Source organism: Pantherophis guttatus, chromosome 6 (assembly GCF_059756535.1).
Source record: "Pantherophis guttatus breed Tessera chromosome 6, ASM5975653v1, whole genome shotgun sequence".
NCBI lineage: Eukaryota > Metazoa > Chordata > Lepidosauria > Squamata > Colubridae > Pantherophis > Pantherophis guttatus.
In genome coordinates, this window is record NC_142068.1 from 20,969,647 (window position 1) to 21,041,735 (window position 72,089).

At 37.3% G+C, this 72,089-nt stretch overlaps 1 long non-coding RNA gene across 1 annotated transcript; it reads left to right on the forward strand.

Annotated features, from left to right (window-relative positions):
- The first annotated feature begins 10,057 nt into the window (after window positions 1-10,057).
- Window positions 10,058-50,249, forward strand: LOC148113049 (uncharacterized). The gene is made up of 3 exons (XR_015728491.1): window positions 10,058-10,150; window positions 41,640-41,723; window positions 50,051-50,249. It is a non-coding gene; the product is annotated as an uncharacterized LOC148113049 (long non-coding RNA).
- The last annotated feature ends 21,840 nt before the right edge of the window (window positions 50,250-72,089 follow it).

Sequence of the window (72,089 nt, forward strand, 5' to 3'; positions counted from 1 at the left end):
ACCAAACCAACTTTAACCTACTATGCTTTATGAATGCAGTGCCTATGGTTATCTTATGTATTAATATGCCATAAAAGCCCAGAAAACTGGATTAAATAGAATGATTGATATTTCCAGATTGAGATTTTCCAAATAGTTATCAATAAATAATTATCAATAAATCTACTTTTTTGGAGGTTTAGGGGTTTTGAGCTACCTAATGGGACATAGTATTGTATACTTCAAGAAGAGAAGTCTTACAATATACCGTATTTTTCGGAGTATAAGATGCAGCTTAGTTTTTGGGGAGGAAAATAGGAAAAAAAACCCTGTCTACCAATATTCATCAGGCTAGTGTCCTTAGTCTGGTCAGCTTCAGCACATTAGTTTGCTGGTTTTGAGCATGTGTGCGTGTTTTTTATCCCCTGCTTAAATAAAAAACAGCTTCTAAAGCACAGTTGATCTTTGGTGAGAGAAGCAATGAGAAAAGCAGGCGAAGCTCAGAAGATCGCTTCACGCATTAGTGCCTCATTAGGGCTGAAAAAAAAAAAGCTTCTAAAGCACAGCTGAGAGGGAGCAGCAATGAGAAAAGCATGGAAGATCACTTCACTAGCTAGCGCCTCATTAGGGCTGAAAAACAGCTTTTAAAGCACAGCTGATTGTCGGAGGGAGCAGCACTGAGAAAAGCAGACAAAGTGCAGAAGATCGCTTCACTCGCTAGCGCTTTGTTAGGGCTGGAAAAAAAGCTTTGGAAAAGCTACATTCAGAGTATAAGATGCACCCAAATTTTCAGTCTCTTTTGAGGGGGGGGAAGTGTGTATTATATTCCAAAAAATATGCGTAAGGTATAAGGTTGTAGTCTCATATTGGATTTTCACAAGGAGAGAATTTTTTTTGAAAAAGAAGACTTGATTTCAGCACAGAATTAACTGAGACTCCCAAATGATCAGCAAGCTTTCTTTTTGTTGAAATTGCTCATCCCCTAATATGTTTACCTTGAAAATGTACAGTTGGTGCTTGACTTAAGAACAAAATTAAAACCAAAATTTCCCCTGTTAAGCAAGGCAGTTGATCTTTTTGCCATGTTTTTTGAATGAATCACTACAATTGTTGAGTTAATCATTGAGTCATCAAGTGAATCTGTCTTGCCCCGTTGACTGCTTGTCAGAAGCTGGCTATGAAGGTAGCAAATGGTGATCACATGACCATGGGGTGCTGCAACCATCATAAATATATGATGGTTACTAAACTCCTGAAATTTGATCATGAGATTGTTGGGATGCTGCAACAGTCATTAGTGCAAGGATTGGTTGTAAGTGATTCCCCCCTCCCCCCCCCGCAGTGCATTGTAACTTCAAACAGTGGCTTACTGAATGGTTGTAAGTCAAGAACAACAACTACAACAAAAAATGGAAAATAGCCTGGGGGTTTGTCACTACCTCTAGACTTGGAATTAAGTTTTTTTCAGTTTTGCTTTCACAGAATGAAGACAATAGGCCTATGAAAACAGGATGCAACTTGCTTCAGTGTTTTATTTCTATCTCCGAATGTGATGCAATCTACTTCAAACTTATATTTTTTTTGAAAAGTTTTTATTTTTATATTTCATAAGCACATTTAAATGTACAGTTTTTTATCCATTGTTAATCATTCCTCTTATCTTTTAACTATTTTTAATTATTATTTATTAATTGTTCGGGGCTGCTCTTTTACCATTTCCCCTCTTTTATTTTACCACAACTTTTCTTCTTCTTCTTCCCTTCTCTTCCTTCTTTTGACCCTTTCTTCATTCCTCCTCTCCTTCCCTTTCCTACTTCCCCTTCCCTTCCCCCACAACTCTCTTCTTCTTCCTTTTCTAAAAATGTTAGTATTTTTTAACGTCAGCAAAATTCTGGCTGGGGAATTCTGGGAGTTGAAGTCCACATATCTCAAAGTTTCTGAGGTTGATAAACATTGACTCAGAATATGAAAAATGATTTACCTCAATAAGCCACTTTAATTTGAGACAAATACTTTCTGCCCATGTGCACCACATGCACCAAAGATCACGAAGGAAGATGAAACACAGTGGTACAATTGCTCTGTCTGTATTATTGCTTTTAGAAAAAGGGACCTGATCTATTTGCTGATGACTAATATGCTAACTATTTTTTTAATAATTCCGTAACATGAAAAAGTAAGAAAAAAACATTGTTTTAATCAACAAAATAAAAATTAAGTTATCTTAGTTAATAATTCCTAAATAGGTTTGCTCAGTAGAAAGAGTAAAACTCCCAGCTATAGTGTATGATGTTTTGAGCATTCATTTCTCAAAACCTGATATATTCATCAGATGCAGATATATCCAAATATCCAAATTCATGGGCTATGCCTCGAATTCTCAAATATGTGAGTACCTGACCTTTTTTGAACATATTCATTAATTCTATTTTTTATTGAATATCACTCTCAAAACAACTTATTTGCTGTTGCCAGGAATTCATTATTTGGGTATTGGTCTGTTTATAATAACATAAATATCAAATGGTAAGAAGCCATGACTCTGATGAGAGGTCCACAGGTGACGGAAATTGTAAATGGCTTTAGAAAACCATCCTATGATTTTTGTAGCAAACAATACCTTTCTAATAGATGTTAATGCGTAGTGCTGACAGGTGTAATTCAAAAGCTGAAGGATGGTAATTAGTCTATTTGGCAAGTGAGGAACTAGAAAATTGGCACAGTTTAAATGGAGAACATCAAAATATGAATGAGATTTCCAGGATTGTACAAAGCTAAAACTATTGTGTGTATTTAAATAAATATTTTTTTAAAAAATAGAATAGCTCTTCAGTTTCAGGACAAAATTATTCCAATGACAAAAGTAAATACTGGGGCAATCTGGTAACGGAGGGTCAAACAGAAACATGTCCAGTTTATTTTATCAGCTTGGCTGACAGTTTAGTCATTATGAAACCTGGATCAAAATACATTACTGTGATGGCTCTGACTAATTTATCCCATAGGCATTATGGGGAAGACAACAATAATGATAAACCCAAGTTGCCCTTGCAGGAAAATGAAGAGTAACATTGAAGACAGGCAACAATTATCCCTGGAAATAGGAGAAAGCCTGTTTCTAAAGAATCTTAAATGCAATCAAGCTACTGAAATCTCTAAAGTGGTGTTAAGGTCTACTTCTTAAATGGCTTGCTAAAGCTGTCAAAGCAACATATAGTGGAAAGTCACATATCATACATTGTCTTTCCTTTAGGAAGCATAAGGTGGTGCCATATCTAAGAGAATATATACATCTCATATATAAACATACATACATACATACATACATACATGTTTTCTATCGAAGCAACCTGGTCTACCCAAATATGGGAGGGAGCATACTGCTTCCTTTTCGCCTTTCAGCTCCAATCCAGGAGCCCTCAAGCAGTCACTTTCACAACAAACTATTTTGTGTTAAATTTATATTTACTGACAAAGAAAATAAAGGGAGACTAGTATATATCTATTTCAAGCTATTTAGCTCTCATCAGCTAGCCATACCCTTCTGGGATTCAAACCTGGGCTTGCTTGCATATTAGGCAGATGCATTAACCTCTAAGCCACAGGTACTCCTTGGTTTGTCAGCTTGTACCAGGGAAGATTAAATGGGTTTTATTTACATACATACATACATACATACATACATACATACATACATACATACATACATACATTTCTATATCATTATATATCTATATCTATATCTATCTATCTATCTATCTATCTATCTATCTATCTATCTATCTATCCCATTTCAGAAAAATGGATGCCCCATCTCTTCTTAGAAACCTCCAGTGTTGGAATACCCAGAATTTCTGTAGACAAGTTGTTCCATTGATTAATTGTTCTAATTGTCAGAGAATTTCTCCTTAGTTCTAGTTTGGTTCTTTCCTTACTTAGTTTATTCATTAATAAATAAATTAATTGATTGATTTTAATTAATTTGATTAATTTATTTATTAAACGTTTAATTAAGGAATCAAAATTAAAATATCTGATTAGTATTAAGTAACTTTGGGCTTACCCCACCATATGATTTAATTATTATCTTGTATTGTTTTATGCTTTTATGTTTTTTATATTGTTCTTTGTTTTAACATGCTGTGAGTTGGGTGACATATACAATTAATATATTAATGTTGATCACATAGTCAACCAGATGTTTAGAACTGAAGAAGCTTCTTGGATAAGAAGCAAAATATCTTCAAAGAAAAGCCAGAAAGTCCAGTTGTCTCTTGAAGCACCTTTGGGTTTATTTCATTTATTTTAAAAAGGAATCTCAACAAAATTCAATTCACTTTTGAAAAAAAAAATGTCAAAGCAAATTATGCAACTTAATATATTATGGTTGGTCATATAGTCAGCCAGATGTTTAGCCTGGATTTGGCATTTTTAGCCATGTATCAAGTTCATATGGAGGCCATGGTGAATTTGCCATATTATCTTTTTTCTTGTGGAATAAAATGAGAAAGACAAAGAAATTAGGTTCTTGGAGACAGATTATTAGACCATGAAGAGTAATGTTTATCTAGAATCTACCTTGAATAGATGACACTGCTAAATGCCTTTTATTTTCTTAATATAATTTGAACAACTTTTTTTCCACTTTTTATTTTTTAACTGCCATTACCTCATGGTTATACATCTACCTCATGGCTATATAGCAGTGTGCCAATATTTAAGGGGCTGCCACAAAGAAGAGGTGTTTCCAAAGCAAGGGAAGAAAAACGGGTGGAAACTAATCAAGGAGAAAATGAAGCTAGAACTAAGGAGAAATTTCCTAACAGTGAGACCAATTAACCAGAGGAACAGCTTGCCTTCAGAAGTTGTGGGTGCTCCATCATTGAAGCTTTTAAGAAACTGGACAGCCATTTGTCTGGAATGGTATAGAGTGTCCTGCTTAAACCAGGGATTGGATTAGAAAACCCCCAAGTTCTCTTCCAGCTCTGTTTGTCTGTTAATATTAAAGAGAACTTCAGAAGAAAGAATATATAACATGAGGATTTATCGTACAGCAAAGGAAAAGAGGTTAAATAGCAAGCTACCCGAGTTAAAAAGCAAGCTACCATTTTTACTAAAAATGGTTGTTTCGATGTTATAGTGGACCGTGACATACATCAGCTGAATCATCTGCAATGTTCAACTGGAGCTCTTCAGAAGGAAAGGAGTAATGAAGAAAAAGGCTACCTCACAAGAGTTTTGTGTAGAAAGAGAATTGTACAAAAGAGAAATTCATATGAATAAAACAATTACTTCAATCTAGTGGTGTGCAGCACCTGCACAGTATATTTGGAAAATATAATTTGTTTACTTGCATGAGACTATTCAGGTGTGACCTGTTTGAATATTTAAAGCTGTCTCTCAGACATAATGGAATAACTGAAAAAAAATCACTGAAAAATTATTTGTAACTCAACTTCTTTATTGCTAGAAATATTATACTCTTTTCTTTGGTTTACCTTCAAAATATAGTTTACCTATCCAAATTTGCCTGTCTAAAGGAAGGAATATTAGAAAACAAACAAGACAACAAAACTTTATGCCCTTCTAGATTCACAAGAGTCAAGTATTCTAGGCTTATACACCTACAGTATTATTTGACTTAAGGCACTTTAGGGTAGATCCATCTTAATGTCACTGTGTAACATTTACAATTTGAGAATTAACATACCGCATATTTCTTTTAGAAATGCTTTCTCTATAGAAGAACCCAGTGGTGAAATCTAAATTTTTTACTACAGTTTCTGTTGTCATGGCTTGGTGGGTGTGGTGTGGCTTGGTGGGCGTGGCTTGGTGGGCATGGCGGGGAAGGATACTATGTTATGTATAAATTTTTCATCAGGTTCGCCTGATTCGCCAGTTGCGTCCCTTTCTGGATCGGGACTCATTACGCACGGTCACTCATGCCCTCGTCACCTCCCGCCTGGACTATTGTAATGCTCTCTACATGGGGCTCCCCTTGAGGAGCACCCGGAGGCTCCAACTGGCGCAGAGTGCGGCCACGCGGGTGGTAATGGGAGCGACATGGCACTCCCATGTGACACCTCTCCTGCGCGAGCTGCACTGGCTCCCGGTGGTCTTCCGGGTGCGCTTCAAGGTTTTGGTTACCACCTTTAAAGCGCTCCATGGCTTAGGACCTGGTTATCTACGGGACCGCCTACTACCACCAATAGCCTCCCACCGGCCAGTACGCTCTCATAGAGAGGGACTCCTCCGGGTGCCGTCATCCAAACAATGTCGGCTGGCGACCCCTAGGGGGAGAGCCTTCTCTGTGGGGGCACCTACCATCTGGAATGGGCTCCCCCCAGAGATACGGAGGATCCCGGATCTGCGCACCTTCTGTCGCGCTGTGAAGACCTTTTTATTCCATCAGGCGGGCTTGGCCTAATCTCTTCCCTTTTTAAATATGTAAATTTTAATCTGTTTTTAAATTATTGGGGTGTTTTAATTTGTCTGGGCCAAAATGATTTAATTTGATTTTATCTGGTTTTTAAATTTTTTGTATCTATGTTATTTTATTGTTTGGCTGTTCACCGCCCTGAGTCCTTCGGGAGTAGGGCGGTATACAAATCAAATAAAACAATAAAACAAACAATAAAACAATGTATAAATGCCCACCGTTGTCCATCCCAGGCATGATAAAGGTTAACACCACATCCACCTAGGTCCTCCCCTGACCCCTCCTTACCTCAGCTCCACCTCCCAGGTATTTAAGACGTGGTCCAGAGATCCAGAGGTCACTTCCAGCCACACACCTGTAATTGAAACTTTAATCAATAAAGAGATTTGATTCACTGCATCTTGTGTTGGAGTTATTGGGTAAGATCCTAGAAATAAGTCACATACTACAAAATCTCCATTCCTACCCCACTCCAGGGGAAGGATACTGCAAAATATCCATTTCCTCCCCACTCCTGGGGGAAGGATATTACAAAATCTCCATTCCCACCCCACTCTGGGGTCAGCCAGAGGTGGTATTTTCCAGTTCTCCGAACTGCTCAAAATTTCCGCTACCAGTTCTCCAGAACCTGTCAGAACCCGCTGGATTTTACCCCTGGAAGAACCCAACAGTAACATGTAAGGTATGTTTGCACTTAGGACTTTTTAAAAGTGTAAATAGCTTTTGCTGGAAGAAGGATTGCAGCATGTAGGAAGTGAGAAATTATTCTTCTCTTTGTCCTTGAATCCTTTCTTAGTGATTGCTATTTACATTAGGAAATAAATGAGTTTATAAAACTTTTTCTATCAGTGCAAATGGCTTCAGCTATTGAGGAAAAATTTGCTCAGGATCAGAGCATAGAAGGAAGATTAAGCTACCCATCCAATGTGCTGTGATCCTTATAAGGTTGACTTCTTCCCAGCATGTGGAATTTGTGCTTAAAAGCAATGGACTATGATTATAGAGAACATTACTAATGCAAATGTGTGTTTTACTTGATCAGTAACTAGTTCATTTGCCTTTGTGAACCTCAAGAAACTTCTGGACCAAGACTAACAATAACAAGATGAAGAAATACTGCTTTGTAGCTCCAATGTATTTATTGTAAGCTATCCAGAGGCACTTACAGTAGGTGAGATATGTCTTTGGAGATTCTCAGTCATCCAGGTCATCCAAGAAGTGTAGGTGAGAAGCAAAACTTTTTCAAAGAAAAACAAGAAAGTCCAGTTGCCTCTTGAAAAAGCACCTTTGGGAAAACCATGATCTGGATGACTGAGAAGATACGCAGTATAAAAATGTAATGATAGATAGATAGATAGATAGATAGATAGATAGATAGATAGATAGATAGATAGTATATAGAATGAAGGAGTGGGATAGAGAAGCTTCTATTTCAGATTGTTGGGGAATTTTGGAAGCTAAAATCTGCAGACAGAAGGTTTTCAAATGAAGAAAGCTATAGTTTTTCCCTGTTCCTTCCATTGGTATAGATTCCCTTATATACGTGATGGCTGTATCTTCAGAATAAATCAACAAATCATCCAATGAACCAACATAAGTTTTGTCCGACACATGAAAAATATTTTGTTCGTTTCTTCCCTCCTTAAAGTGGTTGACTAAAGCTAGTTATTCCAGTCCACATTCCAAGCAAAAAGTTAAAAAAAAATCAACCATGTATGCCTACCTTGTCATAAGCATCAGATCTCACAATCAGTTGTACACATTTGGTGGGGGTCTTCAAAGACATTTTTCACTCTGGCAATGAGATTAGTATAATTTTCCATATGTAGATACTTCTGTTGCTCATTTCGGAGCTCTTCGGTTATAAAGACCAATTATACATTCTATTCAGGAGGAGCTTGTGCACCATTTTCCTTAAACTACTCATCTCAAAATGATATGGAATACTATTGAATAATGAAACATGTAAATGTCTTGGACTTTCCATCTTATTTATTAGGCAAGGAATGGGATGATAATAGAACAAGAGTTGAAGTTGCCAGTCAGACAGTGGATTCCATTTCCTGAGCTACGATGGAAGATGATGGAAGCTGAATATCATCCATCTTTTACGGTTCATCATCTGATTTAAATACTATATCAGCTGTTACTGATGCCATGACAGAACAACTAATACAAGAGCAAGGTAAAATCTTTGAAAATAACTTTTGAGGATATTATTTGTATTTACTAAATATGGTTTGATGTTTCTTGAACAGAGGTGTATCTATGCCACTAGGTGGGAAAAACAGATTTGACATCAATGGCCAAAGTAACTTGGGAAACAAACATTAACTAAATCTGCTTTGCAAATCTCAAAGAAGCCTTTGGATTAAACTCTAAATCATTATGTGGAACCCTTCCCTCCTTTATTAATTATTTGCTTTGCCTGCACAGGATGCTGTTTTTCAGCTAGTTGACTTAAATCTATCTATATCAATATCCCTACTTATCTAAAGCTTTTAAAATTAGGCTGAAATCTAAAAATTGAAATATAAAATATGTCATGCTTTAAAAGCCAGATTTTCAAACTTGTTTATGAAATGGCCTCAGGCATTAGAATTTTGGTAATTATTTATGCTTATTCACAGTTGTATTTTTGCCCTGCATCAAATAGCATTGTTAATTCCTTGATTGGAGGAGGAAAACAGTGATTTCTTTTGATCAGTTCGGGTCTCTGAACAAAAGTTTTCCCCAACTATAATAATTTTATGTACTTATCCTGTTTTCCCCAAAATAAGGCATCCCCTGATAATAAGCCCAATTGGGGTTTTGAGCGCATGGCAATAAGGCCAAGCACTTATTTCAGGGTTAAAAAAATATATGTAACACAGGGTCTTATTTTCAGGGTAACACGGTAATGTATCTTTTAAAAATGGCAGAAGACAAATTGATAGAACAATTTTTTATACAAAAATTAAAAGATATAAGAATCTAAATCAGAATAGCAATCAGTGCAATAAATCATGACCTATATTTTCTTTTCTCTCTAATAACTTTTGTTCATTTAGAATTTTAATTTCTAAAGCCACACACTCACCAATGACTTTGACTGTTTTACAGATTTAAAATAGTTAATAGTGATAAAGAACAATAAAAGTAACACAATAAGAACAATCTGATAATAACAGAAAGATATTCAGTTAATGGACTATATTTTCATGACAGATTCACACATCTACTTGATTTAATGTCTGTGAGAAGAGACAGTTTATCCAATTGGACTATTTAATCATGTGCTCTAAGTACATTTGAATATATCTGAAGCAACGTCATTTCTGGATACTTGCTTTTAACCCCTTGGAATAATATTATTCAATTGTCTTCCTTTTTTTCTTTTTCCTTCCTTGCTCCCTTCCCATATTTCCTTTTTCTTTGTCTTTTCTCTTTCCCTTTCTCTTTTCCTGTCCTTTCTTCCATGCTCAAATGCAAAAGGGGAAACATTTCTCCTTTTGTTTTGTTTTTAGTTGTTTTCATAGACCTCTGCCAACGAAAATGGAGCTGGGGCGGGCTGCACACACCCCACCCCATTCCCCATTTTCAGCTATGATGGCCTCCTGCAACCCTCTGCCAGCAAAAACATTTTCTTTGGCCAAGGCACCGCAGGACAGTTCTTTGCTGTTTCCAGGCTGGCCCCGCCTGGAATCCTCATTTAAATTTTCTACAGATGTTGCAATACCCAGTTGATGGAAGGTATGATAAAATAACTTCTCTTTTAACATTTAAAAATACCCAGACATTTAAAATGTATATTGGATGTGCTATATTGATAACTGGAGTAAATATCAATTCTGGTACTAAAATCAATTCCATAAATGACAATATCACTTATTAAGCTTGTATCAAGTTCATGTTTTTAAACTTGTTTGCATTCATAACTGTTCATACTTCCTTTCCTTCATTGATTTTCCCCTTGTTTTCCTAATTATTTTATTTTAGCATGGATGTACAATCTATGAGATCTAGATCAGTGAGGGTTACTACCGGTTCACCCCAGATTGGGTGAACTGGTAGTGGCAGTGGCAGGAGGCTCCATCCACCCGCCCAGATGCTTCTGCGCATGTGCAGAAGTTTTGTGTGCGCACATGAACATTCACGAGCGCACGAGCGAACTGGTAGCAAACTAAATTGAAACTCACTATTGATCTAATTCCCTAGGTTCTTTTGGGTGGGTGTAGAAACATTATATTATTTATGTTTCATTCAAGATGAGCAAGAAAATAAAGGTAGAGCAGACTATTTCTGATAAAGGTTCTTTCTGCATGTGTTTATCCATAGAAACATTCCATTTTGTATTGATTTTCGGTATTTTTAAAAAATTAAATCTTTAACTAAATCACACATTTTAAATGATTTTTTTCCTTTCAAAACACACATCTCTGAGCATATTTTAATATATTTTTGAGCTGAAAACAGATCACACATTTTGAAGATGTGCAAAATCTGTTTTTGATCTGTGCAGAACTACACTTGGTGTGCATCTGCCACACATATTTTGTAATAAATAAACAAAACAATTCTGATCTTTACCTCATTTTTAATGGAAAAAATGGAAGAGAGTTACTGAGACTAAAGTCACTGTCCATGCACATATTGATTGTATGTATCTGTTTATGAATATATAGCTTAACACTTCAGAAATATTCTTACATGCTTACACTCCACTTTCTTCTAGGAAGTTAAAAAAATTAAAATGAGGTGTGATAGCTTGTTTAAATGTCAGCAATATTTGTTTGCTTCCAAACTGACTTAGCAGGCACTTAGCTGCTTATAGATCCACCTATTGGCACTCAAATAAATTAAGATGGGTCTTCTTGTGACTGGTAGCTGAAGTTTGGGTTGTTCATTGATAACTGTAATAAAGTTTCTGATAGATGCAGGATATTTCAGAAATTTCAGCTTGGACCCTGCTACAAGTTTTATTAGTCTGAGGTTGTTATCTCTTTCCGAGAGACAGTTGCTTATCCCAATCTATCTCATGAGCTTTGATAAGAGAATATTTTAGCAGGCTCACAAACAAAAGGTTCAAAGCGACTCTTCGGTGAGTCCCAGTTTTCATTTAGTAGATGCTAACTGCTCAAAAACTGGAGCTTAGCGGCTCATTAGGTTGAATCATTCTTTTCCCTTTTCTTTTCCCAATCTGTTCTTGGGTTTGTGTTGTAGATTATTTATGAGAGGAGTTAGACAGAATCAGATGGGGAGACTGGGAGGGATGTAGACACCCCCCCCTCAATCAGACCATCCTTTCAACTGCCCAAGAAATCTGAGAACTTTTACTTTTCTATTTCTCTTTGAAAGTTCCATTTAAGTGCCACAAATCTGTTGGAAAGTGAGGTAGAAGTAATCATTTTACTTTCAGTGGGGGGGGTTGTAGAAGGAATTCCCCAATTCTTAACTATTCAGCTGAGTTAGAGGATAATTGCAGACCAGAACTGGCTTCATGATAATTTTTCCTTTTCTCCATCTTATGTAGCTTTTAATTTCTTCTCCTCTTCTTCCTTTCTGCCTTGTCTACTGGCTTTCTGTTTTCTTTTTTCCACCAGAATACTAGCAGTTATTTGGATAATTAATATAACCTTTGGTGTTATCATATAAATAACACTTTGTCAGAGTATGAATATTCATAAATTGAAATAGATCACCAATGAATAGGCATAGCAACTAAGTCAGCCAATGAGGACCGATTGAGAGCTGAGACAGACTGGAGCCAGAGCATGTCTTAGTCTGCAGCTTCTGAGTCTGTGCAGAGAAACTGAAACCAGAGTGTGAACTAGTCTGCTCTGCTGAAATGAAACTGTTCTCTGATGTTGGTATTGTATATATATTCTTGTATATAAAGAAGTGTCTTATTTAAATCAATCCTGCTGCATCAGTCTGCCTGTGTGTGCTTTCTGGATTTAATTTTTGCAAGAAACTCTGACACACTTAATTGCAGAAGGCAGAAAGCACATAAAAGTTAACTGATTGCCATCTTCATTTCTTTTGGATTTTAATGCTAATGAAATGGTGTGACCTGTAAAATGCTCTAAAGTTGCAAAGAATGGAGTGCACAAGATAGTTATATTAAACAATGCATCAGAAGCAATTGTACTAAATTAACTAATTGTAACCAATAAATGAGGAGAAGAAAAAAATCTGAAAATAGTAATATGGATTTCCCAGCTTATTTTAAATACTTAAATGAAAAAGGAGGAAAATAAAGTGGAATTATATGGGAATAATGTTGACATTGAATTGTCATGTATGAAGAATCAGGACCACATGTTAAAGTCTAATTAAGATGATATAAACTGGCCCAAAATCACTCAATTATGTTTTTATAGTTAAAGCTGAACTTGAATTTGAGTTCCCAATTCTCCTATCTTTCCTATTATACAACACTACAGTTTAACACATACAATCCCTAGGTTGAATATTTTATGAACATCAAGAATTAGAACCCTTTTTATAAAGGGGGAAAAAATGAATAGCCTTTAATTATTTATCCTGAAATTCCAGAGCTGCATGTGATTTCCATGGTAGTTTTTTTATGACTAAATTTTGATGGCAGGTTTGCCAAATGTTTTCATGGAATTCCTAAAATAGTTTCCATGTGGTTTAAAAATAAACAATCCAATTAGAGTGTATATGTTTGGACCACTCATGTGTGAATTGAATAACCCTACCTACCATTGTCATCAGGGGTGGATTCTAAATTTTTTTACTACCGGTTCTGTAGGCGTGACTTACTTTGTGGGCGTGGCTTGATGGTCATGTGACAATTATTTAGTATTTAGCAGAGGTACTGGTCTACCAGGCTTTTAACTGCTTGCAGAGCTGTACCGATCTACCCATTTATTTTTGCAGGCACTGATCTACTAATGTATTTTTGCAGGCACCGGTCTACTCATTTGTTTTCTTTTAACACTGATCAGCTGTAGGGCGGCCCTTTGAAGCCCTGCGGCAAGAGTTTAAACAGTTTTTTTCCCTCTAGCCATCAGCTGGGACTCAAGAGGCAGCAATAGATTGGGGGTAGGGCCAAATAAAAGGTAAGAATAATGTGGGGAGTGGGGGGGCGGGGGGTGGGGTAGGGACACAACCAATTTGGTGACGTCACATCATCACCGCTACTGGCTCAGCGGAACCGGGCAGAACCGGGAGGAACCCACCACTGATTGTCATGTAAACCACTGCAGCTCATAGTCACAAAAAAGTTCTGGCTTGGTAGGTATTAAGAAATGTCAGAAATGGTGTAGGGTCTCCTGCTTGAGTGGGGGGGTTGGACTAGATGACCTACAATTCTGTTAATCTGTTAAATCTGTATTCATTTGTAGTCCAGATGCTGCAAAAAAAAAAACAAAAACCCCAAATATCTAATTTTCTATTTCAGTGTATCTAAATACATGCATGCACCTACAAATATATATTGATAAGGAATTTACTTCCATTTTGTGTTTTAAATTTACCATATATATAATCCAGGGGTGAAATGCTCCCGGTTCGGACTGGATCGGGCGATCCAGTAGCAATTGTGGCAGGTGGTTCAGAGAACCGGTAGCGATGGAGGCATGAGGCTCCGCCCACCCGCCTGGGTGTCATCACTTCCTGCTTTTAAAAGGTAAAAAAAAGGCTCTGACGATTGCGCGGCACAGCTGTGATCGTCAGAGCCTTTTTTTTACCTTTTAAAAGCATTTTTTTACAACCTATTCTCCTGAATAGGTTGGAAAACAATGCTTTAAAAAAGTTAAAAAATAAAAAGTTGTCCACGCCCACCCAGTCACATTACCCCCACATCAAGCCACGCCCACAGAACCGGTAGTAACAAATTTTACATTTTACCACTGATATAATCAACTTAAACATGATAATTTATATCCTGCTTTTTCTCTGAAAACTCAGTATGGTTTTCATACATCTCATTTCATTTCAACACTATTCTCTGACATAGGTTGGGATAACACATAGTGACTTGTCAATAGTCACTGAATTTTCTCAGAGCTCAACTGGTGGCTTATTACTCAAACTACACAAATTCTTCTCAAATTCACAAAGAAAATAGGAAGCCTAAATCATACCTCTGAAACAGAATAGGCTCCTTGAAATGTATGGTTTGTATGGTGACTGTATGATTCACTATTTCTGTCAGGTCTGAAGGCTTTCCTTCAACCTTGGTGCCTTCCAGATGTGTGGCTTTTAATTTCCCAAATTGTCAGCAATAGCCATCCTGGCTGAAAAGATATTCCACACATTTGAAGGATATCTGGTATAGAAAAATAGAATTTTCAAAGACATAGTGATTTATAATTTCTCTGTGGAACACAATATCCATGAACCATGCACTTTACCTATACCTACCGGTAAGTGATTTTCCTTGATGGTATGTCAACACTAGTTTGAATTGCCCCAAAAGTTGCAACTTGCCCATAGGAGTGTTGTACTCCATAGCAACTCTAGACTAATACTGATTAAAGCAAAGAAAAACAACTCAGATTTGAAATGAAGAGAAATTGCAGAGGAGCTTTCAGGATAAAGAACAGCTCTGCTAGCAACACCAGTCACATAATGGAGATAATACTATTAATCTGCTTCTGTAGAGGTTTGCATAGATCAACAAAAATCAGTCTCCATAATCTAATCCTCTTAAATTCATTTATGTATATAGACATTCATTTAATGAGCAGAAAATAGTTACATCCTAGTGCAGGATTAATTGTTTGTGGTGAATGGACCACATTTGTTCTCATGCTGCTACACATGACTTAAAGGCTGGTCCTAAATTAAAAAGGCAGTCATAGGCATATTAAGGGCCAGTGATGTTTCTCACAGCATTTTTATAAAGTTACTATTTATTTATTTATTTATTTATTTATTGTTTATTTATTTATTTATTTATTTATTGGTTTGATTTATATGCGCCCTTCTCCGGAGACTCAGGGTGGCTTACAATGTGTTAAGCAATAGCCTTCATACTTTTGTATATACCTGCTTAGTAGGGCTTTTGGCTACCCCTAAGCGGTGTTCTTTTTTTATACAAAGTCAGCTTATTGCCCCCACAATCCGGGTCCTCATTTTACCTACCTCAGAAGGATGGAAGGCTGAGTCAACCTTGAGCCTGGTGAATATTTGAACTCGCAGTAATTGCAGGCAGCTGGCAGCTAAGTGCTGTTTAACAGCACTTTAGTCCGCTGCGCCAACCAAGGTATTAATGTATATTAACAGGAGAATAGGTGTTGTTTGCAGCAAAATACCGTGTTTCCCCGAAAATAAGACTGGGTTTTATATTATTTTTTGCTCCAAACTACGTCTATTAGGCTTATTTTATGGTTAGGTCTTGTTTTTGGGGAAATACAGAACTAAATGCATCCATCTGGCTGACAATCTTAACTGGGGCTTATTTTGGGTTTATATTATGAGCATCCTGAAAAATCATGCTTATTTTCCGGTTGGGTCTTATTTTCAGGGAAACAGGATACTATAATGCAAACTGATTAAGTATATTTTTTTCTTTTTTGTTTACAGTTTCTTTCTGCCTATTTGCTTTTATTATTTTTTTTCTTGATTGTTGATTGTTTTAATGGTTTTGATCATTTTTAGATAGTCAGTGAATTGGGTGACTATATAACTATGATTAAATAAATCAATAAATAACATTTTACCAACTTCAACCAGATGAATTTGAAGTAATAAATACAAATGGAAGCTCATTCCCTTTTGCTTTTTTCAATGCATGCATCTAAAATGTTTCTCTGTTTATTTTCTTATTTTCTCTTTTATACTAATCATAAGCACTGGACCAAATGTATCTCTGATATTTTTTATTGACATTAACAAAATTAAATCATAATTAAACATGACCAGCATGTTTAATTTCAGACTGGAACATTAAACTATTAGAGAATGTTTAAGTTCTTAATTAGCAACATGTCACATGGGACTAAATTACACACTCTAATAATTAATGCCCAAATATTGACATATGAGGGTGATGGGAATTATATAACCAATGAAATCACTCATGCACTCTTAAAAGTTGAAATAATACAACTTGATATAATGCAAATTGTTTTTGCATTAATTAATATCTTAAATGTTTATATTCATATCCAGCATTTTCATTCATGATTATGATTCCAGATTTACTTTAATGAAGAACACGGAAGGTATTGATTTATTCTTATTTATACTACATATCCAGTGTAGGTTTTGCAATAAATTTGGGCATTGATTCATTTATTTTAGGCCTCCAATAGACGGATTTGTCCAACTTTCATTAAATATTGCCATAATATTTGAGAACTGATAAGCTACAAGCATATTGTTGTTGGATGTGTTTTCTACATTCCTTTTATTGCTTTTCTTTAAAGGGACTATATATCTTTACTCAACTGCTTCTTAGATTTCACTCACATATACAATAGCATAGAATAGCACATCAAAACTCAAACAAGCATTAATAAATAAAACAGCCCTGGAATAGCAAAAGAGCTCCCTAAGGCTAAAATTTATATATCATTCTGACAACTAACAAAGTTGTACACCAACTGTGTGGTTCTTGAATACTTAAGGAGCAGCTCAAGAATTATCAAGGAAAGAACTTTCTGGAATATTTGCATTTTGAATCATGCAGATCTTAAAAATTCAATAATGCAGTATATTTGAATTTGGTTATGTTGATAATTGCCTTTGATATTTACTATTGATATATGTTCTAATAAGCGTCTTATTATTAAAACATGGAAAACTAAGATATATTTTCATTTGCCAGTTCCCACATCAAAGACAATGAATGCAAAACTACTAGCCATCCACAATGAGAAGGGATTTTGCTAAATACAGAGGCTGCCAACCCACTGATCATAGCCATGTAGCTTCCAAGCATTTTTGTGAATGTATTTGCATTTTCTACCAAAAATCAGAGATAAGATTAGTGGCTAATAATCAGTTATGAATTCTATAGCTAGCTTTTAGGCAAGACAATTTAAGAGGACATTAATGAGTTAGAATTTATCTTGAGTGAACTTTCTTATCTCTAACAAGAAAAAAAGAAAGAAAAGGGGGAAAAAAAAAGAAGAAAAGGTATCGGGAGCAAAAGTGCTCCTGAGGGCACCTTGGTGTTTTCTGAACTTAGATGTTTTTTTGCAAACATTTCATTATCCAAACTTGGTAACAGCATCAATGTGTTAGTGCTGTTACCTAGTTACCTACCTGTTACCTTGTTTGGGTAATGAAACATCTGCAAGAAAACAATGAAAGCTCAGAGCGCACCAAGGACCCTTCATTTCTGGTCTACAAATATTCTCCTTTATATGTGCTCCTGTATTCCACATTGGAACAAACACTTCTTGCTTTGAAGGTATCTTCAGCTTCAATGACTATTCAGGAGGTATGGTGGGTCAGTGGTTAGAATGTAGTATTGCAGGTAACCCTGCCCACTGCACAAGTTTGATCTTGACCAGCTCAAAGTTGACTCAGCCTTCCATCCAGGGGTGGGCTCCTGGATATTTGGCAGGGTTCGTGTGATCCTCTAGCCAAGGATCGCCGGGGTTCAGCGAACCCCCAAATGCCAGCCCTGGCTGGCCACACCCACCCAACCCTGCCCATCCCAGAAGTCTCCATGTGGCCTGTTCATCATTTCAGGTAAGTGCAGGGGCCATGTGGAGGGTCTGGGAGGGGAAAAAATGGGCCTCCCAGGAGCCCAGAAAGGCCTGTTTCCAGCCTTCCCCCTTGCCTGGGGGAAGCAGTTTTCACTCTCCTGGAGGCTCGAAGAAAGCCTCTGGAGCCTGGGGAGAGTGAAAAATGTCCCCCCTCCCACCGCTGTGGTGTAGGCGGCAGACTAGACCATCCCCACCATGGTCACACCCACCCAGCAACAGGATAGCAAACCAATTGCTAAAGGATCTGAAGCTCACCCCTGATTCCATCCTTCCGAGGCTGATAAATACGGACCCAAATAGTTGGGGGCAATACACTGACTCTGTTACCACTTAGAAAAGGCAATAAAGCACAGTGAAGTCGCATATAAATCTAAGTGTTGCTGCTATTACTATTGCTATTTAACCTCGCTCTAGTATATGAATAAAGAATGAAAGGACTCTGAAGAGGTTAATCCACGTTTAGCACATTCCAAATGCATTGCATATGGGTGAGGCATAACAAGTCACAGTCTTTCCAAATATCCTAAGAAGAACTATATTCCTATTACAATTATGGTCATTTGAAAATTCATGTAGTATGCCCTTCTATTCAAACCATGGGTCTGTATTTATTTTGTATTTTGGTATAGAAATTATTTGCATTATGGGTTTTGTCTGGTCTCTGAGACAAGACTACAAACTTCCATCTGTTGTAGTGGTTAATGCAGTGGGAGAAAGGAGAATTGGAATAGAATCCAAGTGCTGTAAAGAGAGAAAACAAACAGGGTCTGGTAGTGATTAGATTTAATGAGGTGAGACAAGTAGGGTTTGGATAATAAATTATCAATTTTCAGAATTGACGAAAAGTGTTTCACTGGTTAATGGGGAAATCCATGTTTTTGCCAATTCTTAGAATTTTATTTTGGAAGTTCTTTCCCAGGTGTTTTTCATCAGGCAGCTAGTCAAGCCTTTCACATGGTTTCTCTGACCTTGCACCTTATTTTTTTTCCCCACTCAGTTTATCTTGTCCCTTATTCTAACAAGTTATATAAGCTGTGATATTTGAAACAAGAACAGGAATAAAATGGTTCACTGACAAGAAAATTACCTGCTGAAAGCTGGTCTCTGCTGCTAGGATTTGAGATAGGGATAATAGCAGTAACAGTAACAGAGTTGGAAGGGACCTTCGGGTCATCTAGTCCAACCCCCTGCTCACGCAGGAGACCTGTACTAGGGATTCGAACCGCTGAACTGCCGACCTTTCTGATCAATAAGCTCAGTGTCTTAGCCACTGAGCCACCTAGTCAGGCATATGGCAATAGCACTTAGACTTGTATACCGCTGCACAGTGCTTTACAACCATCTCTAAGCAGTTTACAGAGTCAGGGTATTGCCCCCAACAATCTGGGTCCTCAATTTACTGACCTCAGAAGGATGGAAGGCTGAGTGAATTTTGAGCAGGTGAGACTCAAACTGCCAAACTGCAGGCAGCCGACAATCAGCAGAAGCAGCCTGCAGTACTACATTCTAACTGTGCCACTGTGGCTCTTAATTGATTAAACTTCTATGCCACCAACTTCTCAGCGACTTTGGGTGCTCACCATAATTGAAGAAATTGCAATAAAATCAGTAAAAGATAAAAATGGTGTGATTAAGTAAGAAAATATCATTCTCCTTCACAAAGGTTTGCATGAAGGATCAGTCTTCTAAACCAGAACAGAATAGGGGGTGGGGGGGTGGCATTCATAATTCAGGGGGAACTTCATCTGAAGGGCAGGCACTGCAAAAGAAAAAGCACACTTGTGGGTCCCAATAGATAACATTGTTTACTCAAAGGGACCTGAAACACACCACACCTGCAGAATCAAGTCAGTCAAGAAGCTGCTATTAGAAACTCGTGATGTCTCTAGTACCAAAACACTATGCTACTGTATGTATGGCTTTATAGACAGTAATTGGTTACTTTCAATTGCATCTGGAAGCAAACTGGAAACCAGGGCCATTCATATTATTTCGGCACACTGAGGCATGTTCATTATTGCTCACATCACTGCATTCTGAACCAAAGTGGTGGCTATTGTATACTTCTAGAACGAATTTTTTTTAGAATATTTAATTTACCATTCTGCCTTAATTTTGAATTATTCTGTTCATCTCAACTCTTAGAAAGCACATAGGTAGAGTTTCCTTTTGGAGGATCTGTTCCCAGCCTGTGTCTTCAAGTCTTCCAAGAGTGGACTCATAACTATCCATTGCAAGCATAATTGAGTCTACCCTTGTTGCTGGACATCCTCTTCCTCTCTTTTTTTTCACCTTTCCCAGCATGGTAGCCTTCTCCAGAGTCTAGCTCTTTACCTCTTTACCTAAATTATAATAATTTGAATTTGGCTGTTTCTCTCTTCAGTGGGAATCCCAGAGTGATCTGCTTGAAGATCTATTTGTTTTCATAGTGGTCTATGATATTTTCAGGAATCTTCTTCAACACCAAAGTTGGTCAGCATCAGTAGTCTTTCTATCCTGCTTGAACATCCAATTTTTGCTTTTATACATTGTCACAGGGAACACCATTGCCTGTGTGATTCTGAGCTTTAGACATATCCCAGCTTCTAATATATTTTCCAAGGTCTTCATTGATATTCTATCAAGTGCTACTCTGCAGCACATTTCTTGGCTGCTGATTTTTTTATTTTAATAGCTGATCCTAAAAGACAGCACTTCACATGTCTTCATTTTCAATTTGAAATCTATGGTAGTTGTCCTGTTCTGATTAACTTTATCTTCTTTATATTTAATCTTAGTATATTTAATCTTAGTAATGTAATCTTAAAATAATAGATTTTTATTTATTTTATTTTTATTTTTATTTGATTTATATGCCGCCCTTCTCCGGAGACTCAGGGCGGCTTACAGTGCGTTAAGCAATAGCCTTCATTCTTTTGTATATTTTATACAAAGTCAGCTTATTGCCCCCACAAACTGGGTCCTCATTTCACCTACCTTAGAAAGGATGGAAGGCTGAGTCAACCTTGAGCCTTGGAGAGATTCGAACCAGCAGAAATTGCAGGCAGCTGTGTTAATTACAGGGTGCATTAAACCACTGTACTACCAAGGCTCGGTATATAGATGGAAACTGAACAAGGAGAAATTCAACCTGGAAATAAAGATAAATTTTCTGACAGTGAGAGCGATCAACCAATGGAACAGCTTGCCTTCAGAAGTTGTGGGAGCTTCATCACTGAAGCTTTCAAGAAGATACTGGGCTGCCATCTGTCAGAAATGGTGTAGGGTCTCCAGCTTGGGTGGGGGTTGGACTAGATGACCTACAAGGTCTCTTCCAACTCTGTTAATCTGTTAGTGCCATACTCTGATCCAACACTTTCAAGTACCCTTTCATAGTTCTGCTTACTATCATTGGATCTTTTGTTTCTGCTTCTTACTACATCCCAAACTTAGTTGTAGGATTAATCGTTTGGTATATGTTTTTTTAAAAAATGTCTTTGAGTCAAACTTGATGCTTGGTGAGCGCCTGGACCAGTCTCTGCAGGATTTTTTTGGGTAAGATTTCCAAAGTGGTTTCCCACTGCTTGCTTTCTAAGGTTGAGAAAGAGTGACTGGCACAAGGTCAGCTGGCTTTATACCTAAGGCAGGAATAGAACTCATGGACTCCTGGTTTTCAGCCTGATGCCTTAACAGCTAAACCAAAATGGCTCTTGCAGGATTAATTGTACCATACTAGAAATAAATCTGAATTGGTTTTCAGATTTTGTGCTGTTGAAGAAGCAAGGGTTAAATGGGAATTAATGCAATGAGCTAGATTATGTGCCAGAAAGATGGGGAAAGCATGTCTATGAAGATTCTCAACAAGGTCATAGTTGTTCAACAATGAGTAAACAAGTCACCATCCCTGTTAAATGTGATCATAATATATCTGGATTATTTCTAATGTGATTCATTGATTCAGTTTAGATTTTCAGTTTAATTGGATGACTCAGACTGACTCCTTTTTCTAAATTTATTTGGCTCAGTTTGAACCAGGATATCTAATCTGATGACTTAATTCAACTTTCCAGTTATAATTGGAGTTTCATACAATCCTGAAAGAAATCTACACTTAAGAGAAACTTTTAAGAGAAATGTGAGGTTTTGAGGCCTAGACCTTTGCCTACATAGACTCATTCTGGGTCACGTATTTTATGCTTATTGCATAAATTCAATAGAGCCATTCAAACAATGACAGATCTCAGGTAAAAAGGTCACTTCACTTTCCAAACAATTGTATCATTTGGTTGCATCATTCTATGTTGAACATTATACTACAAGTTATTCAGATTGATGAACTGATAAATGACAAACTGCTAATCCCCACTAAATTTTTAAAATATACACAGCTGCTTTGAGCAGGCAATCTAGCTGCCAATTAGAACATTATGTTCTAATGTTCATTCTTCACTTGCTGAAGTTGAGTTACCACCATATCTGCCAAAGTTTCCATGTATTTTAAAAAAAGCATTCTATTAATTAAAGAGCCAGTAGAAAAAAATTGAAGATTAAAGTAATTTCTCATGTGGAAAAAAAAAAAACCCTTGCCATTGTAAATTTATCTTTCCATACAGGTAGCTTTCGACATATAATTAGTCACTTAGCATTTGCTCAAAGTTTGAATGGATCTCCCCAAGACTACTTACAACCTGGTTCCAAAGTTCCAACATCTAATTACGTGACCACATTTCAGGCACTCAGCAATCAGCTTATGATTTATGGCTGTTTGCAGTGTCCCGTAATCATGCGACTACCGGATGTTTTGCAACATGGATATTTGATTTTGGTTTTTGGTAAAGCCATCCCATAGCAAATAATTGGCATTTGTTATCAAACATATTTTACCCTAACAGATCATAAACTCAGGTGGGTTATGTGACTACCTACCTAATGATCATCACAAGCATGATGGGTAGATGCATTATGGTTGCTACTTTTATTTTAAGAAGCAGAAACTTGCACCACCAGCATCTCAGCCACACTTCAGCTGCAAAATGCCTTGCATTCTCTCTCTCTCTCTCTCTCTCTCTCTCTCTTTTTTTTTTCTCTCCTCTACCCCCTCTCTCTCCTGCTCCCTCCCTTCTTCCCTCCCTCCTTCCCTCTAATTTAAAGTTTGCTTCCTTCACCTGGGAAATGTTGTTTTCTTACATGGAGTACCTCCTGAAGAATAGAATATATCTTTATTATGGTCATCGACCAGCAATAGACACACAATATATTTTAAAAAATAATACTGACATTAATAGTGGATAATAACATCTCCGTTAAGAAAATACATGATCTCAAACCATTAGGGTCACTCCCTAATTTACATGAATGGAGAGCCAATAAGTATGTGAATAATATATTTTTCCAAAAATTGTTATAGATATCTTCAAAAATTGGCACAAGTTGACAGCTATAATTCTGTAACCAATTTTTTTCTTGTGTACATTGCAGCGACACAGAATTTTGCCACTGCATGTGTGATAGCTGGGTTTGAGTCCTGGAGGAGAGGAGTACCCCCTGAAATGCAACCGTAAAACCTTTCTTGAAAGGTCAAACTAGATTCACATATCTGTATTTCACTGAGTGTGAAGTATGCATGAAAAATAGATATACGAAAGAAAGATAGGACAAAAAAGAAACAAAACTGAATTTTACTATGGATTTTTACAAAGACTGTTGTTTTAGGAAAGCACATTAAAACATGTATGTTGTAGAAGATATTGCAAGTAAAGTACCAATTAAAGCAATTATTTTATAGTAAGTGAGTTAGTAATTTGGGACGTATATCCATTCAGGACATAAGAACAATTAGACTAAATTTCTAGGTGTTCGAAGGAAACACCTACTGTCTGTTTACAACAGACAGTAATGAAAATGGAATACAATTTCAATATCTAAAAGGCATCGAAAGATAATGGTGATACTAAAACAAAATAATCTTACTGCTATTTCAGGAAAAATGAAGTCAGTATTTGACACAGATTTTTCAAAGTAAAGTTTGAAATTTAAAAATATATATTGAAAAGCAAAACCAAGTAGCATTTTGGTTGGATTTCTTTTTTTTTAATCCGAGGTTGGAACTGTCTTATAACACATTTTGCCCCTTGTTCAAGGCCATATAATATTTCTCAAAGGACAGGCTTTTAGGGATGTAAGATTTCTGAAATATTTCATTGATGTTGTCAATATTATTGTGACTTCCACCAGAATCCTCATAAAATTTTCAATTCATATTGGGAGGAGGGGAATGCCATCCCCAAACTCAGAACAAATGTGGCTTTATGAAAAATTTTAAGCTATCTGTAGGTTGAATTCTGGTCCTGTTGAAATAGAATAGAATAGAATAGAATAGAATAGAATAGAATAGAAGAGAAGAGAAGAGAAGAGAAGAGAAGAGAAGAGAAGAGAAGAGAAGAGAAGAGAAGAGAAGAGAAGAGAAGAGAAGAGTTGGAAGGGACCTTGGAGGTCTTCTAGCCCAACCCCCTGCTTAGGCAGGAAACCCTAGACACTTCAGACAAATGGTTATCCAACATCTTCTTAAAAAATTCTGGTGTTGGAGCATTCACAACTTCTGGAGGCAAGTTGTTCCACTGGTTAATTGTTCTAACTGTCAGAAAATTTCTCCTTAGTTCTAAGTTGATTCTCTCCTTAATTAGTTTCCACCCATTGCTTCTTGTTCTACCCTCAGGTGCTTTGGAGAATAGCTGGACTCTCTCTTCTTTGTGGCAGTCCCTGAGATATTGGAACACTGCTATCTTTTCATTAAACTAGACATACCCAGTTCCTGCAACCATTCTTCATGTTTAAGCCTCCAGTCCCCTAATCATCTGTGTTAAGTATAACTTTTTTAAAGTTATACTTAAGTATAACTTAAGTTATACTTAAATATAACTTTTTCTGCCACCTCGTATCTTGAGATGCTGAAACAACAGTGACCTGAATAAGATGATTGCTGACCCATTCCAGTCTGTCCGGCTAGAAAATATCTCTTATTGCTATAACTGCAGCCGTACCTAACTTAGGCCTTCCAATTTTTGCACCATTTGGAAACAGACAGTTATTTATGAACTACGTGTAAATTAAATGTATAGAGCACATGTATAAAATATGTCCATGTATACATGTCCATGTATAGGATTCAGGAAAGAGGGAAATTGCTCATTTTGCCCTTTTCCCACTGATAGTGGCTATATTTAAAAGGAATTGTATAGGAGCTGGATTTATCACATGTATCACAGATCTGTAAAAGAACATTATTATGGATATTTTTTTGTGTGTTTTTCATGTCTTTCCTAATTCATCCTACAATGGGATTTGTTTTTGTTTTGTTTTGCAGATGTCACTCACTGAGTCAGCATCTTCATTGAACTATTCATCCTTGATAAGATCCTTCAATTTATTTAGCATTTATCTAGCCATTTATTTACCTTTAGTTCAGTGTTTCTCAACCTTGGCAACTTGAAGATGAGTGGACTTCAACTCCTAGAATTCCCCAGCCAGCATAGCTGGCTGGGGAATTCTGGGAGTTGAAGTCCACTCATCTTCAAGTTGCCAAGGTTGAGAAACACTGCTTTAGTTCAATGCATTAATAAAGTGTTTTGCTAGCCATGTATTAAGATATTGTTTAGCACAAAGAAATAAAGAAGAAATGGTCAGAAACCTGGCATCAACTTGCATAGAGTTGAATTGTTTTGCTATATAGTACTGATACGATTTTTACAGGCAGAGATAGCAATAGTGAGAGCAATAGCCCTTAGACTTATATACCACTTCACAGTGCTTTACAGCCCACTCTAAGCAGTTTTACAGAGTCAGAATATTGGGTCCTCATTTTTCCCACCTAGGAAGGATGAAAGGCTGAGTCAAGCTGAGATAACAATCCTTCGAGTTAAACCATCTGCCTTCATGCTCAGAAATGCCTGTCCTCTGGAGTTATGGTTGATAGCCTGGTACCAAGTTGCTTAGGAATGTTTTTACCAATAAGATTGATAAGACAGAGGTCTGGACTTTCCCTGTAACATACTCTGTAACCTTTAGTTAAACTGTGTTACTATGCCCACTGAAGATGCATGCATGATGATTGATTGTGATTGATTAATAATGTTATGTGTTTCCACAATTGAGTCAAGGGAATGTATACTTTTCAAAATTGTATAAAAGAGGATCCACTCCAATACGGGGTGTGCCCACTTGGAATTTGCTTCTGGGTAACCCTTTTATTTACAAATAAAAGTTCTCCCCTCCCCCTTTCACCTATCTGATGTGGTTCATTAGGCTTTCAGGCCAGGTAAATGGAGCCAAACTTTCTGTGCTAACATCATGACCTCTTCCTGGGCTAGAGATAGGCTTAATCTCTTAACACTAGTCTCTTGTTTTCTCCAGCTTCCCCTGCTCTATCCAGATTGTAAATCAGAAAAGTTCTACTGTATGTAATCTCTAAAATGAAACTATTTTACTCTAAATGTCTCAGAAGGCAACTTTCAGGTACTCCTCTGTGACAAGCTCTGCTAATAGTAATAATCTTCTCCCAACCTTTTCTTTCCAATAGAAAACAAACAGTTATTCTGGGAATTGGATGATGCTATCACAAATCCACATCCATCCATAGACCTCGCTGGCTTCTAAGCATCTCCAACTCAGTCACTTTAGCTTCAATGCACCAAGCACAAGCCCACAGCTTAACCCCATTAGGGAAATTGTCTTTCTTTTGATATTCTATGCAATAAATAGAAAATATACTTTTCCCTGTTGGTTTTCTATCTTCATATAACCTATTTCTTCTTAGGAGCTCTTTTATCTAAAAGATTGCCTTCATGCTGTTCTTTTACCGAGTTTGAAATCCTGGATTCCTTTTCCTATTGCTAGAATCACCTTGATGCTTTGTCCTTCTATAGGAAATGTATCAGAAGATGACTTTTGAATGGATTTTGTTAAAATTTTAAGTTTCTTTGCATTTTTGCCAGAAGCTGACTTTATTTGATTGTATAAATAATGAATAAGAATATAATTTGCATAGACTGGTCTTCATCATGAGAATAGCAAGTTAGAGTTTTGAATAAGGATGCTACTCAAAAAATAGTGACTGAATAACATCCCATTATACGTTTATATGCATCTTTATCCATGTGGCTTTTCATGCACATGAGATTATTGACAAGTTTGATCCACTATTTTAAAATACATTTTCTTAGTTTCTCCGATGCAATGGAGCCTACTTTCCACATCCTTTGTGTCTAATTTGGTAATCTGCAATTCTTGCAGACTTCAATGGTTGACTTCATTGCAGAATGATAAGGTTTGTAAATTTTGCCATCAAACTTCTAAATACAGTGTGAAAGTAAACTTGGGTCCAAAATACTGAAAATAACGTTCTCTCCTAATAAAGGCTTTATCACATATCATGCTCATATTTTAGAAAGTATTAGTAGAAATATAAAGCAGGAGTATTTTGTTATGACATCCATATTAAGAAATTATTTTAATTCTTTGATTAATTTACTCAGTGCAAGATTTGTTTCCTCTATGAGGACTCGAGTTTAATTCTGTTATCTCTAGGAGTTTGATTATTTGAATATGTGCTTATTTTTTTAAAACGTTTGATTTAAACTTTTTTGGGGGGAGAAAACGCCAACTATAAATGGGCTTTATCACAGAAAAGAAAATTTAAACAAAAAAAAAATTGTAACAAGAGCTGTTCCGTATCAGTTGAAGATCCAGGTATTCTGGATCCACAACACACAGGATTTTTTTTGAAAAAGAGAAAACAATGAACTATATGACAAATTGCTTTCATAAATAATATATTTTCTCAGCATTAAGAGCAGTACAGTTTGAATTTCACCTGTCTACTCCAAAATGTTTGTTTTGCTTAATTAAGGCTAACCCTTCTTACATGCCAATTACTATTTCTACATTTAACAAAAGTATTTTTCCATTTCTAGGCAACTTTGAAAATCTAGGTTCTTTTTCAAGTAATATTTTGGATGAAAATACAATCTGATTCAACAAATTTACATGAAACTTAGTAAACAGCAACCAAGATTACCATTCATAGCCCAGATAAATAAGTCCAACAGTATTGATTAGATGCATAAGGGGGAAAAATGGTGCATATATTTTCTTCTGGTGGTCCCACAATTGAACCATTTAAACTTAAATGTGATTTTTCATTCCTAACAATATCGCCATATCCTGCCATCATAAGAAAATGAACTAACTTACCCAGTGGTGGGTTCTGCCTGGTTCCGCCGAGCCAGTAGCGGTGACAATATGATGTCACCGAACCGATTCTGGCCTGCTCCCCCACCCCCCCACATTATTCTTACCTTTTATTTGGCCCCACCCCCAATCTATTGCTGCCTCCTGAGTCCCAGCTGATGGCTAGAGGGAAAAAAACTGTTTAAACTCTTGTTGCGGGGCTTCAAAGGGCCGCCCTACAGCTGATCAGTGTTGAAAGAAAACAAATGAGTAGACAGGTGCCTGCAAAAATAAATGGGTAGATTGGTACAGCTCTGCAAGCAGTTAAAAGCCTGGTAGACCAGTACCTCTGCTAAATCCTAAATAATTGTCACATGATCATCAAGCCACGCCCACAAAATAAGCCATGCCCACAGAACCGGTAGTGAAAAATTTTAGAACCCATTCCTGAACTTAACTGGACATGTTTCATAGGAGGGATGAAATCCAGCAGATTCTGACAGATTCTGGAGAATTGGTAGCGGAAATTTTGAGTAGTTCGGAGAACCAGCAAATACCACCTCTGGCTGGCCCCAGAGTGGGGTGGGAATGGAGATTTTGCAATATCCTTCCCCTGGATTGGGGTGGGAATGGAGATTTTGTAGTATCCTTCCCCTGCCACGCCACCAAGCCACACCCACCAAGCCACACCATGCCCACCAAGCCATGCCCACAGAACCAGTAGTAAAAAAAATTGGATTTCACCCCTGTTCCATAGTATAAAATTATATATATATTTCTGTTTTAACTAAAATACTTCAAGGCTGTGATGAGACTCCATCTTCACAATGTCTTATATGACCTTTAAAAAAGCAACAACACGGTCATACTCTTGAAAACAAAAAGGGTTATTTCCATCATAATTTTATTATGCAGTCCTCTTTGATCTACTATGAAAATGCTTCCAGTTTATGAGAAAAGGCAATAGACAAGAGCCTGAGGATTTATCAATTATGTAAGGCTTCATTCTATTCATTATTTCAAAAATTTACCTTCAAATTGTATTCCTTAAAAAGTTTTCAGAAGAAGTTTCCATTTATTTCAACTGCACTCAAACTACTATATTACATGCCCGATGAATTTCTATCTCTTTTTATTCAGTTATCTGCAAGTTCCTCTATGTTTTGAAATCTCTCTCTCTTCCGCCCGCATTCACAGAGTTAGAGAGAGAGAGAAAGACCAATGTCATAACATTTTAATAATGCATAAACACACATTTTGATATTATTTGCTATACTCAGCAATCTTATGACTCTTTATTGAATTAAAGATGTTATGGGACACATTTGTTAAAAAAAAATCTCCTGGATTGATTCATCTGTAGTTAAAAATCATAACAAAATCATAACAAAAATTCATAACAGTCTGTTTCTCAAATTCCTAGGCAGCTGTCTTTCACCAGGATGAAGAATGTTATTTTAGATGAATCCCAAAATCTAATCCAATATAAATGGATTTATATTTGGCCTCATTCATGTTGGAAGCACCAAGGTGCCTCTGGCTTGAAAGGATTAGCCGGTGATATCACTGTTGCCCAGGGAATACCTGGTTGGGGGCGCCTTTCATGTCCACATTAGTATGCCCACCAAAGTGGTAGTTATATATCTATTTGCAATTGCACACTTTCCAACTGCTAGGTTAGCAGGAGCTGGCATGAATGAAGGGAGCTCAGCCCATCACACAACAGCACTCGGGCCTTGAATGGGGGCTTGCTGATTGACAATGCAGCATCCTAACCACATAAGCCATCATGCTCTCACGTAACTACTATGATGCTTCAAATAAAGCAGAACCTCCAGACTACATTGTAAATTAATGCGTTCTTTCTACTTCTAGAATTAAAGCAACTACACTGCTTAGTCTCACTTTGCTTTATAGCCACCTTCACTCTTCTTGCACAAGCTTGAACAACAGGGGAACATCTTCAGCCTTCTCCTGATAGATTGGTAGGGAAAAAAAGTCTGGATATCTTTGGTTAATATTTCTGCTTTGCAACAATGTGAGCAGATGGTGACTAATCTGAAATTCACCAAACATCTTCCAGACTGAACATTTCCAGTGACGATTGAGGACAATCTTGCAGCATATGTTGGAGGTGGCCAACTTGAAGCCCTCTTGGTTCTTCTTCAAGTTCTTCCAGGAAACCATATGTATCTAGATTGGCAGCATTGGCCACTTTAGTTTTTTAGCTAAGGCAAGCTTGGTAGTCTTTTCACTTCACCAGCACAATTCACATTGTGTCCATACATGAAACACCACGAATTAGCTCTTTTATCTAAACCAAAAGTGAATCTTGCCAGCAATGTTAGACATCCTAGATTAGCAGAAACCAATGTACTTTAAGTAAATTTGAATAAGAAAACATCCATTTCAGCATTTTAAAAAATTGAACTTTTTCAACTTTAGAGCGCTCCATGGCTTAGGACCTGGTTATTTACGGGACCGCCTGCTACCACCAATAGCCTCCCACCGACCAGTACGCTCCCATAGAGAGGGGCTCCTCCAGGTGCTGTCGGCCAAACAATGCCGACTGGCGGCCCCTAGGGGGAGAGCCTTCTCTGTGGGGACACCTACTATCTGGAACGAGCTCCCCCTGGAGATACGGAGGATCCTGAATCTGCGTACCTTCTGTCACGCGCTCAAGACGTTTTTATTTCATCAAGCCGGCCTGACCTAAGTTCTTTCCCCTTTTTAAATAGAAATTTTAAATTTGGTTTTAAATTATTGGGGTTTTAAATTTGTTCAGCCAAATTATTTAATTTGTTTTATTCTATTTTAAATTTTGTATTTATATGTTTTATTCTATGGCTGTTCACTGCCCTGAGTCCTTCGGGAGTAGGGCGGTATACAAATTCAATAAAATGAAAATGAAAATGAAATGAATTAATCTGCATATCATGGTGTCTTTCTTTGTCTTATTGGTATATGCATGCAGCAATGTTGAAATAAAATATCCATATTTTCTTCATGGTTTTCTCAACCAATCTTTCCTCTTAGACATGTTGTTTGGATATAGACTATTGTTAATTCTGGTTTTCAAATCTGTTCTGAAATAACACTTGCTTTATTTAATATTTTAAATTGGTGATTCTAGATGATTTTCCCATTTCACTCTCCTTTCTCAGACTAAAAATAAAGCAGTAAGAAATATACTGAAGCAGATAGAACTTGGTACACTGAGATCCCAAAGGTGTTTTTTCAAGAGGCAACTAGACTTTCTTTATTTTTCCTTGAAGATATTTCACTTTTCATCCAAGAAGCTTTGTCAGTTCTGGCTGGGGACCAACCATTCAATCAGAACTGAAGAAGCTTCTTGGATGAGAAGTGAAATGTCTCCAAGAAAAAACAAAAACAAAGGAAGTCCAGCTGCTTCTTGAAAAAGCACTTTTGGGACAACCTGGATGACTGAGAATCTTAATGTCTTACTTAGCAACATAAATTTTGGGCACAATTGTGGTTGTAAGTTGATGACTACCTGTATGTTTAACAAACAATTGTTATTGACTATTTTGCAGCCTTTCTGTCTGTAAAAGTGAAGACAACTCTTTGCCCCAGGTATACAACACTTGCTAAAAATCATTCAGATTCTCAGTCAACAATATAATACATTTTGCATATATATATGTCCCCATCCAAGTTTCCTCTAATATTACCATAAACAATATTTATATATATATATATATATATATATATATTCATCCATAAATACTTTAAACAACCAAGGGGATATCACACATATTTGTCTTATTCCCTATTCAGCGCTGAATCTTTTATAACTAGTCATTTATTTTCACACATGCTTTACTCGCACTATCACGTTTAGAAACCAACCATCATTTCCATATTTGTAGAAAACATTCCATATTTCAGGGCGATCATACACTATAATATATTTCAAATTATTATGTACTTTCTCTACGTCAATAAACATTCATACATTTTTCAACAATCTTACTGAAGAGAAAAACCTGGTCTCACACACTCCTGCCTGGCATAAAATTGCAAGGAGCAAAATTTGTTTATCTCTTCTACTGTTTCATTCAGTCAAAATATTGCCAAATACCTTTCTAGGGAACTTTAATATACTAATCCTCTGTAGCATTCACAATGTAGTAATTTTTCCTTTGAGAGAGGAATAGTAATGGCATTTTTCTAATAATAAAGCGATTTATTTATTTATTTAGTGTATGGCTATATAATTTCATGTGCTTATGAAGCAAATTGCACTGGCCCTCCACATGCAAACCACATCCAAATTTTAACATGCCTCTAGTTACATGGTTTTAACTTTCTCACAACATTTGAACATTTCCTTTTCAACAATATCTTTGGTAGACATTGAAATTCCATGTCATTTCAATTCTACTCTTCAACTGTTTTCCTGCCAGTCAGAACAATTAATCAGTGGAACAACTTGTTCTGAATGCTCCAACACTGGAAGTTTTTAAGAAGGAGTTGGATAACCATTTCTCTGAAGTGGTGTAGGGTTTCCTGCCTAAGCAAGGGGTTGGATTAGAAGACCTCCAAGGTCCATTCCAACTCTGTTATTCTATTATTCTTTTCTTTCTTGTCATTCATGCCTTTTACCATTCAGTCCTCTTTACATATCAAGTTGCAAACATGTTTCATGTTTATCATCAGATGTTGCATAGATATTTACTTAAGGTATCCATTGTGGTTTTGGTAAATCAAAGTTTAAATTTAATGCTATTTAATAATGTAGATAAAATAAAGACTAAGCTACTAGCCTTTATCATAACAGCATTTTTCATTCATGGAAAGCACAATATTGACCCATTTTGGTATATTTTAGTCAGTATATCACAATTGAAATCAAAACTTGGTATTTAGACCAAGCATTTTCATAATATTCTAGATGATGCAAACTAGAATATATAAAAATGCCTCTCAAACTACCCTATTTTTCTGTATTTCACGAAGATGGAGGTGTACATACTATTCACATATACTCTTGAACTTTAGTTCATACAGTCATTAAAAATGTGCAGATGTTTTCACAGAAATGGATAGATTGATGTTAGAATTAAAAAAACAAAGGACAGAATATTATATATGATATATTTTAACAACGGTTGGAACTGAGAGGGGGGAGTTGGAACAGGAAATAATCAGGATTTGTAGATCTGAAATGTGATATAATATATTATAAATATAAATGACTATATCGGGCAGAATAATTGTAGATAATCAGTAATGTATGATGAGTATATATGATATTTGTTTTATCTGTTAGTGTGTATGGCGGCGATAATGCCAGGATGGCCGCAGTGTGTCCAATATTTTTATATGAAATGAATAAAAAATTATTTTAAAAAATGTGCAGATGTTTTGGTGACATGCACAAGAGATGATACTGGGGAGACTAGGAAAAAAAAAACTTAAAATTTAGTTCCACAAACTATTTCAGCGATACAGCTATCTATTCATTTCCAAACAGAAAGGATTGTGAAAATATATTTTGCTCTTTTGAACTAAATAAAATGCAATTGAATCAACAGGGGAGAAATGATGGATTACTTTTACTTCTAATTTGTGTATCTAGATAAGTAACAAGTAGCACAGTGTATGCTGTAGATTTTTTTTAGGAGACTCCATGTAACATAATGCGTTCTTCTGTAATTAGCTTTTTCTGGGAATTTCTTTTTTTCTTAATTTTTTTATGTTTTTAATCTCTTTCTATTGATATCTAGATCTAGATCTAGATCTATAGATCTACATATATATTATCATCACTGTTTCTCTCTCTCCATGCATATATACATATATATGTCAGGGTTCCAAGTAATAGAACCCTGCTGTTCTGCAAGCAAAAACTCCAAGGCAGGTAGTTTCCTCAAAGAATAGCTTTATTGGAAATATCAAATTGGCACATACCTGGTGAAAACGAACTCTGGGAGGCCCCTTGGTTTTCACCTAATTAAAAATAAAAGTTTTTTCCCCCAAACCCAAACAATCAGTCACATGACAAAATCATGGCAATGTCCACAGGTCTGGTGACGTTATTCCTCCTTCCCAGTGGTGAAATCCAATTTTTTTTTACTACCGGTTCTGTGGGTGAGGCTTGGTGGACATGGTGTGGCTTGGTGGGCATGTCTTGGTAGGCATGGCAGGGGAAGGATACTGCAAAATCCCCATTTCCTCCCCACTCTGGGGCCAGCCAGAGGAGAAATTGCCGGTTCTCCAAACTACTCAGAATTTCCGTTACCGGTTCTCCAAACTGCTCAAAATTTCTGCTACCAGTTCTCCAGAACATATCAGAACCTGCTGGATTTCACCCCTGTTCCTTCCTCCGGCCAGGTGTGAGAATGTCCTTGGTTCCCAAGAGAACGTATTTTATTTTGACTATATAGCTCCAGCTATCTCTAATCCCCTCTCCCTATCCCTCGCTCCAGTGTGGCAACCCTGAAGCTCCAAGATGGCTTCGGCCAGGTCAGCTTCAGGGTTGACAATATGCCTACATACATACTGCTTTATATAGCTCTCTCAGAACTTAAAAAATAAAACAAAAAAGCCACAAACCATAGTGCACTATATAAAAATGTGGAAGAAGAAAAAAAGTCAATTATGTTCAGGCATATAACAGTGCTCCTTCATTCTCCAACCTCTATATATATTCAGGGAAGAAATCTGAAAAGAGGAAATACTCTTAAATACTATGACAGAAAATTTGATAGGCTAGCTGGTATTCTAGAAGAGAAGAATATAATTGAAAATTGTCTTGATGTGTCAGAGCAATGCATTGAAAATGACACAGAAGCAAAAGTAGAGCTCTCCCTTTGGAAACTAAAATAAAATGTGCAGCTTTACAATGAGGAATATGTGACTTGGTAAAAAAAAGAAAACATTCACATAAGATCTTGGAATAACAGTCGATTACAAACTGAATGTGAGTCAGTTTGGGGTAGTGGTTAAAGCACCAGGCTAAAAATTAGAACTTCTAAACCAATGTTTGTCATGGCTCTCAAGTCTAGGAAGGAGGAAATGCCAAACCACTTCTGAAAAACTTTGCCAGGAAAACTTCAGGGACTAGTTACTAGATGTTAACCCGGACTCAAAGTCACAACATTAATAATAATTCCATAGACTTATATCAACGTAATGAGATTGTTTGCATCACTCAGGGTCAATTCCACCTCAAATCATTTCAAGTAAGTTCTTAATATAACCATATATATAGTTTTTTAAAAAAACTCATTATGTTTACCTATTTCTGTTTGCTGAAATAGTGGATTATATTGCAACAGTTTTTGAATAAAGGTACTTAAAATCCACTAACATAAAAAATGCTTAAAAAAAATACTATTACACTAATGGAATTGAAATTTTCATGATGTTCAGACCCGACAATCTGCGAAGTCCTGACAGTTGTGGTGACTCTCACTGTCACACAATTATGAATTTCTGAGTTGCCTGATAGCTTCCCACAAGAAATGTCAATGGGGAAGCCAGAAGGAAGTTGGAAGTTGTTCCCACTCCCACTGTTTTTTGTCGACCAATAATCATTCCATTTATGTTGTTTATGTAAATAAATATTCATTTTCTACCACATTTTTTTCCTATTTTTCTACTTATGATATATCCAGTGCAAGAAAACTGCATAAAAGCTTTCATCAGGAGCATAAAAATGTTGTACTTTTCCATAAAAACAACCTCAAATATATTAAGAACTGCAGAAGATGGTAAGATTGTATAGAGATTTTCTTACAGAGTTTATGGAACAACAGAATTGGAAGGGACCTTGGAAGTCTTCTAGTCCAACCCCTAGCTCAAGCGAGAGACTCTATACGAGTCTGGACAAATGTCTGTCCAATGTCTTCTTAAAAACCTTCAGTGATGGAACGTCCACAACATCTGGAGGCAAGCTTTTGCAATGATTAATTGTTCTCTCTGACAGGAAAATTCTAGATTGGATCACTCTTCGATAAGTTTCCACCCATTACTTCTTGTTCTGCCCTCAGGTGCTTTGGAATAAGTTTACCCCACCTCTTTGTGACAGCCCCATAGGTAATCACAAAACCATCCATCATTGATGTAAAAAAAATATGATCAGCCTAGAATTTAATGTTCATTCTGGTCACATGGCACTACACTACCTTTCCCTTAATGGATAAGACAATGGTTCAAAGGGTTGCCTAGTATAGTCAAAAGTTAGATTGTTATAAGATGTACCTAAACTTTGGGCCACACATCCAGGTATGAATTAACTTTTTGTTCCATAACCTTCACAGGTTCTTCTTTAGAATGTTGGATATATTTAAAAGTTTTAACTTTATTTGGTTTTTGTCCCATTATTTGAAAATAGAGAAATAAGAAAATTCTCATGAAGTAGTCTTCAAGCTTCAATTAAAAGTCACAATGGCATATATCAGGATTCAGGCTGTCAAGCTAGGATTGCTTTGTGAGGAAGGATACAGAAGAAATATAATTTCATTATTTTCCAACATGAGTCTGCAAAGCAGATGGCCATCAACTATTTCTTCTAAGCCTCAGTAACATAAATCTAATATACTAATGCACAAATGCATTATAAATTTATTCTATAAATTTGTAGCTTTTAATTTACATAAACCTGTGATATAAAAGCAATCAAGGTGATTTTTTTTTTTAAAAAAAAAGGCATATTCAAAGCATTCTTGGAGTTTCATAACATTCATAAAGGAAATTTGACTTCGTCAAAGGATCATATCTGCAGATCAGTGGTGGGTTTCAAAATTTTTTACTACTGGTTCTGTGGGTGTGGCTTGGTGGGCGTGGCATGGCTTGATGGGCGTAGCAGGGGAAGGATACTGCAAAATCTCCATTCCCTCCCCAATCCAGGGGAAGGTTACTGCAAAATCCCCATTTCCTCCCGATCAGCTGGGACTTGGGAGGCAGAGAATAGATGGGGGTGGGGCCAGTCAGAATTTTTACTACCGGTTCTTTGAACTACTCAAAATTTCCGCTACCAGTTCTCCAGAACTGGTCAGAACCTGCTGAAACCCACCTCTACTGCAGATACATTTCAAAGGCCTTTTTAAAAAAGGCTTTCCCCCACTGACGTAAACTTCACCTTAGCTCAGAGGTGGTATTCAGCCGGTTGTGACCGATTCAGGCAAACTGGTAGTGGCAACCTGCAGGTAGGCTTGCCCGTCCTCCCAGATGCAATTCTGTCCTATATTGCCATGTTTTTGATGTCACACCCATGTGAGGATGGCGCGCACAAGCAAATTGCTGTGATTTGTGATGCCACACGCATGTGTGGGTGGCGCACACGCTCCCATTTCCGGTGCTGGGCAAACCAGTAGTAACAATAAGTGAATCCCACCTCTGCCTTAGCTTCACTACTTTTTCACATGTTAATTCTTGTTGAGTTTATTTACAGTTTAAAGAAAGTTATAAAACTTGTAATAGATTCTTACAGTTGAATAACAAAACAAACACATAGTTTTTTGTTTTGTTTTGTTTTTTTAAATCTAAGTAGTAGAATTTTATCCTAGGTTTGGGATCTTCAACTTCTTTTATCTTTGGTTGCTCATTAAAATCGTTCTTTTAAGTTATTCTTCTAAAACAAGAATTAATGCAGACCAGCTGAGATATATGATAGCCAGCATCAAAACATTCTCAAAAGAATATATCTACATAATATCTAGCTAGTAGGTTATAGTGCTCTTGGTAGGGTGTTATCATATATATGGCTCTATAGTAAAGCTAAGCAGGCTTGGGAAATAATTAAGAATGGTGCTTTAGACCACGCAGGATTCAAAAAAGGCTTATAGGCATCAATTCTGAGCAAGTTTTACACATTTGTTTAAAGAACTAAACTAAAATGTTCCAGCAGTTTCAGCAGCTGGAGCCTGGTGCAAGAGCCATGTTCTTTAATTAAAACATTTTAACTCTAGAATTTAGCTTTGCTCTATAAATTCAATAGACTTCTCTACTAGCCTGATTATCTACTAGTCTATTCTAGCTGGGTTACACCACACAAACAGAGAAAGAGGGGGGAGGGAGGGAAGGAGGGAGGGAGGGAGGGAGAGAGAGGGGGGGGCAGGCAGACAGGCAGCACATAGGTGAATAAAAATGCCAGGTCCAGTCTAAATATCTGGCTGATTATGCATTGAACCATAAAATAAACTGTTGTAAACAAATCCAGTAGACAAGGTACAATGGTGTCAGAATGAGAATTAATTTCAATTATTTGCCTAGAAGAACCATCAAAAAGTTTCATTTATTTATTTGGCAGGGAAAGAAGCTGAAATACCGGTATCTGTATGTGGGAGAGACCCTATATTATTCTACAGGATTAAACTATAGTCTTTTAGAATTAACATTCTGAGCTGTGAATTACCATACAATGGGAGAAGATTAATTCATTTCTCTTTGGAATTAATGTAGAATGCTAAAGGATTAAGTATAGGTCTTTTTAATTATTTTTTTTATCTCTATTGTAAAATAAATAGCTATTACTTAAAACAAAATCTGTTGCCTTATGAGCTCTTTTAATATATCCCATTGTAGCATTTAAGACTGTAGCTCCTTTCTGATTTGCTTAATAAATCCATATTTATATGGCTTAAATGATTTAATTTGAATACTCCAAAGTAATACTCTGTGAATGAACTGACATATAGAGTAATACTATATCAAGTCTCTAATATTTTTATAGTATTATCTTATTTATTTATTTATTTAGAAAATGTATATTGCCACCTATTCTCACATGGCAACTCAAGGCAGGTTACATGAATATAAAAACATCATATATAAAAAATAAAACTAAAAGAAAAAAGTAATCAAATAACAAATTAATAAAACAATATAATATCCCCCCCACCCCAGTGACAACACATCACACAAATCATTTAATGGGCTCCATCCTGCTCTGAGTTCCCCAGACCTACTGGGTATAATTTAGTAATACACAGCACACTAGGATTATGTATTTATGAATTGAGAAGCATATTTTGAATCTTTATCTTAGTCTGATATTTCTGCAACTTCTGACCAAGGTTTAAATTTTGTTTTGATTTGATTTCTGCAAACTTTGGGAAGGACATAAGATTGTCAGAAAAGAAACATGAGGTCACCACTTAATCTATTATCTATCTATCTATCTATCTATCTATCTATCTATCTATCTATCATCATAAACATAAACTAGGTTGCAACGTTTAAAAATGTAAAAAAGAAAAGAAAGTCAATTATATTCAGACATAGAGCTCTGTTCCTTCATTCTCCAAACTCTATATATTCAGGCAGAAAATATGAAGAAAGGCAATGCTCTTAAATAATATGACAGTAAATTGGATAGGATAGCTAATATTCTAGAGGAGAGGAATATAATTGAAAATTATAAAATTATAAAATAGCCTTTATGTATTAGAGCAATGGATTGAAAATAACAGAAGTAAAAGTAAAGCTTTCTATAAAATGTGCAGCTATAGAATGGGGAATATGGAACTCTGTAAAACTACATATCACAAAAGATCTTGGAATATCAGTAAATTACAAACTGAACGAGAGCCCTTTTGGTGTAGTGGTTAAGTCACTAGATTAGAAATTAGGAGACTGAATTCTAGTCTAACCTTGAGTTCTAGTCCAACCAAAGCCAGCTGGGTGACTGTGACACACATTCTTAGCCCTAGGATGAGAAGAATGGCAAACTACTTGTGAAATCTTGCCAAGAAAATTGTATGGAGTTACCCAGGCTGTCACCAGGAGTCAATAGTTCTGGTGGCTCAGCAGACTAAAGCACTGTTATTAACATCCACTTACATCTACTGCCTGCAATTACTGCAAGTTCAAATCTCACCAGGCTCAAGGTTGACTCAGCCTTCCATCCTTTCTAAGGTAGGTAAAATGAGGACCCAGATTATGGGTGCAATAAAATGACTTTGTATAAATATACAAAAGTATGAAGGCTATTGCTTAACGCATTATAAGCCCCCCTGAGTCTCCGGAGAAGGGCAGCATATAAATCAAATTAAAAAAAAAAAATACAGAAGCGGGGGGCAGTACAAGGCAGTACTGTTTGCAGAGATAGGTATATTAGGAAATGAAAATATATTAGAAAAACTGTAGCTGACAATATATACCACTATTTCTTTAGATTGCATTAAAAATAAACTAATGAATAAATGAGACCAAACTAATTTGCTGTAAAAGAAAGAAAGAAAAAAGAAACGAAACACCACCAGAGATTTGATCCAGGAAACAGAAAAATGTCTATTAAATGCAGTACTGCATTTAATCCAGGGATGAAATCAAGCGGGTTCTGACAGGTTCTGGAGAACTGGTAGCGGAAATTTTGAGCAGTTCGGAGAACCAGTAGTGGAAATTTTGAGTAGTTCGGAGAACCGGCAAATACCATCTCTGGCTGGCCCCAGAGTGAGGTGGGAATGGAGATTTTGCAATATCCTTTCCCCAGGAGTGGGGAGGGAATGAGGATTTTGCAGTATCCTTCCCCTGGAGTGGGTGGGTCATGCCCACCAATCCACGCCCACCACGCCACACCATGCCCACCAAGCCACGCCCACAGAACCGGTAGTAACCGGTAGTAAAACAAATTGGATTTCACCACTGATTTAATCTATATATATATCTATATATATATTTAAAGCATATAAACAGAAGGCTCATAATGAACTGCATCAGAATACGCATTAAAAGGTATTTCAAACCTTTTGTCTCCTGCTGTGGTTGCTAGATGCAATTTTTCATTTACTATATTTTATTCCCAAACATGGAAGAAAGAGAGATCAGAATAACAGGTTGGACAATGTCTTCTTGTCAAACCCTCTGCTCAAGTAGGAGACCCAACGGACTGTCCAATCTCTTCTTAAAAACCTCTGGCGATGGAGCAGCCACAACTTTTGGAGTGAAGTCTGATTAATTATTCTGTCAGGAAATTTCTCCTTCGTTCTAGGTTGCATCTCTCCTTGATAAGTTGTTGTTTCCCATTTTTGACCAAACCCACTTTGCCACTCTTGTTTGTATAGGTTGGTGACCAAATTAATACTAACCCCAAGTCAGAAATTAGCCACACTGCTTTATCAGAGGCGATTTTAAGACTATTTGTATTTGCAGGTAAGCCAGAAACAAACTTTTGGAATTCAAGCACTGAATGAGTCTTCTTACTTTAGACATCATTTTTGATGGTCACATTAGAATGTCTGCTATATATAAAAGTTCACTGACAGATATGATCTGTAGCTAAGGCAGTTGCAGAGTGAATTTATTGCTGTTGATGAAAATAAAGCTGAGCTAGGTCATTTTCTCTTTGATGTTCTTATGACATATTGTAACATCAGTCTGAGTGGATGACTGCTAATGGCATCGTATAACCCTGCTAGGAAGAATCAGCTAGGAGAAACTGCCCCAAACTTTGGAAAACTGTAAGTAGTCTAAAACAACATTAATTCTGTACGCTTGTGAGAAACAGCTGGAAGAGACTATGATCAAGTTGTACACATCTTCACATACACACATGGACATTATCAATAACAGCTATAAAATTAAAATGTTATTCAATATACCACTTCTATGAAGCTTTAAATACTTCAGAGCATCTAAAGAAATTCTGCTGGAATACAATCAATTATAGCCAATCTTTCTTATTAAATGTAATCTGGACAATACTCTGTAGACACAAATTTTAAGTGCCACATTTAAAGTCAAATGTTCTTCCTCCTTCTTCCCAAATTAAATATATACATACATACACATCCAGTGGACATCCTTGAAACTCGGGGGTAAAAATTCCCCAAAAGTTAATTCACAAAGTTCCCAAAATTTAATTATTCCCAAAAGTTAATTCCAGCACACTAAGAAGGAAGTGAACTAAACTTTCTAGTTATTTTAGCTGCAAACAATTGAATAGATTGTTCACATCATGAGCTAAAGAAGTCTTGTTTTCTGAATTAATACAGTATTAAGAGAAACTTGATCTTGAGGAAAACTGAATATGAGTATTTTATTACAAACTGTACTTTAAGAACTTTAGTGTTCATATGGAAAAAGGTTTCAGACATGACTAAGTGCAAAATGTCCCTTCATGATTTTTGATGTGCGTATTTTGCTGTACAGTGAGGCTTACAATTTCTAGCTCCTATTTAAAAACTATTACTGAGATTGCCTTATATAATCACAGCTGTTAATCGAGTCATCCAGATGCTTTATATCTGATAACAAGATTTAAAGAACAGATCAGGCAGTAACTGCCAAATAGAATTTATTAAGCTATTGCTTTCTCCGGTCTTGAAATAAACCACATATGGGCCTTAGATAGGTAGGAGAAATTGTAAAAAATGGCATGAATGCTGTTGCTTAGAATTGCCATCCAAATCTTATATAAAGAATAATAATCAGAATCAATTAGCAAGTTACTTATGAGGTGAAAAATCAAGTGGAGAAAAATTATTAGGAGAAAAATATTTCACTAAGGTATCCAGAATCTCTCATTTATTTATTTAAATCATATTCAATCACTCCATACAATGTATTTCAGCTTTGAAGTTCAGCTTCTAAAGCAAAAAACTTCAAGCCAGATAAAAAACAATAAGTAAAATACTAACAGGCTGGGTTAAGGTTAAAGAACTAACTGACAGAAATCTTATTTATTCAATAGAACATATTATTATAATTTGTTAAATGTAAAGAAATGTAAGCCCTCCCTCCTAATTGAGTTACTGATTTGTTTTCAGACTAAGACTTAAAACTGTAAACTGACCACATATAAGCCAGTGAAGAATTAAAGTAAAGATCTTTAGAGCAAAATATATGACACATAGAATGTAAGACATTGCACTCATTTTCCAATGTTTAATTTTAGGGTTGCCTTAAGTTTTTCTTCAGGCTGTCTCCTACATTTTGTTAGAAGCACACTCCAACCCATAGTCTTGTTATTTTTAAATGAAATGAAAATACCACTTGGCATCATGTTTTGTATTTAATCAAATCAAAACCTTACATCAGGTTAGAGATGTGGTTTCTGTCTTTAAAAGAGGAATCAAGAGCAAGGGTGGGAGAATCCTAATCCAGATTAGGCCATCACTGTGTTGTAAATAAGAGTAAAAAAAAAAAAAGGAGTAAAACAGGACAACATGCATTTCTTACCATTTTCATAGTAGGACCTCTGATATGAAACTTCTAATTAGTGTATAGATAAATAAGTAAATATCCTGAGCCTGGATAGCTCAGCAGACTAATGCATTGTAATTTAACTCCAGCTGTCTGCAATTAGTAAATTCAAATCTTGCCAGGCTCAAGGTTGACTCAGCCTTCCATCTTTTCTAAAGTAGGTAAATTGAGGACCCAGTTTGTGGGCGCAATAAGCTGACTTTGTAAAAATATACAAAAGTATGAAGGCTATTGCTTAACGCATTGTAAACCGCTCTGAGTCTCCAGAGAAGGGAGGCATATAAATCAAATTAAAATAAATAAATTAAAAAAAAAATAGTTGAGCAAAATAATAAAGGAAGTAAATCAATAAATGTATGCTGAAAAAGCAAAGGTTGAATTTCAGACAGCAGTAAGTTGATGTTTTCTTTCCTGATGCTTAAAAATTACCTGAATGGATCGACTGGATTCTTTTGTTGTTAATATAACAGAATAAAAGAATAATAGACTTGAAAGGGACCATAGAAGTCTTCTAGTCCAACCCCCTGGTCTATACCATTAAAGACAAGTGGCTGTCCAGTCCCTTCTTAAAAGCCTCCAATATGGGTGATATATGGGTAATCTATCTATCTATCTATCTATCTATCTATCTATCTATCTATCTATCTATCTATCTATCATATCTGTAAGTAATATATATATATATATATATATATATATATATATATATATATATATATATATATATATATATATATATATATGCATATTCTCTCTAGCCAGGTTTTACCTATGTAAACTTAGTTGTTCTTCAGCCCTAGGTTCTGTGAAATCTCATTCACAAGTTCTTGGGCCCTTGAGGACGCCTTAAGAGGCAGAAATAGCTATCTGAGTCTCCCAGAGAGCAACACAGAGTTGCAGTTTGTCAGCAGAAAAAGGGCCCAAGAACTTGTGAATGAGATTTCACAGAACCTAGGGCTGAAGAACAACTAAGTTTACATAGGTAAAACCTGGCTAGAGAGAATATGCACATAAAAGCCTATGAAAAAAGAAAAAAGATACATTATGCCTTTACAGGGAGGATAATTGGGAAGTGGGTGTGGCTCACCGAGGACGCCTTAAGAGGCAGAAATAGCTATCTGAGTCTCCCAGAGAGCAACACAGAGTTGCAGTTTGTCAGCAGAAAAAGGGCCCAAGAACTTGTGAATGAGATTTCACAGAACCTAGGGCTGAAGAACAACTAAGTTTACATAGGTAAAACCTGGCTAGAGAGAATATGCACATAAAAGCCTATGAAAAAAGAAAAAAGATACATTATGCCTTTACAGGGAGGATAATTGGGAAGTGGGTGTGGCTCACCGAGGACGCCTTAAGAGGCAGAAATAGCTATCTGAGTCTCCCAGAGAGCAACACAGAGTTGCAGTTTGTCAGCAGAAAAAGGGCCCAAGAACTTGTGAATGAGATTTCACAGAACCTAGGGCTGAAGAACAACTAAGTTTACATAGGTAAAACCTGGCTAGAGAGAATATGCACATAAAAGCCTATGAAAAAAGAAAAAAGATACATTATGCCTTTACAGGGAGGATAATTGGGAAGTGGGTGTGGCTCACCGAGGACGCCTTAAGAGGCAGAAATAGCTATCTGAGTCTCCCAGAGAGCAACACAGAGTTGCAGTTTGTCAGCAGAAAAAGGGCCCAAGAACTTGTGAATGAGATTTCACAGAACCTAGGGCTGAAGAACAACTAAGTTTACATAGGTAAAACCTGGCTAGAGAGAATATGCACATAAAAGCCTATGAAAAAAGAAAAAAGATACATTATGCCTTTACAGGGAGGATAATTGGGAAGTGGGTGTGGCTCACCGAGGACGCCTTAAGAGGCAGAAATAGCTATCTGAGTCTCCCAGAGAGCAACACAGAGTTGCAGTTTGTCAGCAGAAAAAGGGCCCAAGAACTTGTGAATGAGATTTCACAGAACCTAGGGCTGAAGAACAACTAAGTTTACATAGGTAAAACCTGGCTAGAGAGAATATGCACATAAAAGCCTATGAAAAAAGAAAAAAGATACATTATGCCTTTACAGGGAGGATAATTGGGAAGTGGGTGTGGCTCACCGAGGACGCCTTAAGAGGCAGAAATAGCTATCTGAGTCTCCCAGAGAGCAACACAGAGTTGCAGTTTGTCAGCAGAAAAAGGGCCCAAGAACTTGTGAATGAGATTTCACAGAACCTAGGGCTGAAGAACAACTAAGTTTACATAGGTAAAACCTGGCTAGAGAGAATATGCACATAAAAGCCTATGAAAAAAGAAAAAAGATACATTATGCCTTTACAGGGAGGATAATTGGGAAGTGGGTGTGGCTCACCGAGGACGCCTTAAGAGGCAGAAATAGCTATCTGAGTCTCCCAGAGAGCAACACAGAGTTGCAGTTTGTCAGCAGAAAAAGGGCCCAAGAACTTGTGAATGAGATTTCACAGAACCTAGGGCTGAAGAACAACTAAGTTTACATAGGTAAAACCTGGCTAGAGAGAATATGCACATAAAAGCCTATGAAAAAAGAATATATATATATATATATATATATATATATATATATGTATGTATGTATGTATGTATGTATGTATGTATGTATGTATGTATATATATATATATATATATATATATATATATATATATATATATATATATGTTTTCTCAGGTTTTCGCGGGTGTTTGTATGTAGGTCTTTGGTTATTCGAGTCTTCTCCCACGTAAAATTGGAAGTGTCTTGGCGACGTTTCAACGAAGTCTCATTCGTCATCTTCAGGCTGGTGTTCTCGGCTTCGTGCTTCCAGGAGCAATGTGAGATCGCAGCTGTCTCTTCCTTTTAACTGCTAGTGGGGGTGTGAGCTGATTGGGTGGGAACTTGGCTGTGTTCTGATTGGGTGGAGGTGTGTTCTGATTGGTTAGGGGCTTGGCTGTGCTCTGATTGGATGGGGGGTTGGTTGTGCTCTGATTGGCTGGGGGTGTGTTCTGTTTGGGTGGGGGCTTGGTTGTGCTCAGCTTAGTCTGAGTTGCAGGGGGATTTGAGCTGGTGAGCTGCGTTGTTGTTGTTTGGCTTCGTGTTTGTGGCCGTGCGAGCTCTTCATGGTGGGTGTCAGTCTGTTTCATGTATGGATTGGAGGGGTTTAAAGTGGCTAATGATGCAGCTGCGGTCTGGCTTCTGGTCCTTGGTCGTGGCTCATTATCAGTGTGGGTTTGAGTCTGCTTTCTGCGTGGATGTGTGGTGGTGACATCCTGTGTGGCTCTTGTGAGTGTGGGTCTGGTGTCATTCGTCATGTTAGGGACTCGTTTGTCAATAAGGGCGGGTTTCCAAATGGCTGGTAGGCGGGAGGTATCATCTCGTTTGTTCATGCTGTGTGGGCGTTTTTCTATCTCGATGGCTTCTCTGATTATTCTGTTGTTGAAGTGTTCAGTTTTGGCGATAGTTCTGGTCTTTTTAAAGTCAATATCATGTCCTGTGGCTTTAAGGTGTTGGACCAGGGAAGAAGTTGGTTCCTCTTTTCTGACTGAGTTCTTGTGTTCTTCTATGCGTGCACTTATTCATCTGTTGGTTTGTCCGATGTATGTGGTGGGGCAGGTGGTGCATGGGATTTCATATACTCCTTGATTTTCTAACTCAATTTTGTCTTTGGGGTTCCTTAGGATGGTGGATATTTTTCGGTTTGTGCAGAATGCTGTCTTGATGTTATGTTTGTGGAGGATTTTGCTTATTCTGTCTGTGGTGTATGGGAGGAGGGCTTTGCCGTTTTCTTGTTCTCTGTCTTGGATTTTAGTGGGGGTTTCTTTTTGGATTAGGTTGGTGATCTTATTTCTTTGGAATCCATTGGATGTAAGTACGTTAGTGAGAGTGTGTAGTTCGGTTTTTAGGTGTTGTTCGTCAGCTAAGCGTTTTGTTCTGGAAATGAGTGTCTTGGCTACAGAGTTGATCTGGGCAGGGTGGTGGTGTGAGAGTGCGTGCAGATAGCGGTTTGTGTGTGTTTTCTTCTGGTAGATAGTGTGTCCTAGGGAGCCATTGGATTTTCTGTAGACTAAGACATCCAGGAAGGGAAGTTGGTTGTTCGCTTCTGTTTCCATGGTGAACTGTATTTTGGGGTGTAGGCTGTTAAGGTGTGTGAGGAAGTTGTCCAGTTTTTCTTTCCCATGTGGCCAGATTATGAAGGTGTCGTCCACATATCTGAGCCAGAGTTTGGGTTTGTGATCAGATTTTTCTAGAGCTTGGGTTTCAAAATATTCCATATAGAGGTTGGCAATGACAGGTGAGAGGGGTGATCCCATGGGTGCTCCTTCTGTTTGTTTGTATTTCTGTCCATTATAGATGAAGTATGTGTTGGATAGGCAGTGGTTGGTCAGATCTAAGATGTGCTTGGGGGGGTTATATTTGTTTATATTGTTTTGTTTTGGTGGTGGGGTCTGTGTTTAGGGGTTTGTATATGGAGTCTTGGAGTAGGTTGGTTAATTTGGTTTGGTAGTCAGATGTGTTCATAACCACCGTGGCATTGCCCTTGTCTGCTGGTACCAAGTACCAATCAAAGAAGCCTTGACAGTTATCCAAAACAAATATAACCCCCCCCCCAAGCACATCTTAGATCTGACCAACCACTGCCAAACTGCAAGAAGTAACTATAAGTAAATGTGGAAATGTAGCTTAGTATTAAGTTATTGTTCTATTCAACATTTAATTCCTTCTATCCTTTGCATCTGTCCATGCTTTACCTCTTATGCTAAGTAATAAGTAAAGAATGAATCAGTGCAAAGTCTGTTCCTGCCTACATATTCTGCTTCACAGGTCCTGCCATGATTACTCAAATAGGTACAGGTAGGATGTAGAGATGTAGGAATAAGGTGAGCACATTCTTAAATAATTTATTCCTCCTACGTTTATTACAAATTCTGGAGAGGGTCTACCTATTCAATTGCACAAATTCCTGTTGCACTATATAACCATTGGAGAAAAGCTAAAGTACCATGTGAATTGATAGCCTAGCCTTTCTCTATGCATGTGTCAAAGGTAATTCTTGTAGAAGGGTAGCATTGTTTGCAAAATATCAAGCCTGAACCTATGCTGTTTTTATAACCCATACTCATAAGTTCTCATTATATACTGTATTGGTGTTTTAGTGAAACCTGCATTCTGGAATAGGTTGAGTCACTTGAGAGCAATTCTCTGTCCCTCTAAGCAAAATGGTATTTTTCTCTAAAATTGTCTGGATGGAAACTTCACTTTCCAGAAGCTTTATGAGAGGCACATTCCTTCAGAGAGGCCAAACAAACAAGCAAACAAACAAAGCCAACTCTTAACTTGCTGGATACCCCAGGAAATAAAAAGGGAACAGTAACTAATATTCTTACTTAGTAATCACGAAGAACAGAATCTGTTTGCAACCATATCAATTCCCCATATCTATAGAGACAATATGATGCAATAGTTAAGGAGCTGACTAAACAAGGGGATCTAATTTCTTATCCACTCGCAACTATAGAAGCTCAGCAGGTATGCTTGGATCACCCAAACTATTCAGACTGTTGACCTAGGAAAAAAAAATAGGAGGAACGAGAAGTAATTATTTATGTATTTGAGGGGTCTTTGGTACTCTTTGAGATCAGTTTTCTTGCAGAAGTTTCATCACACAAACTAGGTAACATCATCAGTGTTGGGTAATAAAACATTTGCAAGAAACAACCAAGCTCAGAGACCACCAAGGACCCCTTACTTCACTCCTGAGCTACAAATATTCTTCTTTATTTATGTATTTATTTAATTTCAATAGCCACCCATCTCAGTCAAGGACCCAGGGTGGCTTGTAATTATATGTATCTATGGTATATCTACAGTATATCTACAATTTGAATCTTTAATCTCTTCTAACCTGGTTAGAATGAATTTGGACATGGTGTTCTCAGTTCATGTTACAATACTTGAGTATTAACCATATAACTCAACCTTTCCACCCCTTAGAAAATCAGCAAATGAACAGTTTAAATACATGTCACCATGACTGATTACATGGATGATGTTGGCTTCTGAGAGACATTAGTGCATTTAGTATAAATACCTGCTTGGGGGAAATATGATTCCATCACACTGGTTTCTACACAAGATAAGATTCTTCATTATTGTATTAATGTCTTGGCTTGCTTGAAATACAGTACACATATGAAAGTATGCCTGAAGCATCATGTCTCTGGTAGAAATATAGCTGGATGCTATAATTCTACAGCATAAACCTATCATTGCATTATTTTATAAAGCCAGTTTATTAGAAAATCTTTATTATAGTGTGAGAAGATGAAGCTTCTATCATCAGTTATGTGGATCTACCAAAACACATTCTGTGCTGCTCTAAACCCTCTAAATAAAGTCTATATGGTAGAAATAATGTAATAAAACAGACAGTGCTCTTGTGGTCTAGTGTGATAAACCTGGAAATTTCATTCTGCCTTCACTATTGATATGGCTTGATATTTTTTTTTCTACAGAAGATAAATTACACAAATCTAGAGATTTACAGTACTTTCCACCTATACATACATTGACATTTACCAACTGTTCTCTCTCATCAACAGGCACAAGTCTCACAGCTCAAACTACTTAGATGGATTGATTATATGACCTAGGAGAAGAGATGCAGCCTTGCTTCCTGATATATGTTTGTGCCACATAAAATGTACTTCTGTGCTTTGTTGTGTACATAAAGGGAAAAAACAACAACAGTTTTTTACATGTTATTTTAGGCGCAATAAATAGTGATTCAGCAATTTAAAATTCTTTCTGAGCAATTTTATTTTATTTATTTGGAAATTTATATTGCTACCTATTCGCCCATGGCAATTCAAGGCGGCTTACAAGAATACACACACACAATATAATATAAGTTAATAAAAAAGAGAATTAATAATAAATTAATAAAATAACATAATAAAATAACCCCCACCCCGGTGACAACACATCACACAAGCCATTTAATGGGCTTCATCCCACTCTGCGTTCCCCAGACCCACTGGCAGAACCAGGTCTTCAGCGCCTTCCGGAAGAGTGTTAGAATGGGAGACATTCTAATCTCTGGGGGAATGATGTTTCAGAGAAAGGGAGTGACCACAGAGAAGGCCCTTCTTCTGGGTCACACCAGGTGTATTTCCCTAGCCTGTTGTAACCTGTGACGTTCCTTGCCTTCCCGCTCTGGTGGGTAGGGTAAATGTGACTGGCAAGAGATGGTCCATTATACATGGGGCTCTCCTTGAGGAGCACCTGGAGGCTCCAACTGGTCCAGAATGTGGCCGCGCGGGTGATTACGGGAGCGACATGGCGCTCCCATATAACACCTCTCCTGCGTGAGCCGCACTGGCTCCCAGTAGTCTTCCGGATGTGCTTCAAGGTGTTGGTTCTCACCTTTAAAGCGCTCCATGGCTTAGGGCCAGGGTATTTATGAGACCGCCTTCTGCTACCGATAACCTCCCACCGGCCAATGCGCTCTCACAGAGAGGGCCTCCTTAGGGTGCCGTCGGTCAAGCAATGTCGGCTGGCGGTCCCCAGGAGGAGAGCCTTCTCTGTGGGGGCACCCGCCCTCTGGAATGAGCTTTTTCCCAGAATACGACTGATCCCAGATCTCCACACCTTCCGTAAGGCCCTGAAGATGTTTTTATTTCAGCAAGCTGGCCTAGCCTAATTGGGTTTTTTATGGGTAAGTTTTTAATTGTATAGCTTTGGGGTTTTAAATTGGGGGCCAATTGATTTAATTTATTTTAGTTATCTTAACTTTTATATTGTATGTATTTTAATTTCGGCTGTTCACCGCCCTGAGTCCCTAGGGGGAGAAGGGGAGAAGGGCGGTATATAAATTCAAGTATAAATAAATAAAACAAATAAATAAAATAAAATAGATGGTCCCTCAGAAATTAAGTTTTTGTCCTAGAAAGTTTAGGTAGAATTGTCATTATTGTCATGTTCATCTTCATTACATGTCATTCCCCCCACCTCAGATACTACTTTCTCTTTTATTCTCATAATTACACTTTAAGATATATAAAAACAATTGGCATGAGAGAGATTGAATTTATGGTTAATGAAAGAGAACTTGAATTGTGTCTCTTGGTCAAAACTCCAAAACCTTAAACACTATAATTATCTTTTTAATTCCTCCAACAAGACAACAGGGGAAATTCATAAAGAGAAGTTGTGGTTTCTCAAATGTATCTTCCTGAGGACTCCCATATGGCCAAAATAATATCAATGTATACTTCCTGACATTCACATCTTGGCAGATGACTAAATGAACCATAATTCTACAGTGTTTCCCTGAAAATAAGACCCTGTCTTTTTTTTTTTTTTTTTTTACCTAAAATAAGCGCTTGGCCTTATTGCCATGCGCTCAAAAGCCCGATTGGGCTTATTATCAGGGATATCTTATTTTGGGGAAAACAGGGTGTTGAGTATACTTTTTCCATCTCAAACACCATGGCATTTTCTTCACTATGATATGGGTTTCTCCAGAATGAATTATATTGTAGATAGCATGTACACTAGACAAATGGTACTTATGATTGGATTGCAAGTAGAATATGCAGGTAAAATCAATAAGACAAATAAAAAATAAGACAAAAATACCATGATTGCACTTAATCTTGAAGTTTCGTCATTGGTTCTGGCAATTAGTTTGTAATGCATTTGAAATAGAATCTTGTAAATCTTTAAAAAAAATGCCTTACCATATAAGACATGTGAAGAAATGCAAAACTTCTTATCTAAAAATCTTGTCCATAACTTCATCTAACTTGCCTTAGCTATGGGAAGGAATCATTTAGGTGTGTTACTTATCTCATTCTGCAACATTGTTTGCAGTATTCCTTACCACCTTCTTGCATATTTTACTTTTGAAGAAATTCCGCAGAATAATTTCTTTTCAGTCACAACTTTATTGGAAGGTTGGTCAAATCAGATTTATTAGCAGGGAAGCACGAAGCACTCAAGATTTCAATTGGTTCCCTTGCTCAAATGGAAATGTCTTCCTTTAAACCTTTGTAACTGAAAATGGAAATCTTTAAAAGGTAACATAATAGAAGCTACATCACAACTGTTCTTAAGCCATCCACATTTAACCTTTACAGTTTTCCTAAACCAAATTCAGCTGCTTAGATGATTTTGCTAATGAATCACATTATCCAGTACATTTCTAGAAGATGTTTTCTGGGCGCAGCTTGAAAATCAGGAGGTGACCTTGGAGCCTGCCCATTTTGCTAATTTGCTGTTTATTTGGATGAGTGACTCTTTAAAATCCTAATTTACCAACAGGCTTAATTAAATCAATCAATGGGGTTACATGAGCATAAAATATTTCCTAATAGGGCAGGGAATCACTGTGTACTTAGAGAAAAAGCAAAATGGCAAGGGATAACTTTGTTCAAAACACACAATTAGTTTCTTTGGCTGCACTTTATTCTTAGATATATGAAATATGATTTTTTGTGTGTGCTGTTATTCTATATTTGTGTCCAAAAAGATATCATGTATGAATTTGTTTTGTTTTAGGGCTAAAATTAATTCAGCAATAAAGCTGATTTGATGGAAGTTTGAAAAAAATATTCTAGGCCAAATTTCCTATACATTCTGTATATATAAGTGAGGGATATATCTGGGACAGATTCAATGACAGTTATATTGAAAAGGTAGATTTTGACTCTTGGCTGCTTTAAAGTCTGGAATAAACAATTGGAAGCATCTTGATGATCCAAAGAAGACAGGAAGTGAAGCTTTAGGATGTTTGTCAAGCCTTGCTGAGCAAGATGTTTCATTTTATCTGACAATTTCAGGAACATATATTTCCCATTTCTATACCCATAACAAGGATTTTGGCTTTTGAATATAAGCAATTTGTGGCAACTAATAAAGTAGGTTTGATGTGAGCCAAGGGGAAGACACAAATGCTGATTTTCACTATAGGGAACTTTATTTCCAGTAAACTAAACAAAAATAGGGCTATTCAAAATGGAGTTTATGCTTCCAAATGAGACTGAATGCTGACTCTACAGTAAGCCCCATTAGGTCCTATTGAGCCATAAGATCTGAGTCACATGCTTTGGCTTAACAACATGTTTGGAAGAAGCTATTGAGCTGTCTGGCCTTCCTCCCGAGTATTGTATTACTGATTTAAAGCATATCCTACCACCTTGAATTGACCTCACAAATAAATAGGTAGCTGATATAGCTTCAAAGGAAGGCATATATTATGTGGAATGTGTGGACAGAGACAAAAAAAATTTTTCTTTCATATCCAAACCCAGTCATGCATGGAAGCTAGATGAGGGGAAAATGCAGGACAAATAAACTGAACTCTTTCACAACGTATCATTAAATTATGGAAGATGGTTTTGACAGAGAACTAGTCTGATTCCAAAAGAAACTTAAATTCTCAGTGCTTTAAGCTTCAATGCCACCAGGTTAACTCCAGAATCAAAGGAAATGTAGGGGTCTGAATTACATATTTGTTAAAAAAAATATTACATTTCTACATCTATTCTTGCTTATGTGTTTCCTTGAGCAGGTCAGCCATTGGTAGCTAATTTCTGTACACTTAATATTAAATTAAAGAGAACTGTAGTCAGATCCATCTTCCTGACTAATCAGTAGAAACAACGATGATACCACATACATAGTGACATTCTTGCATAACTTATGTAATTTATTTTATTTTCAACTTGACATTATGATGTCCATAATGTATAGTGCAGAATTTAGGTCATTTCATGACATATCATTCATTACTTGGTGAATGAATGCCCCTTGTATCCATGTCAGTGTTTCTTCAGCTTGAAAATTTGAGATGTATGCACTTCAACTCCCAACATTCCTTAGCCACCCATTTTAAAGTTGTCAAAGTGGGGAAACACTGGCCTGAGTAATAATATTCTGTCCAATTAGTGCAATGAGCTTCACCTAGCTAACTCCTTTTTGATACTAAAGTTTTGTCCTGATAAAAGCTTCCAAATTATAATCAAGAGCAGTCTGATATATAATGTATTTCTGTAAACTAAGCCCCACTAAGTGATATCTATTACAGCAATTGGTCTTATTGCATCTTAAAATGGCCTATACATAAATTTTTGACTTATGACCATAATGGAGCCTATACATTATGATCATACGTTGTGATAATTATAAAGCAGGTCACTGACATGACTGACATGACTTTATGGCCTTTTTTGTGTGACTGTTATCAAGCAAACCCATTGTTTGTTATGGGGCTTAATTGTCAGAAACCAGAAGTAATTGCTGGTTTACAGTCCACATGACTGTAAATCACAGTCATGTGGATGTGAGCTGGTTGCTGAGTGCCTGAAATGTGGTCATATGACTGCAGGGAAGGGCCTCTATCAAACTTTGGAACCAGGTTGTGAGTCCATTTTGGAGGATCCATCATAACTTTGAACTGTTGCTAAGCAAATGGTCATAAGTTGAGGGCAACCTGGGTTATGTTTTTGTAAGCAGAGATATTTTTTTGTAAACAGAATAACTTTGTCCAGCAGAAACTACTCCATTCATTCACCTAGCATTTCACAAACTTGCCACAGGGAAACCAGGAGTGAATATGGAATCCAGCGTCTGGATTTTCAGATGAGTCAGTTGCATTTAATAAGACAACCTTTCCTTAAAGCAAAATCCTTGCATTTATTATCATTTACAAACAAAGCAACTAGCTCAGTTACTATAGCTCTTGGCATTTTGAATGCTTAGTTTATTCTTTGTGCACTAATGTTTCCTGACAACACAAGGATGTTGTATCTGTAGTTTGGTAGTGTTGGGTGGGGGGGACGACAAAATCAACATTACAGGCATATAGGATCTTCTACAAAGCTCTAATATTAAATTATGAACAGGACAAGGTACAAGAAGGGACTTTTATGTTGGAATTTTAAAAAGCAGATTAAAAGGCATTTGTTCATTTCATAGCTCAGAGTAAATTATTGTCAGGATTAGCTATTAAAGGCTTACCAGGAATAATTCCAGAGAGTAATAGAGTAATTAAAAAAAAAACTTCTGAAGTAAGATTTGTTAACCTTTTCAATATGTCTGGGGCTTTTCCTCGCTGATATCCAGTTGCCAAGCCAAGAGTGAATGCAAAACAGAACAAAGCCTAGTGTTCATTTTAAAAGTTAAATTAAATCTTTCTTGAAGTAAGCTCTACTCATGATGATTACAAGGATACATCTGTGCAGATCGGGGTGGGTTCTACTTACCTTTACTACTGGTTCGGAACAAGAGTTTCTGCGCATGCGCAGATCACCGATGACGACATCCGGGGCAGTGGGCTGGGCCTCCCGCCAGTTTTATTACCGGTTCTTACGAACCGGTCTGAACCGGGGGCAACCCACCACTGATTCAGATGTATTGGCTGCAGTATGAAAGCTGAACTGGGTGGGTATCCTTAGGGATTGTCACTCTGACTTTTTCCGTGTACAATGGTTCTCCCCTTGACTTACTACTAATGTATATGGGGTAGTTGTTGCTATAATATGAATCCCATGTACTGTACATTTTGTCCAATATGCTTCAAATAAGTAATCTTATTCAGGCAGCTGCTGGCTTTGTGGAAAGCAACAGAGATGAGCTTGGAGAAACTATGCAGCAATTGTTACAAAAACATGTTTTCAGTCCAGGAAATGAGGATAGTATAGAAAGACTCTCGAAGTGGTTTTGCCCTGACTCCCTGGGGTATCAGAAGGAGGGAAGAGAAAGCACAGTCAGGCTTTCAAGATTCTATTGTTATAGTCTATAATATATAAATAAAGTTTCAGTTAAACTTTTTGGAGTCTGTTTTCTGACCTGGACTACCTTGAAGGCTTGGCAGGTTTAGAGTGCCTGGCTTCAGCTATAATGCCAGACTCCTTAAAAGGCTCTGTCTAGACTTCATTGGCCTTTCTGGTAGGATCTTGCCTGGAACATATCTAATCAAGTAATTGAGATGTACTGAACATGCCAACTAAGGGTTAGCTAGAGAAGTGTTTCTCAATCTCAGCAACATTAAGACCTGTGGACTTCACCTCATAGTCACAGATACTACTCCCTTATGAAGGCCAGCCTCATGCATCCCAAAGAATGGAATAGGGACCTTGGCAGACTGCATTCTTCAGCCTTTGAGCTTTTTCTCTTTTCCTCTTTTCCTATCTGCTCTCTCCCCATGGTGTCTGGTTACCCATTATGGAAGAGGTTCTTGATATTTTAAAGCCTCCCCACTGTCACTAAAAGGACTCACAGGATTTCTCTGAGAAAGGCTTTCCTCACTTCCAAATTGTCAATTTTCGAGCCTTTCAGTCTGCTTATATGCTCCTAGACATACAGGAGTGGAAAAGTGGGTCATTGCACTAGAAATATACTGTCTTTCAAAATTTCTTTTAAGAATCCTATACAGCTGACTTTATTGTTACAATACTTTTGGCTGCCATTGTTAGGTATTATTATTATTATTATTATTATTATTATTATTATTATTATTATTATTATTACACATTTGTCATTACTTTTCAGTTTCACACAAGGAAAAAAAATAAAAGTAGTACTGAAATTAATGTAAAGCTTTTCTTCCCCTTCTTAGAAAATGCTGGCTGCTTTTAACTCAAAAGAGCAGAAAGACACAATAAATTTCATAAAACCTTCTTGATGTTTTGACTGTTGTCATATTTATATGGCACATTTAATCAGATCAGCTACAAACATAGCAGCTGTATTTGCACAGTATCTTAAGCCTTGTTAGTATTAACTCTGCCTATTATTTTCTTCTGACTTAAGCCTGATGTGTGAAAATTGTCTGGTCAGTTTGTGGTTCACTGCATTGCAGAATGTCTGTACCTACAAAAACAAATTGTTATAGAAACTAGGTTAAATTAGTTGTATGAACCTTAGAGTAAGAAATCAGAAGTCCGGGTGGGTGCAGAAAGCTGTATGAAAGAAAAAAAAAACACATTGGAGTTTTTTGTTTTGTTTTCATGTAGCAGAATGAGAATTTTTAACAGAAACTCAGAAACATAAGAAAGCTTCTCTTACTCCCACCATCACTCAAGGCACCTTCAAATAGAAGATAACTATTGTGATGAAATATTTCTCACCTTACATGCAAAACATTTCTCTGCCTGATCTTTCTACTTCATTCAATTGGTTACCAGCCTTGTTTTTCAATAAGCTTGGTTTCTTTGAATTGTTTTGCAGCTGAAGGCAATATCTGTCATTGGCATAAAAACTTCAGAATTTTCAAAGGGCAGCTTGTACATATTTTTCATCTTGACATGGTTGATGCCGTATGCTATTATCCAATTGCAGTTAAGTTCACCATGACAGCATGTCGTTGTTCAATTAGGATTTTTGACGTCCTTCCTAATTGTAAATACTTCCCTATTTCAGGTTCCTCCTATGTTTGCCTTCCTTCCATTTGTTACTGGAAGCTAAGGCTCAAGCGAAGGAAAGTATTTGAAAAGGAGAAATGGGGGGGGAGGAAGAAAATCACATTTGCTACATTAATAAATACTATAACTTCATATCTTGTAGACAAAATGTTGCTAGAGTTGTGCTATAGAAAGATTAGATTTCTGAATTCCTGCAGCACTTTTGCTCTGACATTCAGTCCTCTGAATTCAGTGAACTTATTCTGAAATAGAAGAAACCTGGGAAATGTATCCAAACTCAATGGGAAATAGATGGCCATGGAAGAGAGATGGTAAAATCAAAACCTGTTTGGCTCACATAATAGATCCAGCTGAGTGGGAATTGTATATTCTGTCACTGTGTTATGTGTTTGCCAGCTGAGCTTCCATTCTGAGCAGTACGGTAGTCTGCCAGAGAACTTATCTGTAGCAACTGAGATAAGACCAGTCTTGTGAGACATTGGACTACTGCGCATGTCTACATTCTTTCTTTTCTAACTTCCTGATTTATACTTCCTTTGTTCGTCTCTGAGATAACTGCCGGTAAAATGTAGTTAGCTAGTTTTTTACTTTTATAATAAAATGTTTCTTAGAATATACTTCGGGTTTTCTTTCTTTAAAGTATACAGCATGGAAAACAAGATCCATTCACCTCTAATTAATTACAGTTTCCCCAGGGGGGGAATGAGGCTGACTCACGCTTCGACATATTCTACCCTGCATATACTCCATGTTTGAGGGAGTCTGGGGGAAAAAAAAAACCTTTTTTCCATTCAGAGAAAAAAAACTTTTTCCCCAAATCAAAAGTCTTTGGATTTGCCTACAAAAGAAGGAGTTTTCTTTTTCTAATTATGATTCTTCTTTGTCCTGAGAAAGGGCTCTGGATTTATGGGAAAATCTGCAGCACACAATGACCTCTTTTTTATCTCTATCAAAAGAGATAGGCAAGTTTCTTAGTTTATTTTTCAGATACAGAAAAAAATATATGAGAACTAGTAGCGTAGTGGTTAAGGCACCATGCTAGAAACCAGGAGATTATGAGTTCTAGTCTTGCCTTAGGCTAAAAAAAAGTGAGTGACATTGTCATTCTTTTTCAATCCTAGAAGGAAGTGGGCAAGGCAAGCTGTATCTGAAAAATTTGCCAAGGAAATCACAGGGAGTAGTCCAGGTAGTCACCAGGAGTCAACACTGACATGAAGATCCTTCCTACTCACAACAAATGTATTCAGTGGTCCATTAAAGCAGTTAAAGAATGTGTCATTATCATCTTCTTGAACCAATAATTTAACTATCATATTTTTTGGAGTATAACACACACTTTTTTCCCTCCTAAAAGAGGCTGAAAATTTGGCTCCGTCTTATACTCCGAATGTAAACCCGCGCGGTGCCCAAAATGGCTACCTGCCTTCTCTTACCCCTTCTGCGCTTTGCCTGCTTTAGTCACTGGAGCTCCATCTGAGGATCAGCTGTGCTTTAGAAGCTGTTTGTCAGCCCCAACACGAGCGAAGCAATCTTCTATGCTTTGCCTGCTTTTCTAATTGCTGCTCCCTCCGACAATCAGCTGTGCTTTAGAAGCACAGCCCCAACCAGCCCCAACCTCAAAACCAGCAAGCGAACTAATGTGCTGGGACTAGCCAGATGAATACCTGGTAGGCAGATTACCCCCCACCATTTTCCTCCCCAAAAACTAAGGTGCATCTTATACTCCAAAAAATACAGTATTTTCTTTCCATGTAATCTAATTAGCTTAAGTTTGTAGTATTTAAGTGCATAACTTTACTGACAATTCCCTTGTAGGCAAATCTGCTATAAGATGCCCATTATTTAGTTTGGCATTCTCTGGTGATAGGAACAGGGTGGCATGATAGCAGTGTTTCAATATTTGAATATTTGAAAGGGGGGGGTCAACCTATTTTCCAAAGCAGTTGAAAGCAGGACAAGAAGCAATGGATGGACACTAATTAAGGAGAGAACCAACCTATAAATAAGGAGAAATTTTCTGACAGTTGGAATAATTAATCAATGGAATGGCTTGCCTTCGGAAGTTGTGGGTGCGTCAACACGGGAGGTTTTTAAGAAGAGATTGGACATTCCATTTATCTGGCATGGTATAGGTTTCCTGCTTGAGCAAGAAGTTGGATTAGAAAACCTCCAAGGTCCTTCCAACTCTGTTATCCTGTTACTCTTTCTTCAGCCTTCTTTCTCTACTTGAGGCTATCTGTATAAAGAAGATATACTTTCATTCTAGCCCTTCCATTCCTTTTGCCTTGAAGCCCAGCCATGAGCACTTCAAAATCTTGTCCATATTTTTTCAGGAAACTATATCCTTTCAGCAATTTACTTTATCCCCAAAGAAGAATTGTATACATAGTTCCATTAACTAGGATAGCATAGCAAAATCAGATCCTATTTCTTTCTCTCTCAAACCAAACTACAGCATATTGCTTTTCTTCTACATTCTATTATTAGGGATTTTTCAGAAATACTAAATACTGCCCGTCCATTAGTCCATTTCCCAGTTTAAGTGGTGGCTAATACATGGAAGGAGAGAGAGAAAATTATAAGAAAACTTAGATTAGAACAATGGGTAGAATAAACCAAAATGAAATTTAACAGAGAGAAATGTAAAATCCTGCATCTAGCTAAGAAAAATGAAAAGAAGCATGTACAGGATGGTGGGGGAGAGAGAGCTGGCTCAAAAGCAGCACATGTGGGAAAGATTTGGGTGCACTAGCGGATCACAAGTTCAACATATCACAACAATCTAATGTAACTGCAAAGAAGGCCTTTAGGGGAATCCAAAGAAGCATTGAGTCCAGGTTTCAAGAAGTAATGATCTTCCTCTACTCTGCCATAGATGTTTGGAGTACTGTATTCAATGCTACAGATCCCAAATGAAAAAAAGACATTGACAAATATGACAATCATATCTAGAGAACAGCTATCTAGCTGGCTAAAAAACTGAAAACCAATTCCTACAAGGAAAAGTTCAAAGACCTGTTTAGTTCATAGAAGAGAAGGTGAAGAGAGGACACAATAATTGTCTTCAAAAATCTGAAAGGTAGACTCATTGTATAGGTTTGGACTTATTCTCATTTGTTCCAGAGAGTATGTCTAGAACTAATGAGATGAAACTTCAAGGATGTAAATACAGATTAGATTTAAAAAAGAACTTGACAATAAGAACTATCAATCATCAAATAGATTACTGCATAGAATAGTTTCTTCTCCTTCATTGGAGGTTTAAACTGACCTGTGCATATCCTTTCATATATAAATCCAAGAGTGTATAAAATCAAAATGGAGAAAGAGAAGACACTGACCTATGTCCTATCTGTATTTTGTAGTAAAATAAAGAAAAGAGAACACCTTTGGTAGGGTTGAACTGATAGAGGTAATAATCATTTTCCAATTGAGCACAATATTGTCTCATTTTTTTGCTCACTTGAGTTTGTTCATCCTAGAAACTAAATCATATTAAAGCCATGGACTTTCTGGACAGATAATTTTTAAGGAATGGATTCAGCTATGCACATTATTATTTCTATTGAACACAAACTTTCCTAAAAGTATTTCTATATTATATCATGAAGGGACAGAAATCCAGGGCATTAGCTATAACGTTAAGCAGGAAGGCAAGCTGTGATAATGGGCCCACAACAGCATGTACCCAGAATAGAACAGAATTCTTGAGCGCTGTTGGGAGACCTTTTGAAGCAGTCCCCTAAATGAAGCAGCTCAGCAAAGCCAGACTGAAATGCATCATCCCTTTCATTACTTTTATGAAACCAAACTTAAATCCTTTTTGCAGAAACACTTGCAGATAAAATGAGACTACAAGAGTGGATTTTCAGTCAGCATGCTGATAGCTAATCCTTTCCCTGCATATACCATACACACCAAAGGTTTAAAACAAATGTTTCTTGGCTCCATTAGGAGATTCTGAACTGACCGGCGTTGTTGTTAATGCCCTCCTGAAACACGGGACTTCTGTGCATAAAAAAATAAAATGAAGCCAGGAAGACACTTTGGAAAGCTCAAGGCAAACATGGAAAAAGAAAAAAGAAGGAAAGTGGAATTACTTCTGGGACATTATTTCCTGCCAGTGACTATTGAGGTTACTTGTTTCCAGCATCAACAGCCTGAGGAAAGGGCTTCATATTTGAATAAACTTGCTCAAGGATAACAAAAGCAATGTATGAAGTACTTCAGGAGAAAAGGTACCACTAGACATGCTGTTTCAGATTTAGAGATATTTTCAAAATAGGATGACAAAGTATTCATTGACAAAGATGACAAAACCTACCTGTCTCTCTCTAACTCTCAGTCACGTCTATCACATCTATGCCGTACGTAGTTTGATGTTTGTGTATTTTAACCCTATACCATTCCAGACCAATGGCTGTCCAATCTCTTCTTAAAAAGCTCCAGTGTGTTGTGGCCCCGCCCTCTGAGCCTGTCCCATCGGAGGAAGAAAGCTCCGAGCATGAGGAAGAGGAGTCAGCCAGGCCTCCCTCTCCAGGCCCCTCCCCTCTGGCACTGTCTCAGGTGCCGGCCGAGGGAGAGGAGATTAACAGGGAGACAGGTGGCTCGGATGAGAGCGGAGGAGAAACATCATTCCTGGACGCACGCCTCCGAAGGCGTGATAAACGATTGCAACAGCTCAGGAGGCGTGCTAGGGATTAGAACTGAGTCATTGGACCACACCCCAGAGACTATATAATAGAGGGTGGTGGCCAGTGATCCTTGTGACGAACAAAAAGTAAACCTTGGATAGTCACTAAAGCCTCATCCGGAACTGCTGAGAGAAATATTATTCTGATTGGACTTTTTGTACGCTAAGTATCTTATCTTTCTGTTTTGTGGAAATAAACGCACTTGGCAGACGGTGTGTAAATCGCTGCCAAGTTGGAGATAAGACCTGGGTGTGTGCCAAAGTGTTTCCTTAACCCTCGGCTGGCTGTGTTTGTGTGTGTGTGTGGACGGGGACAGATCACAGTGTTAGAGCACCCACAATGAGGCAAGTTGTTATATTGATTAATTGTTCCAATTGTCAGGAAATTTGTCCTAGGTTGGTTCTCTCCTTAATTAGTTTTCATCTATTGCTTCTTGTTCTATCTTCAGGTGCTTTGGAGAATAGCTTGACCCCTCGTCAGCCTCTTAGTCATTGGAACACTGCTATCATGTCACCCCCTAGTCCTTCTTTTCATTAAACTAGACATACCCAATTCTTGCAACCTTTCTTCATATGTTTTACTTCTAGTCTCCTAATCATCCTCTACAGCTGAAGAAACTATGATTGTTTCTTCTTAATCTCTTGCCCCATTCATTATCCAGATGTGGGCTCTGCTGTCTCTTATCTGATTATTCCTTAGGCAGCAACTCTTCCCCTGTCCTCCAAGGTCATTCCCACATACCATTAGAGTGGCAACATTTGGAAATATTTGTTGTTCACAAGGATTGCTATGATTTATTCTTGTGTTTCTCCTTGCTCGATAGGAGTCATTCAGAGTCATTTTGAGTTAAGTGTTGTATAAAAGAAAATAAACCACCAAACAAAATGCATTGCCGATTTCCCATGAAAAGATGCAAAATTTTTATCCCATAACCTTTCTTTCTCCGTGCCTCCCACTGATTAAATACATGGCTGTGCTGTGCTGTATTGTGCTGTGCTTAGTGGCCTTGAAACCAAATAGTTGTGAGTGCTTACATAACTGCCAAGCCTGTCCAAGGATTTGCCAACACTCATCCTCCTTCTTACAGGGTGTATGGGTTTTAAACTCAACTCTTTTCCTGAAATGCAGGTTGTGAGAAATGTCACTGTTTTCAGGGTTTTTGTTTTTAAATCATAAAATCTGGATGTTGTTTCATGAAATTTCATACTTATGGGATTCTCCTGTGTTAGGTAAGTATGTGATGATTCCGATTCAGAAGTCGACTGTGTAACTGTGCTCTAATAAAATCCAAGAAAATTAACAGTCAATGATTTACAGTAAATCTCTGGAGTACAGAAGGCTTGCCTGAGACAGGGAAAGCAAACACTTATGTGCTACATTATAATGATGGCTTATACTAATTAAATTGAAGAAGGAATGCTTAATTTATGCCTTGCCATCAAATGAATGGTGGGGGGAAACACCCTCTTGGTTCAAGCTTTGCCTTATTAAGAGGATTTACTCCTTATTATTGTAATAAAATCTATTTTTGAATGTAAGTAGAGAAAGCAAGGACTTTCAGTGTCTTGCCTCTTGTTGCTCTGCCATTTGGGATCTCAGCCTCAGTTCAATGTACTGTTTGCAATTAGGTTAATTAGAACATTATCTCAAAGTGCAGTGCTATTCAGGAGTACGGGGGAAAGAATATATTTTCACTGGCTATTGCTGCTTCCTAATAAATGATTTTTGGTTGAAAATTATTTTCCAATTATATTGAATGTCTATTTCTCTCAGGGATGGGATGACATTTAAATATAAAGCAACTGAAAAACTCCATTAAACACAGAAGTTGAACTCTTTCTCCACTCAGAAGACCAAAAATAGATGGGATGCAGAAAATCTGTCACTGGATTACTTGATGTATTTTCCCCCACTGAAACAGACATTTTGATTTCATCAAGGGTAGCAGGAAATAGGGGCATTTGAGCCCCTTTCCTGTCAAAACTGTCCTGATTTTAATGAATAGCCTCCTGGAAATATACAATTCAGTTGAAAAGGAAGGCAAGACTTGAAAAGGGAAAAATGCCATATACATATGTGTGTGTGTGTGTGTGTGTGTGTGTGTGTGTGTGTGTTTGGGAGCATATCAGAGGTTCAGCAGGTTCTGACCAGTTCTGGAGAACCGGTAGCAGAAATTTTGAGTAGTTCGGAGAACTGGTAAATATCACCTCTGACTGGTCCACCCCCATCTATTCTCTGTCTCCCGAGTCCCAGCTGATCGGGAGAAAATGGGGATTTTTTTTTTTAATTTGATTTACATGCCGCCCTTCTCCGGAGACTCAGGGCGGCTTACAGTGCGTTAAGCAATAGCCTTCATACTTTTGTATATTTATACAAAGTCAGTTTATTGCCCCCACAAACTGGGTCCTCATTTCACCTACCTTAGAAAGGATGGAAGGCTGAGTCAACCTTGAGCCTTGGAGAAATTCGAACCAGCAGTAAATTGCAGGCAGCTGTGTTAATAACAGGGTGCTTTAAACCACTGTAGTACCAAGGCTCAGTAACCTTCCCCTGGAGTGGGGAGGGAATGGAGATTTTATAGTATCCTTTCCCTGGAGTGGGGTGGGAATGGAAATTTTATAGTATCCTTCCCCTGCCATGCCCACCAAGCCATGCTCACCATGTCATGCCACACCCATCAAGCCACACCCACAGAACCAGTAGTAAAAAAATTTGAAATCCACCACTGGAGCATATGTGTTGGGATATGTGTATGAGAGACAGTTTGGTGATTAAGGCATCAGGCTAGAAACTGGAAGACTATGAGCTCTTAGGCACAAAGTCAATTGAATGACTTCAAGCCAGTCATTATCTCTCAGCACTAGGAAGAAGGCAATGGCAAGCTACTTCTGAAAATCCTTGCCAAGAAAACTACTGAGTGTTGTCCAGGCATGCACACATACACACAAATACATGTATGCACAAATACACATGTACCCACACACACCTATATACATACAGACATACACTTTCCCAATAAATCTGTTTGAGTAGATGGGAGGGCTGGAAGTGGATAGTGGAACTGATTCTACTAATGTGGTTGTTATTCCTCTGATTAAAATACAAGCCTCCACCAGCTGCTTTTAAAAGTGGGAAACTGTGGGGACTTCAGAAGATGCAATTATTTTGAACTGTCCTTTGTGTTATTGCTGCAAACAATCTGGTATTCCCATTTGTAGGATCCTTATGAAAGATGAAATAACAGCATTGGAAAAGGACAATAACATCAGTCCTGAGTTATTTAGTATTTGGGCTCAGAGTGAGGCTTTCGTCCTCTTTGCCATAGTGAACAGGAACATATATTCAACTGTCCGAATACAATTCTACAGTGAGTTTCTTCTATTAGAAATGGCAAGAGAGAGAAAGTGAAGAAAAAGGGTAGGTGAGGGAGAGAGAGAGAGAGAGAGGGAGAGGGAGAGGAAGAGGGGAGAGAAAGGGACGCAGAGATTTTGACCTGCCAGACAAATTAACCACTAAAATCCCATCCTCTTTTAAATTGTTTAAATGCTGAAAAACGTTTCCAGTTTATATAAATTCAGAAAGGGTATCAGGAAAAACAACAATATGTTGTACATAACACATTTCACAGCACCCTAGGCTAAGCACACAAGTTCAATGTTCAGTTAAAATATTGTGGGTTAAATTTTGGCCAGGGGGATTTTGCAAATGCCATTTGGATTTTGTTTTCTAATTTTAGAACAAATCTATTGCATAACTGACACTTTGAAAGAGCATTTCATTACTAAGTCATGTCTGTTTACCACTTACAATGCCGTAGATTGAGTCCTAGATTTTGACGGACATCAGAAAAACAGAAGAGAAAATTAAATTAGGACCAGGTATAGTAAGCATAAAGAGAAATAAAAAAATGATAGACATTTTCAAGTATTTTGAAAGTTTGTATAGGAGAAGGAGTGGGAAAAACCTGAGGGGGGGGGGGTCAGTCTAGAATCCCTACATAGCCATAAAAAAACTAAGTCTGCTTATGGCTACAGGGGGATTCTAGGTTGATTCCTCTTTTAACTCTGCTCCCCAGGTTCTGCCACTTTTTTTCCTACAGTTTGGTTAGCCCAGTGTGGATTAAATTAGTTACTATATTTTTTGGAGTATAAAATGCTCTGGATTATAAAACACACCTACCTTTTTTGGGGAGGAAAACAAGAAAAAAAACATCTGCCTCTGCCTCCCAGCAGTTTGCGTCCTTGCAGCAAACAGCAAACAGCCTGTTTCAGTTTCATTTTCATTTTCAGCACAACCTGATTAGCACAAGAAAAAAAAATCTGCCTCTGCCTCCCAGCAATTTGCCTCCTTGCAGCAAACAACAAACAGCCTGTTTCAGTTTCATTTTTGGTTTCAGCACAACCTGATTAGCACAAGCAGCTGATTGTTGGTTGGATTGGCCTCCTGACCATCAGCTGTTTCAGGCTGCAGGCTATTGCCGCTTCCATTTTCAGCCTCCGTGTGCCCCATTTTCCACCTGATCCAGGTGGCGGGGATTGCAATAAGCAATAGGCAATGGCAATCCCTGCAGCCTGAAACAGCTGATGGTCAGGAGGCCAATCCAACCAATGATCAGCTGCTTGTTCTAATCAGGTTGTGCTGTAACTGAAACTGAAACTGAAACAGGCTGTTTGCTGTTTGCTGCAGGGAGGCAAATTGCTGGGAGGCAGAGGCCAAAGGGTGGGGGCCAATGGGTGAGGGGCTACATTTGGTGTATAAGATGCACCCAAATTTTTAACCTCTTTTAGGGGAGAAAAAGTGTGTCTTATATTCCAAAAAATATGGTATATTGAGTTTCAGTTCTTGGCTTCAACTTTCCTTGTGAAAGATACCCCAAGTGGGATACCACTGCCTTGACTGCCTATTTGCTTAATCTACTTCCTTCCATCTATAATGGACATAACCTAAAAGAACTAAAACTAGCAAATTCTGTCAAGTAGAGAAGAGCTGTGTGAAAGACTTTATATGAAACTTTTCTCTCTTTCAAGCAAAAGTCTGAATGGACATATATTGTTTAATAAGTAACATTTTATTATTTTGTGCAAAGTACAAGCAAAGGTTTGCAATCTTTGTAATTCAATAATCCATGTGATAAGAAGGGGACAGAATGATGTATACAGGTAAATTTACAATTTTATTTCCTTAATTTCCTTTCCTAAATATTTTTCTTTCTCCCAAAACATATAAGAATCCATGATTTTAAAGTGAAATTTGGTTCCTAAATTTCAATCATGTCTGTATCATATCATTTGTTTTGTGAATTTATTACAATATTTTTTTATTTAATACATAAAGATATAAAATGTATATATTTCCTTGTATGAAGAATTTCTGTCAGGTTGTAAAGTCTAATATCTTCTTGTACCATATAATTGTAATCAGAATAAGAAACAAAAGACTGGAATAATTTCAAAACAGTGGGGGTGGGGTATATATACTGTATATATATACTGTATATATACTCTGTGTGTGTGTGTCTGTATGTCTGTGTGTAATCCTATAAGGAAGTTAAATGTAATGAGCCATGTAATAGCTTTTTTATGGTAATCATTTTGGTTTGTTTAGTCTTTTTATCAGATCATTAATCTGTGGACGGTGTTGAGGACATGAGTAGAGACAGATGATAAGTTTGCCTATTGTGAGGTATAGAGAGAAATAGTGTGTGTCTCTCTCTGTGTGTGTATGCAACACCCACACATACACACAGAAGTACAGGCAGGATTTCGAAGAGGCAGAGGAACTAGAGATCAAATTGCCAACATACGCTGGATCATGGAGAAAGCTAGGGAGTTCCAGAAAAACACCTACTTCTGCTTCATTGACTATGCTAAATTCTTTGACTGTGTGGATCACAACTAATTGTGGTAAATTCTTAAAGAGATGGATGTACCAGACCATCTTATTTGTCTCTTGAGAAACCTATAGGCGGGTCAAGAAGCAGCAGTGAGAACTGGACAGTGAACCACTGATTGGTTCAAAATTGAGAAAGGAGTTTGGTAAGGCTATATACTATCACCCAGCCTATTTAACTTATATGAAGAGCACATCATGAAAAAGGTGAGGCTAGATGAATCACAAGTTGGAATTAAGATTGCTGGGAGAAATATCAACAACCTCAGATATGCAGATGATACCACTCTAATGGCAGAAAGTGAAGAGGAACCAAAGAGCCTCTTGATGTGGGTGAAGAAGGAGAGTACAAAAGTTGGTTTGAAACTCAATATTAAGAAAACTAAGATCCAGCTCTCTCAATTCCTGGCAAATAGATGGGGAGGAAATGGAAGTAGTAGCCAATTTTATTTTCCAGAGCTCCAAGATCACTGCAGATGGGGACTGCAAAGAAATTAAAAGATGCTTGCTCCTAGGGAAGAAAGCTATGGCAAAGCTAGATAGCTTACTAAAAAGCAGAGATATCATCCTGCCAACAAAAGTGTGCATAGTCAAGGCTATGGTTTTCCCAGTTGCAATGTATGGCTGTGAAAATTGGACCATAAGAAAGGCTGAGCACCAAAGAATTGAGGCCTTTGAACTATGGTGCTGAGAAGACTCCTGCGAGTCCCTTGGACTGCAAAGCAATCAAACTGGTCAGTCCTAGAGGAGATCAACCCTGAGTGCTCTTTAGAAGACCAGATCCTGAAGATGAAACTCAAAAACTTTGTCCACCTAATGAGAAAGAAGGACTGACTGGAGCCTAATGCTGGGAAAGATTGAAGACAAAAGAAGAAGGGGACGACAGAGAACGAGGTGGCTGGATGGAGTCACTGAAGTAGTTGGTATGAGCTTAAATGGACTCTGGAGGATGGTAGAGGACAGAAAGGCATATTTAGGAGTGAGGTTTTTGTCATATAGAAACTTCATTCCAAGGATGGGACATTGACCAAAAACCATGATTCTCTCCTTTCAACTGAAGAGTAGTGATTGATGATTTCATGATGCACATTCTCAACATATCAAGGAAGCTGATATGGGAATGTTTTAAATGACCCACCCCAGGCTCCATTGCGTGACTTCGCTATTCTTGTCAGGACCAAGCCTAGAGATGAAATACCAAAATCCCATCAAGTTTAATCCTTTATTTGTAAAAATGGGCAGAATTTTCCCAGATAAAAGCTATAACTTTCTTACCTACTAGATCAGGGGTGTCAAACTCACGATGACACATTGTCATCACGTGATATATCACAACTTTTCCCCCTTTGCTAAAATGGAGGTGGGCATGGCCAGCGTGTAATGCATCCGGCCCTTGGGGTGTGAGTTTGACACCCTATACCAGATATATCCTGAACGTTTCTGGGGTGGAGCTTCCCTGGACCTTTTCCTCCTCCCCCGTACAGTTTGGGATTGCTCAGTCTCTTAATCCAGGCCCCTATCTGGGAAGACTGTGTTGTCAAAAGTCTCCACCACTACTCTTGCAGGTAAAACAGACTGTAAAATAGAATCTATTCCTCTAAATTCTATAATTCCCAGTCATAAACCTGGAAACACAGAATTGCAAAATCAAATGAGAATTCTACAGCATTGATTCTGCAGCAATATACTATGCTGCTTCCAAAAATGGTATAAGAGCAGAAACACCAGTCATGACTGAACTGTTTCCCAGCTAATAATAGCATTGCACGACAAAAAGTTATCCCAATTAAATCTCACATCTTTTCACCAACACTTTAAAAGACCTTTTTATGGCCTCTGTGAATTTATCTACTTTTACTGCAGCAAGGGTGCCTTATCCATTATGCCTCTAATGTAACACTGGAACATTGTCAGGCTATTCTGCAGAAAATCATTCTTTAGTTTACAATCTTTTAGTGACGGGGAAGAGCAGAAGAGTACATTTGTGGCAGCAAGAATCGCAATGGGCACAGTCATTTAATGCATACTGTATGAGCTGGAATATTTTTTGTTTGTTTGTTTTGTTTTCCTGAATTTTGCAGGGAAATAATACTGAAAAAAATAGTTTTTAAAATTATATTTAAGATTTCTATCATCATTAACTTGTTTCCTCAAAAGAGTAGAAAACCATGGATGTGCTTCTCATATTGATAGGCTTCTTTGAGGGTGTTCAGCAGATTGTTAGTTTGCTTAAGCTGATATTTGATTCTGCTTTTATAAGAATTCATATTTTGTATCTCAGCAACGACATCGGGTTATATGCTGTATGATGCACTAGGGCTGTTACTTTTGAAAACACTGTCTTCATTTTCTTACTTGTACAAGAAATGCCAGATGGGGTTTTTCTTCTCTCTCATGCACTTCTGGTAATAATCCAATAACACCTATTATTTTCAAGAGCTGCTTATCTTACCCCAAGAAAAAGAAAATGGATGTCTTCCCAAACATTCAAATTAAATCATCACAATTCTAGGAATTATCATTTGAATTCCAAGTGCTGTTCCTATAATTACATGCTGCATTAACCACGTTCACAAGTAAAGAAATAAAACACATTACTAACAAAGAGGGAAGTGAACACAATTAGCATTGTGATGTAAATATTAAAATGGAAGGATAGTAACATAAAATTGTCTGAAATAATAATCAGGATATCGTCTCCATAGATCTTAAAAGAATTTATTTTTCAAACAAAATATATAAAGCTAGAAAGGCTTCATTTCATATTATATGATATAAAGAAATGGTAAATCACCATTGTATTTTACCAAGAAAACCACATGGATAGACAAGATAAAGCGACTAAAATAATGGTTCCTTCAGATCAGATAGCACTCAACATATATGAGAAAAAAGCTGGCAATCTTTAGGAGTAATAGTGGTGTTTATTAAAAGCTTTGGCCACTTAATGAGAAGGAAGGACTCACTGGAAAAAAGCCTAATGCTGGGAACGATTGAGGGCAAAAGAAGAAGGGACGGCAGATAATAAGGTGCTGGATGGAGTCACTGAAGCAGTCGGCATGAGCTTAAATGGTCTCCGAGGGATGGTAGAGGACAGGAAGTCCTGGAGGAAAGTTGTCCATGGGATCACAATGTGTCGGACATGACTTTGCAACTAACAACAACAATTAAAAGCTTAGATTAAATACTTTGGGTTACCTAGCTGTTGATAGCTGACATGCAGAAAATTTGAAATTGCAAAGATAGAATTACAGTGGGAAGCATGAACACAAGAAAGCTCAACAAGTTGGTTAGAAAAAATGGTAAAGCAACTTCTAGATTTAAAACCAGAAATATTCTTGTTAGGTATTTTACCAGAAAAGTACAATAAAAGGAATACATATTTAATTTTAAACGTGTTAACAGCAGCAAGAATTGTTTTGCACAACAGTGGAAAAATGAAGAGATCCCAACAGATGAAAGTGTAAAAAAAAAAAAAAAAAACTAGAATGCGCAGAGATAGATAGATTAACACTTAAAATAAAGAAGAAGGAAGAAACAGAATATTTTATGACATGGAATTTGTTTTACCAATGGTTAGCTAACAGCAACAGAAGTTAGAAACTTAAAAGTTTAAGAGAATAATTAACTAT